At 42.7% G+C, this 62,284-nt stretch overlaps 2 protein-coding genes across 4 annotated transcripts in view; one reads left to right on the top strand and one right to left on the bottom strand.

The window, feature by feature from the left end:
* Window positions 1–1,676: 1,676 nt before the first annotated feature.
* Window positions 1,677–38,237, top strand: LOC308085627 (rho guanine nucleotide exchange factor 26-like). Of its 3 annotated transcripts, XR_013933195.1 has the most exons (16): window positions 1,677–1,931; window positions 2,559–4,073; window positions 4,740–4,791; window positions 5,292–5,434; window positions 7,894–7,950; window positions 9,477–9,637; window positions 13,893–14,045; window positions 14,199–14,328; window positions 15,128–15,202; window positions 15,384–15,473; window positions 16,512–16,666; window positions 24,928–25,134; window positions 33,387–33,457; window positions 34,179–34,283; window positions 35,360–36,027; window positions 36,088–38,237. XR_013933195.1 is itself a non-coding variant. In XM_080428847.1 (15 exons), exons 2-15 carry the CDS (start codon window positions 2,613–2,615, stop codon window positions 35,500–35,502), a joined length of 3,003 nt encoding a protein of 1,000 aa, XP_080284973.1. In that variant the 5' UTR covers window positions 1,677–1,931; window positions 2,559–2,612; the 3' UTR covers window positions 35,503–38,237. The 3 variants fall into 3 exon arrangements, 2 of the variants coding, with proteins under 2 accessions (XP_080284973.1, XP_080284974.1); XM_080428847.1 differs by having other exon boundaries at window positions 35,360–38,237; XM_080428848.1 differs by having other exon boundaries at window positions 2,499–4,073; window positions 35,360–38,237.
* Window positions 38,238–55,320: 17,083 nt separating this feature from the next.
* The window catches only part of dhx36 (DEAH (Asp-Glu-Ala-His) box polypeptide 36), a 42,277-nt gene continuing 35,313 nt past the window's right edge, over window positions 55,321–62,284 (bottom strand). Inside the window, exons 26-27 of the mRNA XM_080427975.1 lie at window positions 58,215–58,367; window positions 55,321–56,575 (exon numbers count right to left, since the gene is read on the bottom strand). Of these exons, the coding sequence (XP_080284101.1) occupies window positions 56,327–56,575; window positions 58,215–58,367 (402 nt within the window). The 3' untranslated portion in view covers window positions 55,321–56,326. The remainder of the gene's footprint in view (window positions 56,576–58,214; window positions 58,368–62,284) is intronic.

The raw sequence follows: 62,284 nt of genomic DNA, 5'->3' as shown, positions 1-62,284 counted from the left end.
CACATGGTGGCGCGCTATCCACACAATATTATGGGTCACTGTTTACAGCAGTGGTTCTCAACCTGTGGCTGTGGGTCTGGACCCCCAGGGGGTTCCCCACATGATTTTCGGGGGGTCCCCAGATGACAGGGAAGTGACAATTTAAGGACTTTTAAGACCTACCAAAAAAAGAAGGAAAAAAAGAAAGCAAAGAAAAAGGCTATTTCTGCAAGTACTCAACAAACTAACTGGTCAAACATTGGCCAAATTGTCAAATAATATAAGACAGAGAGGCAACATTTTTAAAATAGCAGATCTACAAGCTCACAATGAGGCATTGTGTTCTTGCAGATCTACTATTTTCATAATATTTATCTGTGGAACAGAGTGAAACCAAATTGAATGCCTCAACTCCTACATTCCAAGTGCTTATCAGGGTGGGGGTCCCCAGTTCAAATATGATTATTTTGGGGGGTCACGGGCACGGCCTGAAAAGGTTGAGCCGCGCTCACACTGAGCTGCATGGTCATGAGTTGAGCATTCTAGGCCTATTGAATTGAGTGACTATGATGTTCATTTACTGTGGAAAAATAGGAGCAGTGTTATTTATGTGATTTAATTGTAAAATTCTCATTAAAACGCGTTGCGTATATACCATTTCTGTGGTGACAGTCACTCAAGAGTCATTAGCCTAAATTGAACCTCATCATTGCGTAAAGCAGATTCTTGAGTGCAGCGTCATCATCACTCTGCTATTGACAATATGACTGACTGTACGACCAATAACTACAGGAATGTATTTATCTTGGTGACATTTAGTGCAGCTCGGATTGTCATAGCCTAGGCCTACACTGGAAGTTATTAAGAAAAGATTCCTCAGCACGCGATGGGATGTTCTGTAGCTACAGTAGTCTCAGTAGAGAAATATTTATTCAACCTCAGGCAACCTCACTCCCATTTCCTCCTTCATTGCGTGTCCACATTCTTACGGATCAAGCATTGCAAACAGTAGGCTACCTACCCAGGTGCTCATGATTGCATCGGTGCACCACCATGCCATGGACTTTGATTGTTGTAGGCCTACTTTACTTTCTCCCACCAACAGTAGGCCTACAGTAAGCTAATGACTTTCTCTGGGTATTTACCCAAGCCTTTATGTGAGCCTGCGGCTACTATTGGGTCGTTGCGTAGAAGCATTTTTTTTTTAACCTTGTCCACTTGTAATTTTACTGTCTAATATGCTTGTAACTTAGAGAATTGGTTCTCAAAGTGGGGTCCGGGGACTGGCAGGGGTCCCTGATGGGGTTCCAGGGGGTCCCCAGCAAAAGTAGTCAATACAGCATCCCAATCATTTTGAACCATTTATCCATTTATATATTGGCTATTCAAAAATAGCAGATGTACAAGTTCACGTATATCTAATGTAAATTATTATTATATATATTTTTTAAATTATTTCGATTTTGTTTTAACACAACTCTTCTCTTCCGGGGGTCCCTGGCACAAATCCTTTTCAGATGGGGGTCTGCGGCCATGACATACACATTCATTTAGGGGTCCTTGACATCAATTTGAGAACCACTGAGAGCTACTTGGCTCTGTTTGGCATTCCTCCTCCTCCTCCTCCTCCTCCTCCTCCCATCCACGGTCCCGCGCTGCTCAAGCGACTGAGGCGATCATTCAGTCCGCAGTGAAGAGAGACTAGAGCAGACAGACAGCAGTTCAACTCCGCTGCCAAGTTGAATTCATTACACTTTAACTTTCAGCCAAAGAAAGCGCGTGCTCGGTTTACAACTTTTGTCGTAACGTTTACAACTCTATTTTTTTGTTTTGACTCAGCAGAAAAGAACAATTGGCTTTGTTTTTCTGTCGCGAAACGAAGTTTATCCGCAGCGCAGGTACAATAATCATGATCAGTCTAGCAGCTACTGCCAAACAACCGTTGATTAAAGGTAAGTTGAATTCCTAAAGTCAAATAAAGAGGGGGTTGCTTTTGTCCAGGGGTTCTCAAACTTTACAATTTCCAAGGTCTCCCCTTAACTCTGACACTGTACAAACGGGTCCATTTGGTTCCACTTGTACACTGTCAGAGTTACAGACTGTTAAGGGTCCATTTAGAACCCCCTAAAGGAACCCTGAGAGTTCCTGGAATCCACTTTGAGAACCATTGCTTTAGTCAACTTATATTACTGTGTTTTTTGTTGTTATTGTGCTTTGGTATTATTAGGATCACTACCCAGGGGTGTACTAGGCTACCCTCACTGACCAAATAATATTTAAAACCGAATTACGAGTTTGGCAGCACCACTTGCTCTTTCTAGGGTAGCCTATTACATTTCAATATAAGTATTCCCCAAGTTATTCAGCCAGTTACATCCTGAAGTTGAGTATCTTGGGTCAGCACTCTGTGTTAATCAGTAGCCTAAACTTTTGGACGCTGCACTCACTCACTGTGAACACGGCTCTGGGGTTGGGTTCTAACGTCTAAACGATGTCCCTGGCTTTGTTTACCTCCAAAGGTCATATCAGTTTTCCGCAGGGCTACCAATGTTTACGTTGTGATTTGTGGCTTTGGACAGGACCGCTTTGAGCAGCGACACAGAGAACAAGAGGCGACAGACAGCTGCAGAGCCATGGATGGCGGCAATGAAGTGGATCTGTCCAACAATAACATCACTCCGCTGTGGAAGCGACGCACAGCCATGAATGGGACCGGCCCGCGGGACTCCAGGAAGCCCAAACCGCGACCCCTCAGTTACCAGATAGATGGGGTTATGGTGACGGATTTCCCTGTGGAGGACAGGTGTTCCTTCACCCTGACCCAGCCCGCCGAGAGACTGATGGCCACGCGAGTGAGTGGGCTGAAACACATTCTAAACAAACCTACCAAGAAGTCACGAGTGGTCCGCAGCATCAGCATTGGACACGTGTCCAGTGAGCGCTTCCCCTTGTCCAGGTTCAGGACGGAGGACGCCAGGTCGGCGTCGCTGGACAATAAGGTGTGCAACGGAGGCTATGAGAAAGGGAGAGCCACTAACGGAGTCTCAACATGGCATGACCGACGTCTGCTGGACCACCAACAGAAACGCACGTCGCTCGACTCCCGGAGCGACTCCCGGAGAGACCAGATGGCCTTAGGAACGAGCTCTGAATCCGCTCCTCCAAAGCAGTCTTCCCCTGTCCTCTCTCTTCTCACTTCTAACAACAACTACAACCACAATCAACAGTACCTGCACAGCGATTCCTCTCCCCCTGGCAGCCGCACCCCCACACCCTCCCACAGTTCAACGTCTAGCATCCCCTCCCTGTCCTCCCTCAACTCCTCGGACCCCCCTACCCCGCGCTCCCCGTCCCCAGCGGACAGGTGGTCGGTGAGCCACGGACAGTCCTCGTCCTCGCCGGCCTCCACTCAGGATGCCTCTCCCTGCCCCTCCCTGACCCCGTCCATGTCCGTCTCCCCGCCTCCCTCCGTCGTCCTGAGCACTCACAGCCCGGTCGCCCTGAAGATGGGCACCCAGCAGCTGATTCCCAAAGGACTGGCCTCCGACTCTCGCCACAAGTCGGCTTCCGCTGGGCAACAGGGCCAAGGTGTGGGAGGGCTGCTGGGGCTAGATCACTCAAAGCGGGCCTTGAAAGCCCTCAGCATGGTGGAGACGGGAGCATTCTTTTCTACGGGGGATTCTGGGGTATGTGGAGAGGGGACAGATGGCGAGGGTGACCGCCCAGGGACTCTACAGAGGGGGCTGAGAAGTACCTCCTACAGGAGGGCAGTGGTTAGCGGGGTAGACATGGAGGTCCCACCTGTTGACCCCAAGGCCCATCGGTTGTCCCAGCCTGCCCTCAAAGGGCTGCAAGAAGAAGGGAATAAACTAACGTGTCCCACCAGCCCTGGCTCTGCCAAGCCAACTGGTTCTGGTTCTGTCAAACCCAGTAGCACTTGCTCTGCAAAACCCAGCAGTCCTAGCTCTGCTAAGCCTACATGTCCCGGTTCTGCGAAACCCAGCACTCCTAGCTCTGCTAAGCCTACATGTCCTAGTACTGTCAAAGGCAGCAGTCCTAGCTCTGCTAAGTCTAGCGGCCCTGGAAAGAACAAGGTTGGTACATTTGAAATAGGCACCGGAATGTTCAATAGCACAGATGTTCTGTTCTGCACAGCATGCTGAAGCAGATTGGATTTGTTTACCGCATCTTTTCATTATTTGTTAGGCAGACCGTGACAAAGCTTTAGTGTCTACTCTGTACAGGCAAGGGTAGTGAAAGATATTAGAAATCACATGCAGAACAATTTAAACATACAATAACCAGAAATATACAGTATGTGAAATATACTTAGCAACTAGCATCCCATGAAGCAACGAAACAGTCCTGACCAGGAGACAGAGTGGATGCAATTGTTTGTTGAGCACACACATACACAAAATGGCTTTGTATTTAGCTAGGGGTCATTGAAAAAGGTTACTAGAATGGCCATAGGTCAGGGTCAGGAGGCAGAGGAACAGTATCATATTCCATGTATTCATACGTGTGTGTGTGTGTGTGTGTGTGTGTGTGTGTGTGTGTGTGTGTGTGTGTGTGTGTGTGTGTGTGTGTGTGTGTGTGTGTGTGTGTGTGTGTGTGTGTGTGTGTGTGTGTGTGTGTGTGTGTGTGTGTGTGTGTGTGTGTGTGTGTCTTTTATTTTAAGGTGTGTAATTGTGTGGGTACTGTATGTGAGGTTTGTGCCTCAGAAATAGCCAGCGGTTCCATTGTTGTTTCTCTTTCAGAGTCCCGATAAGAAGAAAGTATTAACCAGTCAGCGCACTTTTGACAGTGAAGGTGAAAGATACGCCCTCTCTCTCAGCTACTCTCTTACACTTGTCCTTCCTTCATGTCTGCCTGTCTGCTTTTGTCTCCATACTTGATGCTCTCTGTCTGCCTCTTAACACCGTATTCTGACTACTCTCCCTTGCTGCCTACATTTGCCACACTTTCATGTTTTAGTCTGATATTTAGGGCGTGTGCTGGTGGCTAACTGGATTATCTGTTCACCGCATAATCACAATGTCCCCGGTGGTGTGAATTTCCCCTTCTGTTTCATGTCTCTATATGCTGTCCTGTCTTAATGAACTGCATGAAAGAAAAAATAGTCTTAACCACGTAAACCCTATATACTTATTGTACATCAAATAGTGAAAATAGCCTGTCAACGAGCTCACTGTGAGCTTGTAGGCTATCTTCGCCTGATGGTCGCCTATTATGACATGCCTAGAATAAGGATGCTAGGGTTCTCATGTGGTTTATAATCAAACGCTCTCTGATATATGTGTGTTCCACAGAGGAGGAGCTGTATCAAAATTACCAGGAAAAGGCCTTGCACAATGACTCGGACGAGGATGCCGATTCTAGAGAGCCCAAACCGGATGAGCGCATCGTGGTGCAGTACCGGCCCATACGCATCTCTTGGGCCCAGCTTAGTGTGGTGAGCCATAGCATTAGCACTCTGCCACACAGAATGGATGTAGCAACTTCCGCCTCTTCCTTATCCCACTTGTATCTCAGTACACCCAGTACACAGCTCTCTGGTTTGGAATGCCAGTGCTGTGAAGAATGCCGTCCTATCCGGTTTGGCAACAGCCCATTCCATCCTCCCTCTGTCTCTCTTTCTCTCTCTCTCTGTATCTCACTGTCCTCATGGTTGGGAGTGAAGGAGCAGAGTCTGGGACTGAGACAGACAGACAGACATACATTAAAAATACAGGAAGACTTAAGGCACAGCTTGGTACAAATCTAGTCTCTTTGCAAACTGGATATTCTTTAGAGTGAAAGAATGTTGTTGTTGACCAAGAGCAGCAGTCTGGTGGCTCTGTGTTGCATAATATACCGGTAGTTTAGGCTCAGAATGGAGTGATAGAATATAGAGCGGTAATTAACTAATGTAGTTTTCTACTTAGGAGTTCCTTTCCGCCTGCTGATGCTCAGTCTTATCTGGGGTTGCTGTCGAGGGCAAGTTTTGGACGAGAGATAGGAGAACAGAGCGAGCGTGACGAGACAGCAACGTTGAGTTGCCAAATTCCAGGGGCAGAGAACTGGAGGATGACACAAATAAAGTGGCTTGAAAATGTATAACATTCGGGGAATGTCTTAGGGCATCTTTGTTTCCCTTGTGTCTGGCTGTCTCAGCAAGGCACCGCAGGGAACACAGAACAGTGGGCACCAGCAGACATTACTGAGCGAGGGGAGCTGCTCTTTCTAAAGGCCACTTCTGTTGTCGATTACCACTGTCTGACTTTTTTTTCTTTCTGCAGCTGTTGACTTACTTGGCCAGTAAATGATGTAACTGTATGGTTCATAACCATTTTTATAGTTTCACAGGAAGTTTCCTCACAGAAGATAGGCTTTACTGGAATCGGATTGAATACAATAATTGCATGTGAAACGGATACAAATGCAGTGGAAAGCCGGATGTACAGGGTGTCATAGTCCTTGCCTTTGCCTTTCAAAACGGTCTCATACACACAATATTAAGCTAATCGTGCAGCCCTAACACACACACACACACACACACACACACACACACACACACACACTGACCCTCCCTTCTGTTTCGCTGGCACCTGATAGGGACTTACTTTTCTGTTGACTAGGTTTCGCTTTTGACTACACGCTGTGTCCCAGAGATCTCTGGTTTCCAGTAACTGTTGTGCCTGCATAGAAAGTCATTCTGGTTGGCTTCTTGAAAAATGAAATCGTACACATTCTCGTGGATAGCTTGTTGTTCCGTTTTCAGGAATTGGTCTTGGAACAAGTTTGACAAATGAACTGGTGAGATAGAAAACAAGTGGAAGAGACCTGAAGAGCTGTTTAGTGTGGTGTCCCCTGTCTTGTTTGCTCTCAGTGTTTGCAAAGGGCTGCAGGGCAGAGACTGGAAAGCATACTATACTAATGAAGCAGTATCGCTTCCTTGTGCCCCCCTTGTGGGTGTGTGGGGGGGGTGGGTCAGTCTCATGGTGTTGGCTTGGTGGAAGAGAGGAGGATTGTTCTTCTCAAGGGAAAGGTGGAGGGTACAACACCATCGTGGTCAGATTCTTGGAATTTCAAAATGCTAAACCGTTTAATAAACTTTATTTATTTTTTATCACTGAGTGATACTTCCCTGACAGAAGAGAAGACAAAACGAACCATTAATTACATTTATTTTAGTCAGCAAAAATGTGTGTGTCGCTGTGTGACACAGAGAGCTTTCTGAAACTGCATCAAAATCTGACTCTGGATTTACTTCCAGCAGCCGGCTGTGGTAATAAGGATGAGAAAGTGTATTTTTTTAATGAGACGGAATTTGTTATTGTAGAGTGCAAATTTGCTCTCTATCGAATCATTCACATTTTTTCTCCCTGCAAACCATATGTTTTTTTGACAAACCATTCAGTCGAACCAAGAAAACAAGAGATTTCACGTAACGTTGTATATTATTGTGGTTATTACATAGCGATTTACAAAAGACCTACACTATTTCTGTGTATACCCTCCCACCCTTTTCTCTGTTTTTCTGTATGAAGGTCTTTCCTCTCCTCCCCTTTTTGTCTAAAGAGGCTTAGTGGAGCTCTAGTTCAGTTCCTTGAGTTTGGTATGAGAAGTGCTCCTTTGTTAGTGTGGGACACACACACACACACACACACACACACACACACACACACACACACACACACACACACACACACACACACACACACACACACACACACACACACACACACACAGCACTCTTCTTATATAAAGCAGCATGTTAAAACAGGACCCTCTGCTCTTAAGAGACATGAAGGTTCAATAATAGACAACAGGTACATAACAAGTAGCCCCTGACTTGTAGATGTACTCTGTGTCTCCTTGTCCTCTAAACCACATCATCATTATTTATTTCAAACTGCATTTTCTGTTCAGGTGAAGAAAAGTGGTGTGGCTGACAAACTGAGTCAAGAGGACCGCAAAAGACAAGAGGTGGGAATCTGCACACACACACACACACACACACACACACACACACACACACACACACACACACACACACACACACACACACACACACACACACACACACACACACACACACACACACACACACACACACACACACACACACACACACACACACACACACACACACACACACACACACACACACACACACACACACACACACACACACACACACACACACACACACACACACACACACACACACACACACACACACACACACACACACACACACACACACACACACACACACACACACACACACACACACACACACACACACACACACACACACACACACACACACAGTGAAGCATCTCGAGGTGATAAAGTAGTATATGACCATCCTTTTGGTTGCTGTAAACTCCACCAGACCAGTAAACAAAGCCCTTAAAGGCCATGAGCAGCAAACAACATGCTCATTAGACATAGTAAAATCCTCAGTGTTAACTCTGAGAGAGAGAATGAAGTCTCAGAATTAAATTAACTCAGTTGATTTTACTGCGCAGGTGCACGATGTGCAGTCAATCACAGTGATAAAAAAAAATGCTTAGAGGCAAATGGGATTGCTCAACAACATGAATGTACTGTAGCCAGTGGTGGAAAGTACAGTAAAGTACAATATTGAGGTATTTGTACTTTACTTGAGTATTTCCAATTTCCAATACTTCTACTCCACTACATCTCAGAGGCAAATATTGTACTTTTACTCCACTACAATTATTTGAAAACTTTAGTTACTAGTTACTTTTCAGATATAAATGATTACATTATAAAACATACATTAACCACTTTAGCCATATTTTATACATAGGCTATTTGAAAATAGCCGATCTACAAGCTCACAACGCATCGCTTCGCGACGCGTTGTGAGCTTGTAGATCTGCTATTTTCAAACATTTAGTACTTTTACTTTTGGTACATAAAGTACATTTTGATGCCAATACTTTTGTACTTTTACTCAAGTAAATTTTAAATTCCGGACTTTTACTTGTAACAGAGTATTTCTATATTGCAGTATTGGTGCTTTTACTTAAGTAAAGAATTTTAGTATTTTTTTCCACCACTGACTGTAGCATACAGGTATGTCAAGCATGGAAATTATGGAGAGTAAGATAAAAAATAGAAATCCGCACACTGTGCAAAAGAAACTTCCAGTCAAGGCTTTATTATAGATTAACGTTTCAACAGACAAGTCTTCTTCAGGATGAAAGATGGAGAGTAGACCAGCCTATTGAGTCATGACCATGTCGGGTGACTGAAGCACAGGAAGTCATGAATGGATGTAAAGAAGCTGCATAGATAGTGGGAGAAGAGAATGACCACCCACATACACACTCTGAAGTCTCATTTAGCCTTTGTTTATTTATAATTTAGCAGAATCTTGGCTGGTGACGTTGTCATGTGACATGGTATGCATTTCACTGTACTCACTTGCTTTTCTCCTTTTTTGCGGTCTCACTCTTTGTCTCACTCCCCCCCGCTAGGCCATTTTTGAAGTCATCTCCTCAGAGCACTCCTACCTACACAGTCTGGAGATCCTAATCCGAATGTTCAAGGACTCGGTGGAGCTCAGCGAAGCCATGACCAAGACCGAACGCCACCACCTCTTCTCCAACATCACAGACGTCAGCGAGGCCAGCAAGAAGTATGTGTCTGTGTCTGTGTGTGTGTGTGTGTGTGTGTGTGTGTGTGTGTGTGTGTGTGTGTCTGGGTTTATGTGCAAGAAAGTGCATGTCCTGTAGCTTCTTGCAATCTGGGAACCCATCGTCAAATAAAAAGGAAAAACAACGCCCTCTGCTCTTTTTCACTTGTTCATTTGACTCTGGGCGGAGCTGTACGGAGGACCCGTGCTCAGGGAAACCGGGGTTTTGGTCTGCCTTCAGCCTTCCACTTCCGGTGGTGCGACTATGTTTTCATTCCCACTAACAATATTTCTCCACGGAACACTAACACCATTTCTCCCAAAGAACATCGTTTTGGTTATAAGCCCACTTGTTTCTATGACGAAAGAGCAAGTTAAAATGTTACTAACTTTCCGTGGTTTTGTCGGCTCCGAGGACGCTATTGTTAAATGAGTTTCGGTTTGTTTCCAGTGGGGAACGAGCCGCACACATGTAAATCCCGCCCACTACATTTGATTGGGTAAAGCGCGGCCTGCTTCCTGATCTGATGGCACGCCCACTTGTAGCCAATGTGCATGGGTTGTCAACACGGCAACCGACAGATTCAAGCGCAGCGATGGATCTGTTCTTGAGAGATTAAGCTTCTTGTGACATGCAATTCACAGAGCTGCCATCTTCATGTCTGGAAACACATGTTGGGTTTATACCCTATGTCTTAGGATTTTAGTGTTACATTGTCTAGATTTGTAAAATGTCTTGGTTTTATCCCGCCTGCATATTTCCTAGGCTGTACCACTGGTCACATGTGGGCTGATGTTTGCGTTTTGCTGGGCTGTGTAATGTTTCTGCTAATGAGTGTGACTGTTATTGATTCAACTGTACTTGTTTCGTGTGTGTGTGTGTGTGTGTGTGTGTGTGTGTGTGTGTGTGTGTGTGTGTGTGTGTGTGTGTGTGTGTGTGTGTGTGTGTGTGTGTGTGTGTGTGTGTGTGTGTGTGTGTGTGTGTGTGTGTGTGTGTGTGTGTGTGTGTGTGTGTGTGTGTGTGTGTGTGTGTGTGTTCCTGTCCATGTGTAAACACTCATTGTTTTTGATGATGAGACCATTCTTTAAGCCTGACGCGCTTACCCCTCTCTGAATTGTTTTCGGAGGTAATTGAAGTGGTATTTTCTTGGTGGAGGGTGAGGTCACCGTTGGACTGCATATGGTGATAGACACAGTGCAGAGCCAGGCGAGAAACCAGGGGCAAATGTTGAAAAAAAAGAACATATACATCATTATATCCATGCATTATTAGTCATCATGAAATAGTTTTATGTGTGTGTGGGCACGACACGTGTTCTTTTCATAATTTCCGGCTCAATGGTTTGGTCAGTTAGTCATTAGTTTCCAAGGATCTCATAAACACACATGCACGAGAGAACATGACAGTCCATGTCTCGGAACATGCTCTCCTAGTGCTGAAAGCTGTTGACGGGAAATGTTTTGAGCCTCTCTACACAGTGACACCATCGGACTCATTTTTATCAAGTTCACTTTGACAAAAATTATGTGCTGTATATCATTGTGCATGCAGGACCAGGACCATGCAACTGTCCTTTAGCATTTGGGAACTCCTCTCCAACAACTGCTGTGACATCCCCCCCCCCCCCCCCATGTCTATTGTACTTTCCCCCACATTGGCTCATACTGCCTGAATCACCCGCTCATCATTTCAAGAGCTCAACTGATGCCAGACTTTTGAGTCTGATGCCAATCCAGATTTTAGAGAGTCGTAGCCCACCAATTACCCAATTATTATTATTATTATTATTAGACTGGAATCTTTTGGGGGGGAAAAGTTATTTTCTAATCAATTTGTATAATTGTAAGCAAACAAATAAACAGAAAACAAAAAAAAACATAGATATATATATTTTTTTAATTAAGTAATACGTTGGAATTTAACGAGCAAGTAAACTGTATTGTATTGGCTCACACTGCCTGATTTACCCACTAATGGCAAGTCATAATTTGCCTAATAACACAATACCATTATTGTGTGTCCCTTTCTCCTCTCTTTAATTAAGTGTGTATGGCATCCTTACCTTTAGTGTTTTGTGTTCTGAGATTGCAATGGTCCAAATTCCTAATAACTTAACAGGGTTGCATTGCAGACCTGCCCCGTGGCCTCTCACACCATTTGCATCAAATCTCTACCCTGCCCTCCCCATGAAAAAAAGAAAAAAACAATTAAGAGCAAACGAGCTTAAACCTAGTGGAGCTGGCTAGATAGATAGATGGATACAGAGACACTGAAGACAATAGAAGGATGGCTCAGTCAGTAGCCTGTAGCACTGGTTCAACAGGATGTTTGACTTGCATCACATGGTTAGAAGCATTGGATTCAGCTCCTCAGACTAAACAGCAGAAATGCCTCTCTGGCTGCAGGCTGCAGACTCCGGTGTGTGGGGTGATCATTTTTTAATGCCAGGTGGTTTGCGTGATCAGGTTTCACTGACGGCCTCAGGGTTCATCATACTTGATTCACAATCGCATTCACAGCGCACTTTACTACCGGAGGGGCAGAAAGTCACAGGGAGAATGTTCTCCTGAGGGCTGACATACTTAGTCCTCCATATTATCTGACTTCAACCAACCACTTCGTCCCCCGAGCAGCCTTGACCTCTCCTCCCTTCTTCATTCCATCACCCCCCTGTTATGATTCCCTCTTCCCTTGCTGTTATTGGGGTCAGTCTGTGTGTGTGTGTGTGTATGTGTGTGTGTGTGTGTGTGTGTGTGTGTGTGTGTGTGTGTGTGTGTGTGTGTGTGTGTGTGTGTGTGTGTGTGTGTGTGTGTGTGTGCGCGCGCGCGCTGCCATCATGGGGGCTTGTGACATCTTTAGGAAGATCAAAGTTCAGAGGCTATGGGGTCATGACTCATAAGTGTGCGCAAGGTCATGTCAGGAGAAGAATGTACATGTTACACAACTGTCACCTAGAAATAGGTGCCTGGGTCATGACTTATGATCTGTGTGTGTGTGTGTGTGTCTGTGTGCGCACACACACGCTGTGTGTTCCCGCTCAGTGGATGAGATGGGTTCTAGAGTAGAGTGGCTCCACAGATAGTCCATGAGCCAGACAAGATTTCATTATCGAAAGAGTGGGCAAAACCAAACCTATATTAAATTGTTCATAGGGTCAATACGAGTAAATAAATATATGATAACCTCTCCACAGGAGCAGCTTTTTCATGGTTATCACACATTTTGTTATTTTCCCCATACGTACATGACAGGTGAAAAAATTACAAAATTTAAAAAAGAGTTATCACAATGAAACTTCCTGAGTTGATTACTTACATGAAGACAATGATTTATCGTATTACAAGTTTTCTGAAATTGTATATTTAAATATGCAAATTAGGCATTTAGTCCATGAGGCAGAGCCCCAAAATTGAGCCAGATATTGAATATTCCCTCGTTAAAAACCTTTGACTCCAACATCTTAACAAAATGAAATAAGTATGTTGACTCTGGCTTTGTCCAATGTTCCAATGTTGATTATGCAAGTTATGCAAATGTGGGCATATTTTCCTAATGCCTAAATTGCATATTTAAATATACAATTTCAGAAAACTTGTAATACGATAAATTATTGTCTTCATGTAAGTAATCAACTCAGGAAGTTTCATTATGATAACTCTTTTTTTAATTTTGTAATTTTTTCACCTATATATTATTATATTATTATATATTTATTTACTCGTATTGACCCGTATTGACCCTATGAACAATTTAATATAGGTTTGGTTTTTGCCCACTCTTTCGATAATCATTGCTCAATTTTGGGCCTCTGGCTCATGGACTAAGATGAGCTCAAACCAACTTCCATCTGGTTCCAAGGTCAGCTTCCTGTGCCTGTGTCAGAGCTTCCTGTTTGTCACCTTGGAACATAACGACACACACACTCACACTTGCGGCGTGGCTGGAATGGCGTGCCATTAAATGAGCCATCTGTGTGTGTGTGCAGGAAGAGGAAAGCCTTTGTGTTACACGTTAATGGCTGCTCCCTTCTATTTCAGGCCGGGCCGAGGAGTTCCTCTTCTGTGATCTTATAACGGGGGGGTTAGGAGAAACATGTTTGACACGACGCTTCCTGACTTTGTGTCTGTCCATGTATCCTACCTTTATTTTCCTATTGTGGGATGATGAAAGCGGTCCGGTGCTTTTGACTCGGATGTGTTTTCCATGCATCTCTTGACATACTAACCCTGTTTCTGCCACCACTCTGTCGCCACCCAGGTTCTTCAGTGAGTTGGAAGACCGACACCAGCAGAACATAGTGATTGATGACGTCAGCGACATCGTCTTCAAACATGCGCAGGCCAACTTTGATCCTTACGTCACCTACTGCTCCAATGAGGTCTACCAGCAGAGGACCCTGCAAAGGCTAGTGTGAGTGACCATGCACGTTTGCCCTTATTATATCCCTCAGTGATATGTTATCAGTGACTGATAAACACAGATACACTGTGAACTGTTCTGATCCTTTGAACCAGAATTATTTTCCAACCAATGAATCACTCCCCCCCCCCCCCCCTACTGCAGGTCTAAGAGCGCAGTGTTTAAAGAGGTTCTGACCAGGATAGAAGGCCACCCTGACTGCAAGAACCTCCCCATGATCTCCTTCCTTATCCTTCCCATGCAGAGGATCACACGGCTGCCGCTACTCATGGACGTGAGTACAGAGATTCACGCCAGCAGACAGCACACACACAAAAGCCCAAGATTTTGACTCTGTGGGCTTTCACCCTTGCGCAACAATTACTATAGAATTCGATGACTTATATTGCTCTCCAATCTGTTGTGATTTTTTTCTTTTAGCTTTCATTGCGCTGGCTTTCGCTTTCCCCCCTAAATCCCCTTTCCTCTCCAAGCCTATTACACTTGGGAGACAATTTGGCATCCTTTGTTGTTGAACACTTCCTCCAAAAAGGCCGTCTGCACATTTTGTTCCCTTTACGATCAATCAATTGCCTAACATCCCTGACCTAGAAAAAGTAGCTTTTACTTTAGTTTATCCCTCCATTTTCCAGAACAGAATGATAGATCTGCATCAAGTTTCCTTCCCCGTTTATCACTCTCCTTTGCTCTGATTCCCTCCAGCACATTTGGCCTCTCTAACCCTTCTCGCTCCTGCTCTTCCTTTCCTTGCTTTCATCCCTCTCCGTTCTCGTGCTCTGTCAGAGGCTCCCCGGGGACTCTGGTTTGTAAAGCTTGTAGACTGTCTCGGAGGCTTTGTGGACCCTGAGAAAGTTTTAGATTTCTTCTCTTCTTCCCACCACTTTATTTAGGCTTCAAATAGTATTGGAGCCTAAATTATGTTATCAGGATTTTGATAACGTCAAGGCGCGTTGAGCCCTGAAATTCCACGCGTTCACATGGTTGAAGGTTTTGCCGTGCAAATGCACCGACATGATTCTTTTAGGGTGGAATATCAACATACCCGACCTGTCCCCTTGTGCCCTCTCCTGCAGACTATTTGCCAGAAGACACCAAAAGACTCTCCTCGATATGAGGAATGTAAGAAGGCATTACAAGCAATCAGCAAGGTTAGTCACTCGGAAATAAGTTAGGGGTGAACTTAAGATTTTCATACACACTGACAGATGGGATGGTTGAAATGTAGAAACATTTAGAAGTGTGTGTGTGTGTGTGTGTGTGTGTGTGTGTGTGTGTGTGTGTGTGTGTGTGTGTGTGTGTGTGTGTGTGTGTGTGTGTGTGTGTGTGTAGGTGGTAAGGAAGTGTAATGAAGGAGCTCGCACCATGGAGAGAACAGAGATGATGTACACCATCAACTCTCAGCTGGAATTCAAGATCAAGGTAAGGATGCAGCGTGAAGAAGACACCACACCGGAAAATGCGATAAAAAGCGATGGCTGTACTTGGGTTCACTTTGCACACACACACACACACACACACACACACACACACACACACACACACACACACACACACACACACACACACACACACACACACACACACACACACACACACACACACACACACACACACACACACACACACACACACACACACACACACACACACACACACACACACACACCCAAGCTGTTTCCCATGCATTCTTTTTGAACATACATATTCATTCTTGTTAGCAATTGGCATGGGCATGCTAACAGGTGTCTGTAATGACTATGTGAAATACAGACATGGAGTGTTTTATTTCATACAACCACGCACAGACACATGTACAACATAACAAATGTAGAAGAACATATATGCAGCATGGTCTGGTCACATGTATGTGCACATACAGACTGTGTGTGTGTGTGTGTGTGTGTGTGTGTGTGTGTGTGTGTGTGTGTGAGGGAGAGAGCAGTGTGGGAAAAACCTCTTGGCACATTTGGAATTAACAGATGTCTAGTGATCATGTCCTCAAACTGCATAGCCAGCTGTTCATGCACTCGTGCAGGCAGCCGATACACACAGCTGAACAGAACACCAAACCTAGATAAATGGTAAAAGGTTAGATGCATTTAATATAGCACCTTTATCCAACACTGTGCATTATATTCACCCATTCACACACACATTCACTCACCGATGGCAGAGGAAACCATGCAAGGCACCAACCTGCTCATCGGGAGCAGTTAGGGGTTCAGTGTCTTGCTCAAGGACACTTTAACACTAATCCAGGGTGAGCCAGAAACAATAACCTTCCGATTCCCAAGCGGCTTCTCTATCACCTGAGCCACTGTTGCTCAGATGGTGTGTGATTGATTTATACCCTACATGTAGCTTACCACATACCATATACATGTTTTTTTCCCAGCTTTTGTAATTCTGATCTAATCTTGCTTTACTCTCTCTCACTTTACTGCCCCCTGCCCCCAGGCTTTCCCTCTGGTCTCGTCCTCCAGGTGGATGGTGAAGAGAGGCGAGCTCACAGCTTTAGGGGAGGAGAATGGCATTTTCTCCAAAAGGGTGTCACGACAACAAGTCTATTTCTTCCTCTTCAACGACGTCCTCATCGTCACCAGGAAGAAGAGGTGAGCCTATATCACTACTGGCAACTACATTCACTCAGCAGCAATTCACTACTAGCCGTGTGTGTGTGTGTGTGTGTGTGTGTGTGTGTGTGTGTGTGTGTGTGTGTGTGTGTGTGTGTGTGTGTGTGTGTGTGTGTGTGTGTGTGTGTGTGTGTGTGTGTGTGTGTGTGTGTGTGTGTGTGTGTGTGTGTGTGTGTGTGTGTGTGTGTGTGTGTACAATTATGTTGTGGTAAGAACTAAGGTCTGGGTTTGGTGGCTTTCACATAATTCACCTGTTGTGACCCGTTCATAGCGAGTGTTGGTTTCTATTGTGTGTAGGTGTGTGAATTACTTCTGGCCAAGTACAGGGTGTGTCATATTGTCTCCATTTACCGTTGGTTTTGGACTGGTCCTGGGAAACGATTGTTTAGACAAACTAAATCACTGTGAAATGAGTGAGACCCTTGCAACTTATGAACCGACAAGAAAACACAAAACGCGTCATGTCACAGACATAGCGTGAATTCCGTGACGTTTTGGTGAACTGTGAGGTAATGTGAGTACTTTTCAACACTGTAGTCTCACGCACAGGTGTGTGACTGTTGAACAGGTGCACTTACAAGCCAAGGCCTTGGACTGATTCCACCTGAACCCTGCTCCAGCATTGCCTATTGATTCTATGGTTGTCTTCATTGATTCGTTGTTTGTACTAGTGCAGTGTCTGCTGTTTGGAATGCATGCCCGGTTGCCCGTATGGAGGGGCCGGTTCTGGATAACCATTCATGAGATAGACAGTCAGACAGACATAGATTCCTGGAATTCATAGATAGATGGTAGTGGAGCTTTGCACATGTGCTGTCATATGTGTGGGCTGAGTGGAGCTGTTCATTGCCAGCCCTGTCAGAAGGAGTCTATCCCCCACGTTTTGCACAGTTTCTTGCAACCTTAAGAAGTAAGCCGCCTTGAAATACTGGTTTTCGTTTGTGAGTGGTGTGCACACGTGTGTCTATTTTCGCCATTAAGAACAAGAAAAAAAAGAAAAACTTTCCCCTCCATCTCCCACACAGTGCCTGGAACTGATTGTCCCGCTACTCGCTACTCAGAATTCCTAAGAATCATAAAAAACATTCCATATGATATTTTTCTGGGAATCCGACACGCAACAGCAGGCTCCAGCAGTGTGCGGTGTCCGTCGCGTGTTTGTAAGAGGGATTGTGGATAGGGAGTGCTCCGGAATCGGAGTGTGTATGTCTGCGTGCTGTGTGCTTGAGAATGGGAGAAGCTGTTATAATATTGGTTTGTTCTGTGGGGGAAAGGAAGTCCTGCTGTGGCACGCTACTCTGCTGCACTGCACTCCATCTGCAGGAACCAAAACCAAAACAGTCCAGGGGTACATGAGGCTATAGTATAGAGCAGGTTGGGCAAGTACAGGTCGTAGAATGCATAATTGTTCTCTCCCTTGGCATTTCGACTTGAGCTGTTAAAGCCACTTTGCAGCTAAACCCACATGGCTGCCAAAAGCAACATAATAGCTCAGTGGGATTCTATGTCCCATTTGTATTTACATGTTAGGCATTTAGCTGAGCGACTTACGAGTGGAACAACTGAATAAGCTTAAATCTCTAATCTCTGTAAGGGCCCAAAACCACAGCGCACAGACAATAGATATAAACGTTCCTGAGTTTGTAGAACTGTGTGTCCTACTGTAAGTGATTATGTCTCTGAATAGCCCAAGCAAAAAGCAAGAACAAAGCAGGAAAAAAAATTCTCTTGCTTTATTCCACGGCAGAAAAGTACCTTTAACCACTCTGCCTGGTCTGGTCTGTCAGAGGTTCAAGAGAGAACTATCTTATATACTACAATTAGGAAAGGGTGTATGCCCAAAGCGCTTCTCCTAGCAGACCGACTGTCCAATTGTCTCGAAACTTGGCACAAAAATCTGTCATGGGTCTGGCCTTTGAAACGCCTAAATGTGGTACTTTCAGTTTTGTCAGCTATTGTTCAGTATACATTGATATTAGACTTTTGCCTCACAGTTCAATACATCAAAACTCTCAAAAATAAAAGTTATTACCTTATTTTGTTCTATTTTTCCATGCCTCAGGAAAGGTGACTGACATCAGTAAGGCCGATTAGCTGAAACATCTGTCACCTTTCCTGAGGCATGGAACAATAAAACAAAGACATTGACTTTTATTTCTGAGTGCGAACCTCCTAGTTTTTGATTTATTGAATTATTTGGACAACGCACCACAGTGGCCAGAGCGCGATGGTAATAGAGATAAGTTTCCCCCATAGCTTGGCCACTACGGCGCCCAGAACTATTGAGGTAGAAAGAGTTGTGCCATCGGCCCACAAACGTAGTGTTTCTGATCGTTATTTCTGGCGACAGTGGACAAAGTGTGTGTTATCTCTCTCCATTAATCAGTTGCCATCTGCTTGTGTTTGTTGTAGCTTAATACTGTATATTTTTATATGTGTATAGGCCTGTCACAAATATTACATAATCGTATAATCGCAATTATTTGAGATAATTGTGATAATTTTTGCATAATTGTCATAATCGTTTCCATGTTGAAAGATTGTCATGCAAATTGTGGAAATAGCAGATCTACAAGCTTCACAACTTTTTTTATTTGATCAGCTATTTCCACTATTCGTGACGCTTTGTAAGATCAGTTATTTGTCATCTTTGTCATACCTATCATTATATACCGTAGTTATTCATTCTTGATACAAAGCCTAAAAGACAAACCGAAATAAAAATGTTATTCTTATGTTCCAATGCCAAAAACACAATTAAATCATTAAACGCAATTATTAGTGTGACAATAATCAACTTAAATGTTGTAATCGTGACAGCCCTATGTAATGACAAAGATGTGACGCTACAGTAGACTGATTTATTTTCTGACCGTGGAAGCAGTGTGCAACTGCAAACACATACTATACAGATGGCATGCATGTACTGAAGGCGCTGTTTTACGGGCCTTGCAACAAAACCAAGCGCTCCTCTTCGGTCCGTATCCTAGGAAAAGAAACAGCCCAGCGAACCTTTCGTCAAAACAGTACGTTGCACACAGGTTACGGAAATAAAACAATATCATTAGCGCATTGAGTGTCGGACATGTCACATACGATGCTCCGTCGGACTACGTAGACGGCGAAAGTTTTTTTGTGAAAAAAGCTATAATTTACACTCCCATCATACTGCCTTAGCTTGTGTTTGCTCATGGGCAACTCAACACAACCATCGCCAGGTGAAAGAGAACCAGCGACATGAAAGTATTTTTTATTGTTGGAGATGAAGAGGGAATGACTGACAACACTGTCTATAAGGACCTGCTCTGTCTATAAGCCATTCATTCAAACAAAACGTTGCTTGGCAAAAACGCTATAAGAGAACATTAATATAAAAAAATGGAATTGTTTCTTGAAAAGTTAAGTTTTCATTGTGATGCTGCTAAATAGGAACTTAAAGTATGCTACATTAACTCATTCAATGCCAGGCTTATTTCTGACTGTGTTTGCCCAGTGCCAGAGATTTTTCGATTTTTCTTAGATTTTCAAGTAGTCACAGAATATTTATCTCCAGTATGATCGATCCCCTAATGGTTGCTAATCACAGAGGGTTTCACTGTGCGAAAAAAAAAAATGTCATCACGACCTCCCGTTCCCTTTATTCCACCTTTGAAAATAGCATGTCTCTGTCAAAAATACATAGTAAAAAAAAAAGTACACAGGAGCCAAGATACAGGATTTTTAAGTAATAAGTTAACCAAGAAGTGAATGGAGCAGCAAATCTTTGGATCACGTTATCTTTGGTTCTGGACGTTTCCCCCCCCCCAAAAAAAAAAACGGACGTCGGCAACGTCAATGGCGCTCTGGGCTTATGATAATATGGACGACAGTGACATCAATGGCACAGAATAAGTTAATGTCACTAGTAGTTCTACTGCTTTCAACATTTTTAAACTGCATTTCCCGTTTAGTTTTTGCTTTTGATGTGATTTAGGAAGCCTTCGTGACCACAGTGGTCAGGGACTACAAATAGCCTCTACTAATTCTGCCGGTCCTCGGCCAAATACATATACATTTGGGGGTCCTTGACAGGAAAATGTTCTGAGTGTTCTACACTAAGTTCAGCATGGTTAGTGTCCTGTGAGAATAGGCTCCACTGTCTCACGGCAGGACAATGTGCTGCAGAGCTCTGGCACTCTGGAACACTTATATAACACTGACTACACCAGCTGGCCCCCCTCTCTCATCTTTACCCCCCCCCCCCCCCCCCTTTCCCTCCTGTCTGACACTACTGGGCCTCACATCCAACCACTGTTATTGTTGAGGATGTGTGGAACAGTTTCCATCTCTCTCTCTCTCTCTCTCTCTCCCTCACTCTCTGTATTTTTTCTTTTTCTATATCACTCCCTTTCTATTCCTGTCTCTGCTAATTGTGTGTGTTTTATCCCATTGATTTTTAAATTAGCCCAATGTCACAGCACTTGCATAACAGTCTGTCTTTTCTTTGTCTCTCTCTGTCTCTGTCTCTCTCTGTCTCTCTCTCTCTCTCTCTCTCTCTCTCTCTCTCTCTCTCTCTCTCTCTCTCTCTCTCTCTCTCTCTCTCTTCCCCCCCCCCCCCTCTCTGTGTTGTCTTTGACATTTGTAAATGTCCCCTCATTTGTAAATTATAACCCCATTTTATGTGTCCTGGTAATTTGTGCGTCAATTATGCAGTGGTGGAAAAAGTAATCAAATATTTTACTTAAGTAAAAGTATCAATACTGCAATGTAGAAGTACTCTGTTACAAGTAAAAGTTCCGAATTCAAAGTTTACTCGAGTAAAAGTGCAAAAGTATTGGTATCAGAATATACTTAAAGTATCAAAGGTAAAAGTCCTAAAATGTTTGAAATAGCAGATCTACAAACTCACAACGCGTGTTTTATAATGTAATAATTTATATCTGAAAAGTAACTAGTAACTAAAGTTTTCAAATAATTGTAGTGGAATAAAAGTAGAAGTAAAAGTACTGACATTTTGAAATACTCCAGTAAAGTTAAAATACCTCAAAATTGTACTTAAGTACAGTACTTGAGTAAATGTACTTAGTTACTTTACACCACTGCAATTATGTGAGTGGCATCTTGACATTCTCATTTCAGCATTCCCATTCCCCACCAGGACATTGTGCAGAATGTGCACTAATAACCTGTGTGTGTGTGTGTGTGTGTGTGCATGCTCGCCTGTGCCACTGTTCATGTCTTCGACTTGATCAACCTCTGGGATTCCAATTTACGTCAGAAATTTTTTTTCACTCCATAAAGTTAAACCATTTAGACCCGAGTACGATTTTAAAAACGCCTTCTATTTTTTTTTTCAGAAAAATTTAGAAAATTCCTCTTGCTATATACATAGCAACATGCTTTTCCGGTTTTAAAGGTATAACAACGTATAGGCTTTCCAGTCTAAGCTTTCTTTCTTTCATAATTTATCCAAAGGGAGAGAGAGTGTGTGTGTGTGTTGTATAACTGATTGTACCCCCCCCCCCCCCCCCACACACACACACACACACACACACACACACACACACACACACACACACACACACACACACACACACACACACACACACACACACACACACACACACCACCACCACCACACCCACACACATCCCACATGTAGAATCTCCACCGTGCCATTCCACAGTGTAATGTAAATGGCATTCCAGACATTTTGGCTGGAGGGTTTGCAAGGGTCTGCATACAGGGGCTGTACAGGCCCTGAAATGCCTGGCTCCCCCAAAACTAATCGGACACTCAGTCAGAGAAGCCATGAGCCCCAGCTGTTTTTCTTTTGTGGCATAAAAAAGGAGACATACTTGAAGTTTGAAATGTCATGATGTGCGTGAGCTAGAGCCTCTGTTGCAAGAAAGTATTGTTTATGTTATGTTTTATTCCTCATTTCAATTGGTTCTCTTCCATCCAAAACTAATAATCTTTAGGAATGGAGACCGGATGAGTGAGTGAGAGAATCGTGTAACAGTAAAACAGTATTTATATTCTCTTGTTTTTCTTGTTCTTTTTGTTTATCTTTTGTATATATTATGCTGCAATTGTTAAACAAATGTCCAGTCTTATACGGACATAACAACACAAACATTTTGCTGCTTTTAGCTGTGTGAGTGACTGACAAATAAACCTTCGTGGTCCATCTTTATTCTTGATAAAGGCTGATCAGACACAGGTTGACAAAATCTGGGGACAATATCATGAGCTTACATGAGCTTAACCCTTTAAGACCGGGAACGCACCTCTTGTCATTTTTTGATTTCTTTGGCTATTCAAAAATAGCAGCTCATAGCGCGGCTATTTTTGTATAACGAAACAAAATATTTTGAAATGGGGGTCCGCGGCCAAATACATATAATTTTGGAGGTCGTCGACATGAAAAAAGTTTGAGAACCACTGATATAAAGCAACATAAGTTTATTTATTTTTTACAAATATTAGGATTTAGAGGACATTTGTAGAATCCCCAGAAGCAAAGATTTGAGTTATAAATGTTCGCTTAAAAAAAAAGACCTGGTGCAGCTATTTTTTTTAATAATAAATCTGAAAGTGACACATAGATGTGTTCACGGATTAAATTATCAGGCTTGTGTGCAGTAACTCTCTCTCTCTCTCTCTCTGCTCTGTATTCTCCCTCTTCCAGTCCATTCACCCTTTCACCTCCACTCCCCCAACCTGTGTGTGATTTATCACATTCTGTATATTGTTCCTCTAGCCCTCTCCTGTTCCATGGCATTTGATTGGTTAAGGACAGTGGGCTTGGGGGGCGCTGATGGCCTAGCTGTGTGTGTGTGTGTGTGTGTGTGTGTGTGTGCATTCACAACTAATGATTTCTACTAGTCGACTCATTTGACCCAGTGGTAGTCGTAAATTTACATTAAAAAAAATATATATATATATATATATATTTTTAGGGGGGGCATTGTTTTAATGCCATCCTATTACTATTATTATTATCCTCCTGCCCTTATTTCTATGGCGTTTTAAGGGAAGCGCTTCTGGCACAGCAGCACAGCACCACAGCAGCGTCTCCAAGGATCCCAATTGCCCAATAATAGGCTTTTATTGACCCCCTTTTGATAAAGAATAAAGTCAGGAGGATAATAATAATAGTAAGATGGGCCATTGCTATGGCATTAATTTTTTTAATTATTATTTTTCCCCCCAACTATTCGACTAGTACCAACAAGGTCGACTAGTGGTTATACTAGTCGACTAGTTGACTAGTTGGTGAAAGCCCTAGTGTGTGTGTGTGTGTGTGTGTGTGTGTGTGTGTGTGTGTGTGTGTGTGTGTGTGTGTGTGTGTGTGTGTGTGTGTGTGTGTGTGTGTGTGTGTGTGTGTGTGTGTGTGTGTGTGTGTGTGTGTGTGTGGTTTTAGTTATCTGAAATAGAAGTAAAAGACTTGACTTTTGGGGAAACATTTTAACTAATTGAAATTATATTGATTCAGCAAATGTGTCAATACAGCAAGCAGGGGGATGCATTGGTGCATGTGTTAATTGGGTGCATGTGTTAATTGGGTGCATGTGTTAATTGGGTGCATGTGTTAATTGAGCCCAGGATGTCTACATGACTGTGAGACAACGGTGAACAACAAAATGATAAAAAACAAAAATAGAAAACTCAAAACTAAAACTAGCAAAGTCACATAGTGACTCACACTGAAACCAAACTGAATTGAAAACAAAGATGAAAGAATAACCTTGGGGTGGCTGTGTGCGTGTCGTGTGTACGTGAGAGAGCATGCCATGTGCTGGCTCACACAGGAAGCTAGTTCATGTCCAGCAGTCTCTCTTTTTGCCTGACTGCTGTTCTGGACTCCTGAATGACATAACACAGGTAGGTTTCAGCTATCATGAAAGGGGGGGCCACATGGAATGAATACTCTCTCTCTCTCTTTCTCAGTACAGCAAAGAATTAGAGGTCTCATGGGAGTTTTTATTATGCATTCCAGATGTCTCCAGCTAACGGGAATAACTATTGGGTGGAGGATCATGTTAAAATGGTGCTTATGGGAAATGTAGGTCAAGCATTAAAAGGTAACAGCCATTGTGGACAAGTGGCTATTTGGAGACCAAATCTGCACGTCTTGCAAAAAGTTCCTCTTTTCACTCTCTAGGTTTTTGTAACGAGACTAATGGTTGTTGTTCGACCATGATAGCTGGAATACACTGGATTTAATCTTATCTAGCCTCCCTTCTCTTTTTTCCCAGTGAAGACAGCTACACAGTGATAGACTACGCCTTGAGGGACCAGATCTGGGTGGGTCCTTGCCAGCCGGAGGATCTCTGCCTCTCACCAATCAGAACCACTGCCAGCATGCTGAGCTCACGACAGCCTGGCACCAACCACCTCTTCCGCCTGGGTTTCCACAGCAACCACTCGGGAGAAGTGCTGATGATCCTGGGGGTGGAACTGATGTGAGTGTTTTCTTTTGTTTTCTCTGCGACTTGCCTGTGTTTTTTTTAGTTTTTTTTGTCTTTATTTTTCAGACGAGAACAAAACATACATTCAAAATTGACATGACAGAAAAGGAAAACAAAACAGGAAAAAAAGACAATACAGTAAAGAACAATACAGTAAAAGAAAAGAAAAAGAGAAGGAAAAAAATGGGAGGAGGGGTATACACTATTTACTCTTATACAAATACCATTTCTCCCAACGTTTCTCAAATATCTCTGCTTTAGTCCTCAGATGACTTGCCTGTGTCTTTTCTTTTCTTTTCTTTTCTTTTCTTTTCCTTGTAAGTTCAAATACAGATCAAAGTTTTCGTTTTGTTCACTTTAAAATATGACACCAACTTGTCTCTTTAAACCACACTAATGAGGTTGAAATAAGTTGTCCGTATACTAGCTGTATGATATAGGAGACATATGTAAGTTATGCATGATGTTTGTCACCATAATGGGTTTGTTTGATTGGGCGTCTCCACACACAGTGCAGGACTCTCCCCTGAGGACAGCAAGACTCTGTTTAAAGTCGCCTGGCATATATGCTGAAGTTTGTAGCAGGGGGTAAATGATTACTTGCACAAATGAGATAGAAATTAAATCCACTTGTGCTTTACTTCCTTGACGTTCAGGCCATAATGTTGGTGAGGTCAGGTCAGGTCACATCAACAATCATCTACAGATTATGTAACCCAACAGAAACAAACAGATCTGTCCTTTTATTAGACTCAATGTAGGGTGTGTTTGTTTGTTTATAGACTCATGTGCATCCACACACACAGACATACATGTACACGCACAGCTTTGTGCTGTAACTACAGTACACAGTAAAATCCTCAGTGTTAATTTAACCACATGGAGCCTAGAGTCCCTATTCCGGGGCAAACAACAGTAGAGGGGGGGGGGGGGGGGAAGGGAGCCTAGTATAGACTCCTGGGGGGATTCCGTACAATGAAGTATATAGCGTTTAAGTGGTTAACTGTGCAATTATGTGTTCATTTTACACTCTCAAGAGTTAAATGAACACTGATGATTTGACTGTGTATTCGCTGTGGTTCAAGACGGCTTTTGTTATGAAGTGTTTTCACACGCAGGGCCTGTTCCTCCTCATTCCTTTTAAGGATTGGAGAACCTCCCTCGGTGTGTTCATTACTAAAGGGCAATGGCCGCCGGCTACGCAGCACAGTAACCCCTAACCCTCACAAAACCACAACAATGTTGAACGTGTCTCAACTTTTTTGTCGGCTCTGAAGTCGGCTCACGAGATCTTAATTATATCTTTTGTTATATCTTAATTATATCCCTCCGTATGATGTGGCATCTATCTCTGGGAGGAGGTTTTCCACAGAAAGAATGCGGGGTGCATATATTGATTTTCGTAATCGGGGCTTCTGATGCGAGTCAGACAGAGTGTTGCAGAGTGGTCCGGGGACCCCCAGGGGTCCTTGAGGGAGTTCCAGGGGGTACCTACCGAGCCAAATGATGGATAGTTAGGAACCAAATGGACCCTTATGGCTCTGTAACTCTGAGAGTGTACAAATGGAACCAAATGGACCCTAACGGGTCCATTTGGTTCCATTTGTACACTCTCAGAGTTAAATTAACATTGATTTTACAATATAAATTGGGGTCCCGGAGATAGAAATGCCATTAAATAGGGGTCCGTAGCCCTAATGCATGTCAAACTGGGGGTCCTTGAAATTAAAATGGTTGAGAATCACTGCTAGAGACGTAAAAATCTTCTCTTATGGGACTCCCTAGCTGGCATACTGCATCTTTTCAAATGGGGGTCCGCGGGCTAATAAGTGTCAATTTGGGGGTCCTTGACATGAAAAAGTTTGAGAACCACTGGCATAGGGGAAAACTGGGGGAAACAAGTGAGGTAATTATGTTATGTGTGACTCATACAGGCTTCCCACTGAGCCACAGATACTGAGGATGTACAGTACAAGTGTGTTTGTTGTCCTGGAAAGTAAGTCCCTCGACCCCCAGAAAGCGTGGGTTTGGGGCCCCTGGCTAAGATTTGATGATGAGTTGTGTGTGTGTGTGTGTGTGTGTGTGTGTGTGTGTGTGTGTGTGTGTGTGTGTGTGTGTGTGTGTGTGTGTGTGTGTGTGTGTGTGTGTGTGTGTGTGTGTGTGTGTGTGTGTGTGTTTAATGGCGCTGAGCACCTCACTGTATTGCTGACTGAATGAGTCGACAAAAGGACTCCCTGGCGACCGTCCATTGTTATATAGCGGTTGCTAGGCATTGTTACAGTGGTTGCCTAGCACCGGACCATTGTCGAGCGGGCTCGTTCCCACGACTGTCCCCACTTTCTCCCTCTCCGCTTCCCCTTTTGTCACTGTCCCATCGTGCCCCATCGTGTCTCCTCTGTTACACCGTGATCGGTATTGTCTTCTCAATAGCCATGGCATAACTTCCCTCTTCCTCTCCGGCCATTCATCCCAGATGACTGGTCTAACCTAACATGACAGGTGCAAGTGGCATTACATTATCCAACGTTGACCCCTTTCATCCATCAGCGCTAATGACACGAAGCAGACAGAGAGAGGATGTTTAGAGTAGAGCCCGACCAATGCCAGATGCTATTTTTGGAAAACTTTTGAAATGTTTTGCCTCTAATCACATGCTCAAAATAGCGATGCCGAGTTCAAATCGTTCGTATCTATTTGGAAGGGTATTAAGAGACCAGTCCCAAATATTGCCACAATGGACATGAAAAGGAGCGCTGTTGAAGACTGTGCAGCATTTGCGGCTCAAACGTGAAATTCCACACATTCTGACAGGAGGCGGGGCTCCGCTGTTCTTTGCAGAGCTGAACTTTATTGACTTTGTGGTTTCCCCGTATTTATTGGTGGTTGGCTGCCTTCCCCCTGCTGTATTGTACCCGTCTGTACCTACCTCGGACCGAGGGTCCAGGCTGTATAGGCGGCGGTAGGTCTGTGTGTTGCTAGGCTGCACCAACGCTCCTGATTTCGGGTATAGAGGGGCGGGTGTATAGAGGCGCAGAGAGACTGTGCCTGATCCCATTGGTTCACCGATCTGTCCGTCAACCCCCGCCCCGTTAAAGGAGTAGTTCACCCAAAAAACGACTTATTTTCTATCAATTGCACACCCCATGAAGCCTTGAATCCATGGATTTATTTGTGTTTTTGTTGCATTCCTAAGCCAATAATTTGATTCCTGTCTCCTACCGGCTAATGTATCCGGTAGGAGACACAAAGTAGATTCTTTGTGTCTCCTACCGGAAATACACCCGGGCATCAAATTATTGGCTTAGGAATGCGACAAAAAACAAAATAAATCCATGTATTCAAGGCTTCATGGGGTGTGCAATTGATAGAAAATACATCTTTTTTGGGTGAACTCCTCCTTTAACACAACATTACGAGCGACGCCCACTGCACTCTGGTTGGTTGGGGAAATGAACACTTCCTCATACCGGGTACACCGACGCGCTGGTCCAGGCTTTTATTTTTTAGCAAAACTAAACAATAAAAGCCTGGAGATCGAGGCTAGTTGTGTTGCTATCTGGGAAGTTAAACTGCAGTAGACCACTGGTTTGGCATCGACCACAACAGTGACATAATAAGCCAGACAAACAGACAGCTGGAATGGGACTGGCACAACGATGCCTCTGTTCTGTGGCCCAGACAGCCTGTTTAACATTGTTTTGTTTTGTTCTTTGGTCTGTCTTATGTATCCGGGTTCCTTTCCTGTGGTGTGTGTCCTCTATTTTGGGGTATATTCGTGTGTGTGTGTGTGTGTGTGTGTGTGTGTGTGTGTGTGAGTGAACGGGTCTGTCAGAGCAGTGTAACAAAGAGTTTCACAAGGATAAGTATCTGAATAACAAAAACAGCAGGACTTACGAACACACACAGACAGAGGACTAAACAAAGGCCAGTCTGAAGGTGGCTGTGTGTGTGTGCGTGTACGTGTGCGTGCCAATGTCCTGACAACTAGGGAACAAGTAGAATTCAATAAATAGACATTGTGAGGGCAACTCTCCTGGTCCTCACAAGAGAATTGGTTGTTTTATGGTTAAAAAAGATTTGGGGAGTAAGGCTTACAATTAGGAAACTATTCAGGTTAGGACTAGGCATTTAAAGGTTTAGGTGTTTGGCTTGGCGTTATGCCTGATTTGTACTTAGTTGTGTGCTGGTGTCGCGCACCGTGAATACCAGATCTACAAGCCGTAACACGCTGTGAGCTCGTAGATCTATTTTACATCCACATACACAAGTATATCTCAGGCTTTAGTGTGAGGATCAGACATCGCAAAAAGAGGGGAAAAAAACACATTTATACAATTGATGTCCTCGCAAGTATAGTAACACAAACTGTGTGTTTCTTCCTGCTGAGTGCTGACCCTGTTGTTGTTGTTGTTGACCTGAGACAGTCAACAGTGCTTCTCTATGAGGAGAACAGTGCAGCCACAGAAGTCTGCTTCAAAACAACTGTGGGTCAGAGCGATGCACTGCAGCCCCGCTTACATAACAGCCAAGCTTCTCCTCCTCTGTTGGACACACACACTGCTGTGGCATTTCATTCAGCTTCATCGCAAAAACAAAAGTACGTCTGCTTTCATTCACGAGAGAGGAGAAAATGTCTGCTTTCATTTATGATAAAAGGAGAAACTGTCTGCTTTCATTTATGATAAAGGAGAAGCTTGATGGAAATCAGTCCCTCTTTCGACCTGCCTGAGATTGTGCCTTGTTTTTTTTAATGAGAAATGAGTAGGCCTGTCATGATTATTATATAATCGTCTAATCGCAATTATTTGAGATAAATGCAATTATTTTTGTCTTAATCGCCATAATCGTTTACACGTTTAAAATGTTACATATATATTTTCAAACATTTTCAATAGTGGAATAGTGGAAATGGCAGATATACAATCTCCCAACGCGTCGTGAGCTTGTAGATCGGCTATTTCCACTATCGTGACAGCCTCTAGACATTAGTTGCCATTGCACACTACCCTTGGCTACACAGTAAAATCCTCAGTGTTCATTGATCAGTTTGTAACAATTGAGAGTTACAAATGTAGCCAAATGGACTGAGGATCTCACTGTGTAGTCACTGTGGTCTGTGTGTAAAAACAGAGCGGAGTGTTTTCGTCTCTCGTAGTGGGAATTCTGCGGGAGTAGTGGTTAAGTGTGTAAAGGAAGGAAGGAGGAACGTGGTTGAGAGTAAACAAACAAGACGGGGGGAACAGGGGAGCTATGGAGGGGAGGGGAGGGGAGGAACTGATGAAAAACATCAGTCTGTTAGTGATTTGGAGTTGGCAGTGGAGGGAGAGACAGAAAGACAATGTCATCACCCTCTCTATGGCTGTGTAAAAAGAGCCTCACATTGCAGCCAGGCCTCCCCTCTCACATGCTCTCAGAAGAGGTGAAATAGGAACCTTTGACAATAGAGCTTGAATAGAATTATGATGCATGTTCAGAGGGATGAATGGGGCAGAAAGAGGAGGCTGAATAGCCAGATCCTGTACGGACACATACCCATCTGTGGGAGAGAGGGAGACAAACACCTGTTTGCGCTTATACACTGTTCACACACACACACACACACACACACACACACACACACACACACACACACACACACACACACACACACACACACACACACACACACACACACACACACACACACACACACACACACACACACACACACACACACACACACACACATATCATTCACTCATACCCAGCTTGAGGGCTGTTTTTACCTGTACTTACTTGGTATGTGTCTCCCAATGCACACATAGCCATTAGCACCACCATTAGCCATTTTTGTGTGTGTGTGGGCGATACAGTGCACACAATGTACTGTATGTGTTTGCATGTGTGTCTGGCTTTCAAGGACAAACAGACTGCTGCCTTTCCCACGTTTAAGCAGTTTCCATGAAAAGCTGTGTTCTCCTGTAGTCATGGAGAGGAGATAGGCATACATTACTTGAACATACTGTAAAAGCAAACCCATTTCTCGTGCTGTTCACAATGAATCCATATGTTTGTTATTATGTGTTAACCCATTAGGACCTGGGGCAGATTCTAAACATGTCTTCTAAATCCTAAACAGTTTTCTGAAAAAACTTATATTGTGTTGATTGTATCAGTGGTGCTCAAAACGTTTTCATGTCAGAAGGATCCCCAAAATGATATGCATTTGGCCGCCGACCCCCATCTCAAAATATTTTGTACGAGGGACCCCCAGAAGCAAAGACTTGAGTAAAAGATTTTCGCTTTAAAAATATATATATATTCAAAGATTTGCACAAATGTTCAAGATTTTTCCAAAATTGCAGATGTACAAGCTCATAGCTCATGCAAAGCTCATACAAAGTGACGCGCTATAAGCTTGTATATCTGCCATTTTTTAATAGCCAACCAATGTGCTACCCATATGATGATCTGAAATGGCTGTCGAATCACTTAACAATACTCATAAAAGCCACAAAGAAATATGCCAGATTGTTGCAGAGCTGAGGAACCTGCCATCAATTCAGTAGGTGACCTTTGCACGGGGAGGAAAGGCTGTAAACTCAAATGATTGCTCAGCTCCACAAGAGGTCATAGTCTTACTTTGAGTATCAGTATCACACGCACTTGATTTAGAGGCCATCGGTATCACACACACTTGATTTAGAGGCCATCGGTATCACACACACTTGATTTAGAGGCCACAGTGAATTGTCACAAGGTATCGGTATTGTTTGTTTTGTTTTTAATGCTGTGCTGTCTAAATAAAGTGCAGGTTCAGGTGTATAATGGTGCTGAGAGTTACAGTTGCCTGATGTCCTAGACTGGCCGCTAACTACAGTGCCATGCAATAACCTGGCCAACACTGGGTACCAATATAGATAAATGTATATATAAACAGACAGTGCTCACATCAACTACCATAGACTGGGATTTAAGTACTCACTGATCGATGCAACACGTTGTCAGCTTGTGTGTGTGTGTTTGTGTGTGTATATATATATATATATATATATATATATATATATATATATATATATATATATATATATATATATATATATATATATATATATTTCCCCTTTCTGTCTTTTCACCCCTTTAATCTCTCTTCTTCATTGTTCTTTCTGAAATATATATCTCCTCTTCCCTCAGTCAGATCAGTGGAGAGGTGAAAATGAAAGGTAGAGTTACCTGGAATCTGACCTGTATGTCTCCACCCATTTTCTCTCTCTCACACACAAATGCACACACACGATTGTGCGCGTGAGAGAGCAAAAGCAAAAGCTGGTCTGTCCCTTGAGAATTGGCTTTTGTTTCTGGTTCTGCAGAATGCTCTCCGATTCAAAACACACCTCTGTTCTCTCACTTACTGTGGACAGACAGGAGGGACAGGAGGCCAGACCTCAATCCACCCATTCTCAGTGCACAGTGCATGGTTTCATGTGTGCCGTGGTGGAAAGTAACTTAAGTACATTTACTCAAGTACTGTACTTAAGTTCAATTGTGAACTACTTCCAGTACTTTTACTTCTACTCCACTATATCTCAGAGGCAAATATTTTACTCCACTACAATTATTTGAAAACTGTAGTTACACTTACAAGTTACTTTAGTGACTTATATTATTACAAGACATACATTGACCACTTAAGCCCTATTTTATACTTAGGCTATTCGAAAATAGCCTATCTACAAGTGCTGTGACCCGTTGTGAGCTTGTAGATCGGCTATTTTAGTACTTTCACTTTGGTACTGTATTTGATGCAAACTGACTGATGCAAATGCTTTTGTGTTTGTACTTGAGTACAATTTGTATACAAGACTTTTACTTGTAACGGAGTACTTTCATATTGTGGTATTACTACTTTTATTTAAGAAAATAATCTTGAGTACTTCTTCCACCAGCATTCGTGAGTTTTTACTTGTGATGTAGTACTTATTGCCAGACTGCTCTTCTTCAGTTCTGAATGGCCTTTGTGTTTATGTTCACACAGAACAGTCGTGACTCGTGACTGGGCATTTGTAATGCCACTAAAACAAAGTCAATAGAATTAGACCGGTTCAGACAGGGGGAGGAGGGAAATTAAGAACGTATAATGAGGACACATGGTGGGAGAGATGTCACTGTAGGTCGATAAAGCCTCGCGGTATCTGTTCATACTGTAACCATTCCAATACTTCAAAGGTGTAACCGAGTGTGAAATGTGTTCCAATATCTGTGTGTAGGAATGAGCGCGCTCGATGGATCAGCGCCCTGGGGCAGAGCAACAATGACAAGAAAAACCAGGACAGAACTAGTGAGAGCGCGCACACACACACACACACACACACACACACGCACACGCACACGCACACGCACACACCATTCACTTCACAAAGCTTTCTAACTTGCAGTAATTGTAGCCTACAGCACCACCTTGTGGTGGTTTCACCAAAGTGCCCTTGATCTATTTTATACAGTAATAAAAAGAAAAGTTTACATTTCACCCAAATAAGCAGTTGTGTAAAGTAACTAAGTACATGTACTCAAGTACTGTACATAAGTACAATTTTGAGGTATTTTTTACTTTACTGGAGTGTTTCCAATTTTTCAGTACTTTTACTTCTACTCCACTACATCTCAGAGGCAAATATTGTACTTTTTTAATATTATAAAACATACATTAACCACTTTAGCCCTATTTTATACATAGGCCATTTGAAAATAGCCGATCTACAAGCTCACAACGCGTCGCATCGCGACGTGTTGGGAGCTTGTAGATCTGCTATTTTCAAACATTTTAGTACTTTTACTTATGGTACTTTAAGTACATTTTGATACCAATACTTTTGTTCTTTTACTCAAGTAAATTTTGAATTCCGGACTTTTGCTTGTAACGGACTATTTCTATATTGCAGTATTGATACTTTTACTGAAGTAAAACATCTGAGTACTTTTTCCACCTCTGCAAATGAGGTCTCTTTCAAAGTGATTTTCTTCTTGTTTCAAAGTGATTTTCTTCTTGTGTGTTCCTATAGACGCCATGCAGGTGGAAGTGACCAGGACATACACAGCCAAGCAGCCTGATGAGTTGTCCCTGCAGGTGGCTGACGTGGTTCTCGTGTCAGAGACGGTAGAAGATGGTATGCTGTCAACGCACTTGGCCTTCCCGCCTCTTTCCGCTGTGTTTCTTTTACCATGTTCATCCACATTCTTGTCTTACTGTATAATGGAGTCTGTTGTTCAGACATGAACCTGATAACCCTTTTGGAGGAGTGAATGCTTGTGCACGTGCACGTGTGTACTGTAGGGATGAGCACAGGTTGTCGAGTAGTCTGTCTGTGCCTACTAATCATTTACTAAATACTAGTTGTTTAAACTATTATTTATTATCATAATGATATAAACTATTATTTATCATCATAAGATTTTTTTTGTTGCAAAACAGGCTTTTGTTCTGCGATAAGACATGTATTTTGATCCACAGCAGTCACAGATCTCCTTCAACTTCCAGCAATATAATATGGTGGCTGCCTTGCGGGTCATTTTATGGGTAAAATGGGTAAATTCACCAGCTTGGTATGGCCGCCATTTCCAAATGACTTATAAGTCACTGTAACTTTTTCCGATGATGCCTTATAGATGGACATGTGCTCGGTTTGGCCCTCTTCTGAGTGTTCCCTTCATTTTAGACTAGTGTTTTATTATCTACTGAGTGTTCCCTTCATTTTAGACTAATGGTTTACTATCTAGTGAGTGTTCCCTTCATTTTAGACTAGTGGTTTACTCGGTTACAAAAACGTAGCGTAAACGTTCAGTGAAATTAGTCGCTGTGCACATCCCTAATGCACACACACACACACACACACACACACAGACAGACAGACAGACAGACAGACAGACAGACAGACAGACAGACAGACAGACAGACAGACAGACACCGCACGCTCTGAGGCCAAAGGTCACATCCATGTATGTGTCCTCTGCAACTGTCTTTCATGTTGAAAGGGTAATGGAAGAACAAACGGCATAGATTATCACACACACACACACACGCAGACACACACACACACACACACACACACACACACACACACACACACACACACACACACACACACACACACACACACACACACACACACACACACACACACACACACACACACACACACACACAGCTCTTTTCACTGTTCTAATATGAGCTCTCCCCTCTCAGGCTGGTACGAAGGTGAGAGACTACGCGACGGGGAGAGAGGATGGTTCCTGTCGGAGTGTGCCCAACCCATCACCTGCCAGGCCACCATCGAGCGCAACATGCAGAGGATGGACCGCCTCCAGGGTGTCGAGACCAACGTGTGATCCCAACAAGATGGGCTCGCACTTGAAACATTCACCGGTAGACTTTCTCTTAAAACATACACCAGCGGACTAACCCTTTAAGACCGGGAACGCGTTTTCAGATTTCTTTGGCTATTCAACAAATGGCAGATATACAAGCACCACGCTATGAGCTTGTAGATCTGCTATTTTTTTTTGAAAAATCGTTAAAATTTGTGGAAATCTTTGAATATACTATATATATATATATAATTCTTTTTTATAAGCAAATTTTTAAAAAATATATATTTTTTGTTCCAGGGACCCCCAGAAGCAAAGATTTGAGTTACAAATGTTCGCTTTAAAAAAATATATATAAAAAAGAAATGGCAGATCTACAAGCTCGTAGCGCGGCACTTGGTGCCGTGCTATGAGCTTGTATATCTGCTATTTTTGAATAGCCCAAAGAAATCCTAAAATGACACACGGATGCGTTCCGGTCTTATTGGGTCAAAACATACAAGCCAATAAGAGCTCTCTCAGTTGGTGACTATACTAGCTCTGCCCGTATGACCCACGTTCAAGCTATAAACACTGATCTAATGAGCTTGTTTCATCATTTATTAGTGCCAGTGACCTGCTGTCTGTGTTGACGAGCACCTAGCTTGTCACTATAGCATGCTGAAACCGTCATTGATGACTCTTTGGGCAGTGAGAGCTTACAGTCACTGTCTGCGTTCCACATGGCAGGTGTCCATTGCCGTCCGTCAGCTATACATGTGAATTCAAGCAAAAAAAGCTGTGTTCTGAAGAACAATGGATGGACCTGCTTCTTTTAATGGTCAGTAGGGGTGTGCTGATACGCTAATTTCACGATACGATATATGGCACTTTTTTTATTATGAAAATATATGGGGGGGGGAAGCAAATGCAAGTATTTTTTTTTGTTTAAAACGCCAACACGATACATATCGTCACGAAAACGTATCGCGATATATCGCGGGACGATAGATCGGCACACCCCTAATGGTCAGTCTTCAATACCCAGGTGGGATTCAATGTTGCAGTCCGTCATCTGTGACTTCATGTGAAAAGCTGTGTTCAGAAGAACAATGGATGGACCTGCTTCTTTAAATGGTCAGGCTTCTATAATCCAGGATGGATTCATATCATTCACACTTGGGGAGAAGTTTCATGGAAACATCTGCTGCCAAAAAAAATGCTTCTCAGAACTGTTCAAGTTGGAGTGGCGCGCAAATGTAGTCGTACAACTACAGTGCCACTGTGCACAGTACAATCCTCAGTGCTAATTTATCCGTCTGGACCCCAAGTCCATTTGGTGACATTTCGCTGAGAGTTAAATGAACACTGAGGATTTTACTGTTTAGGAGGGTGGAAGGGTATAAAGAGACGGCTCATAAGGACTCATACGGCCTCATAAGGCCCATAAGGACTCATACGGCCTCATAAGGCCCATAATGACCATAAGGCCTCTTAAGGCCCATAAGGACTCATAAGTTTCATAAGGCCCATAAAGGCTCTTAAGGCCCATAAGGACTCATAAGGCCTATAAGGACTCTTAAGGCTCATATTTTAACTTTTTGTGTTTTTTCGTAAATGAATACCCTACTTGATCATACTACAGGGTCACTCAAAAGTAGCAGATCTACAAGCTCGAAACGCGGCACGAAGCTACGCGTTTCGAGCTTGTAGATCTGCTACTTTTGCTATTTTTGAATTTGGGTCAGACAGAGAGAATATGTGACACATGTGAGGTTATGAATATGTTAATTCATGATGTAGTGAAAAGAAGCCAATAACATGAAATGGGTCGTTTCTATATGAACATATCGGCTAATGAAGATTATGTATATATATAAATAAAAAAAAACACATCATATATGAAAGCATGCATGACTGTATGTATCTATGTATGTATAAGACATTGTTAAACAACTGAATGTAGTTTATGTCGAATTGGAAATGAAATGAATCTCTTAACCTTTCTCAGAAGCCCAAAGCACTTTGTGTAAATAGAAGAGGACCATTCATTATATCTCATCAGAAATTACATTCATCCGGGCAACGTCAGATTGTCCATATTGTTTATATATTTTCCATCTGTGGTGTTTGGCTGACAGAAGAGAGTCTATTGTGTATTTTTCTATGGCAGGTTAATGTCACCTTTTTATTGTTATCAAATGTTGCATTTGTCATGACTATGATAGCCTGGCATTACAGTATGGCTTGAGGGTAGGTACCTTTGCCAGATGTACAGTATATACAAATGTCCCCCTTAGAATCGTGTGTGTGTGTGTGTGTGTGTGTGTGCGTGCGGAGAGAGGAGAGAAGAGCAGCTTTTTCCAGCTGTGGCTTAACATGTTTGTCAGCGTACATCATATTTTAAGTGTGCTGTTGTCCAGCTAAATGAAATGAATGGCCTGGTCAGATTCTGGTGATAACACCATCCATCAAACCCACTATGCTGGCCCTGCTCAGACGCAGAGCTAGATGTTGTGTACGGTAGACAACATCCTGCCCCATAAGAACAGCTGCCAGTTCAGAAAGGGACGAATGAAAACTAGTCCAAGTTTTGCATTTGCACTCAGGGAAAATATGTGACAACACTCACTCAGTTTGCTTTTAAACCATTGTGAATCAACCACGTATGTACCAAGCCTAAAGATCCCCAACATTATTATGCCAGAAACCTGTGAGAATATCTACTCAACTTTGTTCATATCTGCCATTGTACTGTTTGTTAATAAAAGCTTAACCACGTGAAGCCCCGTTTTATACTTTGTGTTTTACAAGCATTTCTCAATACGGAGTTAGCAATGAAAGTGACGCAATCTTTTTGGTGTCCATGGTTTAGTTACGTTTCAAAGGGATGCCATGACGACACATTGAGGTTATACAGCATACCCCATATTTGGGCGTAGCTACATTGGACCAAGTCATGAGCGTGATGACATGGTGCAGGCCGGCCGTTCCTCCCATTAGCCAATTTTAATATACCGTAGGTTGATTGATCGAATATTTAGAGGAATGTTGGTAAAATTGTGTAACCGAAAAACTTTGTACCAAATAATTCAACTTGGCAAGTACCATAGTAAGCACCATAGAAGACAGGGAAGAACCATATGAAGCACCATCATAGAAACTGACATGATACTGACAATGACACTTGACATTACCCTTAAGTTCAGAACTATTTAGAACCCCTCAAAGTCATGGCCGTGAATTAAAATGTAACAGATGCTAAATGTCCCAGGTATTCTCAACAGAGGAGCTCCAGATGCTATTTAAATGAGACTGTTTGAGTTTTAGCTTTTTGGGTTCTATCTTTTGAATAAACATGATGCTTTTAGGATGAATAAACCTGATGCATTTTTCATAAGATAAAATCATACGCACGCACACACTGTATCAAGGAGATTTCCACTGTAGGCTGAGGCGGCATCTGCTTCAAAAGTTAATAGCGTTCTGTCTTCAGTTTCCTCTTCGGCTAAAATTAAGCTCACCAGCTGCTCAGTATCATACAATAAACTGCAATCCTGTCATTCCACCAACTAAACCACCCAAGCTCTGTGATCATTCCTTCCAAACCCATTGCCCGTTGACAGTGGTGGAAGTACTGTACTTGAGTACAATTTTGAGGTAGTTTTTACTTTACTGGAGTATTTCCAAATTTCAATACTTTTACTTCTACTGCACTACATCTCAGAGGCAAATATTGTACTTTTACTCCACTACAAAAAACTTTAGTAACTAGTTATTTTGTAGATTTAGATTAATACAAAATATACATTAAACACTTCAGCCCTATTTAAACTTTTTTTTAAATAAATGTTATACATTTGAAAACTTACTTTTGGTACTTAAACTATATTTTGATGCCAATACCTTTGTACTTTTACACAAATAAATTGTGAATACTTTTACTTGACTTCACTTAACACAGAGTATTTCTACATTATGTTTATTTGCATCTGTGACATTGTAATGTGACTCAAATGTTTCTCATTGTTTCTCATTATGTATGTATTTTATATCTTGTTATCAGGGCGTCCTTGAAAAAGAGAGCTTGCTCTCAATGGGCTTCCCTGAATAAATAAAGGAAAAAGAATAGTATAGATTTTTTTACTTAAATTCCACTGCCCATAGCACATATGCCAGGTGAGATCATTACCTTTTACAGTGTAGCTCTCTCATATGGGAAAAGAACAGGCACGATCAAACAGCTACTTGTGTGGAATGTTTCACCTCTTCAAAGGAGACGGCGTCTTTGTTGAAGTGAGCGACATCTCACAGATTGTACGGATCTGGCGCTTTGACATTTATTTTGGTGCATACATGATAGAGAACAGTGGTTCTAAAAAATTTCAAGGACCCCCAAGAGTGTACAAATGGAACCAAATGCACCCTTGCGGGTCCATTTGCAGTCACAGACATGTATGGGTCCATTTGAAACCCCCTCGTGGATCCTTGGACCCCACTTTTAGAACCACTGAGATAGAACTATGCTGACAGTAGCATAGTATTGATATTTTGCCCTAAATCCATAAATGTAAAAATAAGGTCATGGTTGGATAATTGTGATGGTGTTGGGGGGGGGGGGGCTTCTATAATTCACAAGGAAACGCAAGCATCAGGTTCTTCACTGTAATGTCTGAAAGCTTTTCATTTTCCGGGATTCCTTTGAGGTCTCTGCTGGGTGGCGTGGCATTAGTAATGTGGTTGCATCAGTTGTACAATTTTGTAGTTATGTAAAAATGTAAGCCTCTCAAAAATGTATTTGTTGTAGGCTACCTACCTCAAGAGCCCTTAAAGGAGAATTCCGGACAAATTAAGTGTTATCTTTGATGTCTCGTTATCTTTGACTTGAAAAGTGGCGTTCTTTTTTTCCATATATTCCCCTGTCGTCATTTTTTAAACCCCCTCCGTTGTCATAATGGGAGCGCGTGGGTAAGGGAAATTCGTCTATTATAACCGACGCAAAGTTGTTTTTTTCTCTACTAGTATTCATAGTAGAGTCCCATGATAGTCAAACATGCGTTGAAACTATCTGCGAGGCTGCCGTCAATGGCGAACGATTTAACACTGGTTGCTTGTTTCCAGAATTTGGCAACACGAGTTGCCAGGTTCTGGAAGAAACTCCGGACAACAATTTGTCAATTCCGGACAACAATTTGTCCGGAATTCTCCTTTAATGCCAACCAACCAGAGTTGCAGTCCTGGGTCCTCAAGTGATGGACACGCTATAATACACGGGGAGTAAATGGTTGCCAAAGAAATGAACACTGAATTGTCTGGATTTAAAACCCTTTAAGACCTGAAGCCGAATCCACAAAATAATGTCTTCTAAATCCCAACAGTATTCTGAAAAACGTACGTTTCTATATCGGTGGTGCTCAAACTTTTTCATGTCAAGAACCCCAAAAAATTATATGTATTTGGCCGCGGACCCCCATCAAAATATGTTGTTCCAGGGACCCCCCAGAAGCAAAGATTTGAGTTACAAATGTTCGCTTTTAAAACAATATATATTCAAAGATTTGCACACATTTTCACGATTTTTCAAAAATAGCAGATCTACAAGCTCATAGCGCGGCACTCGCGCTATGAGCTTGTAGATCTGCTATTTTTGAATAGCCAAAGTGTAAAATAATGCTTTTTAGCTCAAATCCCCAAAATGACACAGATGCGTTCAAGGTCTTAATGGGGTTACGCCATGAAAGCTGTCAATTTTGTCAAGACGAGTTCTTGGCCTCTTCTTTGCCCTCTGTGCTGCTGCGGGAGAACACGCTGCTCTACGTTTACCATTCTGACGGCTGTCACACACGTTGCGTGTCTATTCAGAAGTTTTTACTTCTCCAATACTATGCCGAGGCTGGCTGCAAATGTCAGTGTCCCTACACGGGCATTATCTCTCAGAAAGTGTTTCTGAGCTGAACACCAACTCAACAGTTTTATGTAAGGCCACAAAGCACATGCCATCCCGGTAGTATGACAGAGTGGAGGGCTTGGAAGAAAGAAAAAAGATCAGAAGGTAGAGTGATCGAGGCCTAGTTCAATATACAAAACAATTTTATACTATGTACTGTAGTAGGGCAGTTTTTCAGTCCAAGGACCCCTTAGCGGAGAGAGAGATGAAGCAGGGACCCCCCAGTGTTTGCATTAAGCAGTGGCGGGCCGCCACCCCTTAAATCTGGCCACCACAGTATTTAAAAAAAATATATATATATATATACATTATCATGGACATATCCGTGATTGGCAGGTAATGTGTTAAGTAAGAAGTGTGAGTACTTCCTCCACCACTGTCTTTTTTGTTATGTCACCCATTCTTGAGAATTGGGACAAAACACGTCCTACATAGAAAAGTGATCTTTATGTTAAAAATCATGAAATGTATAATAAATAATATATATACACATTTAAATCTATGGGATCTTTGTATACCCATAGTAGTATTTGTATATATGTATTTACTGTTTCTGTTGAATTTACTTGAATACATGATCTATACATAGAGATTACATGTTAATTTACCTGTCCTCGGCAAGAGGTCACAATATCATACTGTTCCAAAAACCTATTAAAAACACCACCAATTTGAAAATATATGTTTCAAATGAAAAAGAATAGTTAAAGACACATTAAACAAGAAATAACACAATTCTAAAAAAATATTTTATACAGAAATCTGCCTATCAAAGTTGTGTCCTCAGTTTCTTACAACTCCGGACTATTTAAAAAAAAACAGTTCTAATCAGGAAATAGAGTCGTCAGCTATAAGCCTGAGGACCCCTTTCCCACCACCTGTGCATGAAGGATGCAGCAGTACATGATGTGCTCAGGTAAGTTTTACATGTTTTGATATTTTAGACAAACAATGTTGATATCACTGATGTCACAGCTAATGCAGTACAACTCCGCCCCCTTAATATTGATAATATTAGGTATGAGCTGTGGATTGAATTTATATATGTTAGTTTTGTTCTTGTAGCAGCTAGCAACTGTGCTAACAACAAAGAGCTAGCATGTACAATATTTACTTGATGTAGGGAAGAGGGCACATTTTACAACTCCGGCAGACTACAACTCCGGACGATTTTCCATTGGCCGGAGTTGTAATGTCAATGGCTGGAGTTGTAAAATCTTCCTATAACATCCTACTGTGGACATATAATATTACTTATGCTCATGAGTACATATTCCAATGTTATTTGACTGTTTTACCTATGGATAAATGTATACACATGCTGATTTATTGTTTTAGTCTTTTATAGCCTACCCAACATCTTTGACTTGTAGAGCATGGACAAGCTGTAGGCTACTCTTATACTGCTTTTACTTCCCATAATTTAAATTAATTAATTATATTACATTATGTGTTACATTTAAACCATTTATAAGTATTCAAATATAAAACACATGTTACAAACCATAGTACCTACATCTTGTCAAGTAATCTAAAATAAAGGCACATCCCAGTTAAAATTATTCATACTTTGTGTTTTAGGAAAAAATGGCTAAACAAAGACAGTCAGTGGAGGAGCAAGGAATATAAAAGGAAGAGAAAAGATGCGGATGTACTGGAGCAGTGGCGCGTACTTCCGGACCTTCGCCGTCTCAGCCGAAGCCAAGGTAGTCAGGTCCATCTCGAAGGGTACCGCCACGTAAACCACCAGCGCCTGACGACCCTTCACGAGTACCAGGTCCGGGATCCAGAGGACTCCCTCATGGTCACAGAACCTGAACTCCGGATAGGCCCGCCAGCCGAACTCGATGGCTTTCGCGGCCAACAGCTGGCATACCCTGTTGTGTCTCCTGATCCGGCTGTTCTTGACCGATCGACAGAGACTAAGGATATGGGAAGCGGATTCGAGCTCTCTTCTTCCACAACGACTGCATTCCGCGTTAATTTTGGGCCGCCCCCTTATTGAGGCTTCCCGGGTCGGGTAGATGTTTGCCCGCAACTGCAGGGCAGCAATAAACTGCCTCGAGGAGAAACAGACCGAGGCGGAGTCCCCGAGCCACGAATTGCTGGTCCTGTCGCCACGGAAACACTCTATGCCGACTCCATGCACTCGGAGCGCGGCCCACTGCTCAAACTCCGCTAGCCTCCAGAGACACGGCTCCGGCCGCTCCTTCTTAGCAGCTGCAGGCGCAGGGGTAGATGCCATGGCCTCCCCGCCTTCACCACCCTCAACAGGGTCAGTCCAGCGAGGGAGGTTGTCCATGTTCCCACCTGCCCTTAGCCACCACCGCGCCAAGTTATCTGCCCCGATCACCGCGCAAGCTACTTTCCGGATAACCCTGTCCTGAGACATCCCGAGTCGGAAAGCCCGTCGAGCCTGGGTAGCAGACACAACCGATCGTAGACGCAGCAAGCCTATGCCACCATCGGCGTTGTGCGAGTACAAGACCCCATTACACCCCGAAGGATGCATGTGAAGCCACGACCTCACTACGGTTCGGATGTACGTGTCCGCATCATTCAAGGATGAGGGACTGATGCCAGTATGTTCCGCACCGAAAAGAACCCTCGGAAGGGCATAACGATTCAAAAGCTCAAGTCTGACTCGAGGGTCAAGAGGGGCTCTGCCGATCATGTCACACCATAGGGCGATCGAGGCTTTTAGGTCCGGGGAAGTCAAGCCGCCTAGTGGACTCACCCTGAGGCCGAGATACTTCTCATAACCCACAGGTTCGATCAAGGTCATGCCGGTAAGTTGGCAGAATGCCCCCAAAATGAGCAGATTTCGTCGCATTGAGTCGCTCAGCAGCGCGATGTCATCGGCGAAAGCCATTGTAACCAAGGAGCATTCCCCGGAGGAGGAGAAACCCCTCCCTTTGCGTTCGAGAGCGTGGATTAGTGGATCCACCGCTAGGTTGAACAGTAGAGGAGACGGGGAATCACCCTGTTTCACACCCACTTTCATTTTAACGTCAGGTGTTGTCCCTTCCCCGCACCTGACCCTCGTGACACATCCCTCGTAGCCCGCGAAGATTACATTGATCATGTGCCGGTCGAGGCCCCGCCCTTCCAGTGCCGCCCTCAGGTGTTCATGGGAGACAGTGTCAAACGCCTTGCGTCGAGCAGCATCAGATTTTCAGAGCAGCCAGAAGAGGGTATGAACCCCCGCTGGTGGTGATGTATGGGGCAGGCTTCTCTCAACCTCCTGTCTAGGATACGAGAGAAAATTCCAACGACTAAACAACCGATGGTAATGGGGCGCCAGTTCCCTGGTAGGTCTAATTTGGCCGGATCATCAGATTTCGGTATAAGGGTTATACGGCACTGCTTCATGCACTGGGGTACGTGACCCGCGACCAGCCAAGACGAGTAGATGTGCGCGAGTTGCGAGCCGTCAGGGTCCCAGAGCTTCAACTCAGAAAGAGTAATGCCATCGGGACCGGCCGCTTTGCCTTTTTCCATACGCCGGAGGTGGGAGACTACTTCTTCACCCGAAACCAACCGACCCAGGGCAGTGTTGTCTGCCCCGGCGAAGGAGTGAAAGCGACCCAATCCAATGAACGGCCTGGCGAGCCCCCACGCATCAGAGTAGATATTTGAAACACTCTGCACGGGAATCGGACACTCGGCACCATCCTATGCCCGCCAGTCGCTCCCTATCCGTGCGGTAAAGTCGCATCAGGAACGCCTTACGACGCTTCCGATGAGGTCGACCACCACACCTTCTGGGCCGCTTTTCATCATCCACCGCCGGGCGTCGCGACCGCCCCGGCTCAGGAGTTCCCAGGCTACTGATTAGACCCAGGGCCCTAGCCTCAATTTGCTCCGGAGAACAATCCTCCACCTTCAATGAGAGGTTGGATCCCCCTCCCAGCTTAACCCCATCGGCTCCACCAGCTTCTACAATATCCCGAAGGTACTGCTTCATTAGCGACGGTGGGGATGGGACTGCGTCCAGGCTTTTTAGCTCTAGGATGAGTGTTTCATCATCCGACGCTGCCGGCAGGTTGAGACCGCCTCTCGCACGATCGATCTTATCAAGGCTCTGCGCCTTACCCTTCGCCTGTTCCGCCGCGCCCCCAGGTCTTTAGCAATGGACTTCCAAGACCAGGTGTCTCTAGGACGCCGGCGCAGAACTCGCAGTTTGTTGACCTCCTCCTCAGACCAGCGACATTTCCTCATCCGCCCGACTGCTGCCTCACTTCCGGGTTCTCTCTTGGCATGTTTAACTATCTAGTTAGAATTAGTTAGATAGTGATCTATAGCCTGAATGGCAATTATATTTGTATGTGTTTTGTTTTTGTTGGGGCAGGCACCGGGATGTTCTCTCCCTGCGCTGAGGAATGTTTGACCAATATGTGGGTTTTCAGAATATAGTTGTTTTTTATTCAATCTACTTTATATATAGAAGTTCTTGGTATTTTTTCAATAAAAGCAGATAGCCTATGGCACACAGCATGTTGGATATAAATGTTGTTTTTATTGAATTGGGTTAAAGTATTCTTAAACTGAGTTTTTTTTACAACTTTTAGAGATTTACAACTCCGGCAGAGAGATTCACAACTCCGGCACAAATTTACAACTCCGGCCTATGTATGTTTTTCTTAATTTTCAAAAGCTTTGTTAACTGAATGTCCAAAGTATAGTCTTTATCTATTAAGGTTATTAGTGATTTAGTTGATTTATTCAAAAAAAAAATTTTTATTGTCTTAATATTAAAATCAAAGGTAAGAAATTAAGGGATTTCAGAGTTGGGTTTTTCAGACTACTGTGAAATTTGTATTGAAGTGTATATATTGAATGTTCTTACACATTAAGGCAACTGAACATTAGTATTACCTGTCTGAGAACTTATAATCCTTGCTGGAGTGGAAAAAATACTATTTACATTTTTTTTTGTATTTCGGCCGGAGTTGTAAAAAATGAAGTTATGATGTGAATAATGTGTATTTTAAGAAAATGTGTTTTTATGAATTACCTGCACCTTTACATGGATTGATAGCTTAGACCCTTCTCTACAAATATATCAATTTGAAAATATGGTAGAACAAAGATTATAAAGTTCAACTTTCAAACCTGTTTTGTCCCATATCTCAAGAATGGGATACGTATGACAGTTTGTCTATACTACATACTAATAAAAGTATATTTTCCTAAATCTGGAGGGTTTCCGGCAGTCCGAAATTTTTACCGCCGAGCCAATATTTTTTTGGTGAAAAATAAAATGATGCAATGTTGCAATGCAAGGCTCAGGAATGTGCCGCGCAGCTCCGCCGCGTATCTGATACTTTGATACGCATCTGATACGATGCACCCTGGTGGCTGGGCTGGGGGGACAGCAATACAAACAGCAAGAATGTGGTCTGACTATAGTCTGACTAACTCTGAGTTGATGGTTTATCATGTGTGTGGCTATTGTTCTTGAGGTGATAATTAATGGCTATTGGCTACTGGTGAAGGAATCACACATTTCAACGACCTGCCATTCTCTTTATTGAATGTAGGTCACTGAATTGAGTACTTCATTAGTATTCAAATTACGGGTCATAGCACAGCAAAATCTTGAATCTTCAATACAGTTTATGTCTTCAATGCCAAGTTAAAACTATTCTGTAATAGATAGATAGACTAGAGGAATGCTTGCTGTTAACACTACTATTATATCTGATAAGCCTAACCAGCATTTATTTATAACAATCCCTGCACTTCAAATTAATAAACTATTAGACAGGCACTATAAAAGAGCACATGCCTGCAATTTATAACTAGCCATAGAAAAACCTTCTAAGTTTCTTCTTGACTTCAGAAAAATAGATGTGAGAGGGCACGGTGGCGCAGTCGGTAGTGCTGTCGCCTCACAGCTAGAAAGTCCTGGGTTCGATTCACGCCAGGGACGCTGTGGGCGTGTCTTCTCCTCCGTGTCATTAACGCCCATACCCTAGGTGGGGTTGGCGAAAGGGCCTACTCTGTGTGGAGTTTGCACGTTCTCCCCGTGTCTCTCAGGGTAGTTAATACCCTCACCAAAACATGTAGTAATCCTGGTCGCTATACCGCCTCCCCCATGACAGCCGGGGCGCCTGATGGAGGAGAAGGGAACTGGTTGGAATAACGTGTTCCTTCCACGCGCTACGTCCTACCGGGGAAACTCTCCCCTGTCAGGTGACAAGAAGCTCAGTTGGCTCTCATGCATTGAAGGAGGCATGAGCTCAGCCCTGGCCTCCCTAGGCTGGTGAGGGGAGTGTAGCGCCCAGGATCACTTTGGCACCGAAAATTGGCGCCGGGGAAAAATAAGGGTTACAAAATCGCGGGATAAAAAATATTATGTTAAAAAAAAAAAGACGTTGAAGAAACAAACTGACAGGACTGTTGTTGTCTTTTAAACATTTATTAAACAGCTTGATTTGATTTGATTTGATTTGATGTGTATATATACAGTATATTGTCTCCATTGGGTGGAGACCTCATGTCCAAAACTGTTACTCTCAAATTCAAAAGTATCAAAAGTATCAGATCTACCAGCTCAAAATGTGTCGCTTCGAGCTTGTGAATCTGCTACATTTGATGCTTTTGTGTGACACTGAAGTATGATCAAGTAGGATATTAATTTATGGGAGGTTTCTGCCCGACAACAATATATGTTTTGGCTTTCCACAATGCCTATTGATAAGAAACAAGGAAGTAGACTGCTGTGTCTAAAAGAAAAAAAAGCCTTTGTCAACTTCTACAACTGATATGTTTTAAAAATGTACATTCAATGTCAAATAAAAACCACTAGCATGGCTGAAAATAAGAACAGTATAGGCAGTAGAAATCCTTAAATGTATCAATCAACAACATTACAAACAGGAGTTCAAACAGTTGTGAAAATAACCCTGTAGTCTATGAAAGGGGAATTACAAACCCAGCAAAGATTAAAGTTTGGGCGTTTTCTTGATGGTTGTAATTTTATTGCCTTGTATTTTTACCTCTGCAGAAAGAGGCAGTTCACCAAGCAGTCTTTCTTTAATGTCTCCCTCCATTCTCACACCACACACCTTTGCCAGTCGCTTGGATTCCACAACAAATGTTTGCATTTGTTGGTTGAATACAGCCTCCAGTGTTGTCTCCATCTCGTCAGCCTTAACGATTGCCTTGATCTCGATTATTCCTGTCTGGACACTGGTGGCCTGGACCTGCAGGTTAACATACAGCTTCAGTTAAGGTTCTTGTGCAGAAATAATGTGTTGTATGATCAAATCCCAGCAAAGATGTGATTTTATAATGCATTTCGGCTATATTAGAAGAATGAACCACTGCTGTATTTAACTTACCGGGTACACCCGTGTCAGTGAAGTTGAACAAAGTTGCATTGCTCTATTGAACTCAGAGGACTTGACATTGGTCACCTTAACGTTGTCTCTAACCGACACTCCACTGCACTGCTTAACGTGATCACCCCAGAAACACACACCAATAGATCCAGTCTCATCCTGCAGGGTCATCTTACGCAGCTTTGTAATCCTCTTCTCGGTATCCGGTCCAACCTTCTGATCTTCTTCATCGGTCATCTAAATTAGATTGAAAGAGAGTGGTATGAGACTATGAGAATTCAAGCATTTAACATAAAAAAGGGACAACATATCTCTGCTGTCAGGCAGGAACCAGCTAACTCCAAAATGTTCATTTTTCAGGAAATGAAAAAAAAAAAAATGGAGTTAGGAGGTTTTGTTCATCATTGATAAGAACAGCTGAATGACCTCCACGTTCACAATGAGGTTGGAGGTCAAAAAGGTTGGAGTCAGCAAAACCAGCTAACTCCACCCCCCTTTGCTGGAGTTAGCTGGTTTAGCAGAAAGTTTGAGGATCCAATGGATTTAGCTGGTTTTGTCAGAAGCACTTTTTAATTATTTTCATTGGTTCAATATTTTTTTTTACCAACACACAGACGTAAAGGGTGATGGAAAAAAATGCAAAAGCGGAAAAATGGAGTTAGCTGGTTCCTGCCGGACAGCAACAAATTTGAAAACATCCTAGTTTTATTAATTTTGTAATAAGTTAAACTTAAATGAATGCTTCATTTCATAATTTTAATTTAAATACGTTTTTAAACTAATAAACTCACTTCGGTTATGGTCCCTTTGATGGTCATTTCGTTTTTTTCCAGCGAAGCGTTGGCTTGTGCAATGGTGAGCTCTGGCCGTTCAATGAACATCTCTGCCTTCTTCTGCAGGAGAGCAGGAACTGTGATGTCAGTGTTGTGACCCATCTCTGTGACTTTGCTGATGCGCGTAACCCTGACGGCATGACCATCTACAAGCAGACCTCTCAACATGTAGAAGTGTCCCTCTTCAATAATGTCATAAAACTGGTTCCCATGAACCGTGAGTTTGGTAGCATCTGTGTCATCAGCAAAGCCCACATAAAACAAAAAATTTTGTTCATTTTCTTTTTCATAAGAGAAGAGCTCAGATTTCTGGATCGCTTTTCCGATTACCACCTTACTCCCAAGGTAACCTGTGGCAAGGTCTTGGACAGTTTGCCTCTGAACATAAAGAGAGAGGATAAAATAATTTCAACCATAAAAAGGAATAAAGTCCACACACTGCATGCATGGTTCTCAGGTCCACTTGTTTATTGCTGTACAGCAGCAATAAACAAGTGTACTTTATTGTACTTTTATTGCTGATCTGCCGTTTGTCCAGCACCTGGATAATATGTCATAACTTAAAACATATGAATTTATGTGTGAGGAAGGTTGTAATATTTCTTAGAGAAGATAAATCCTTACCCAGGGTTGAGAACTTGGGTGAGCATTATCCTGTAAAGAACATAGTGTTTTCATCAGTCTGTTCCATGGCAAGGTTCAAAACATTGTATTATGACAGTGTCACTAAAAAAACATTGTAATCAGTTACTTTTGGCAAACAACACGATGGAGTATACTTTTAGCTTAAGGTATGTTCACATTCCTACCTTGAGACTTTGTTGTTTCTCCTCCTCACAGTCTTAAAAAAGAAGTCAGAAAGTGTCATTAGTCAATCCTTATTTGAAGGATTTGAATTGTTATGGAAATACACTTCAGTTCGATTTCTTTCTTATTTCAATGATTAAATACATTTTTGTGAGCAACAGACTTAAATTAATCATATCAGGATACTGTGTGTGTGTGTGTGTGTGTGTGTGTGTGTGTGTGTGTGTGTGTGTGTGTGTGTGTGTGTCAGTGTGTCTGTGTGTGTGTGTGTGTGTGTGTGTGTGTGTGTGTGTGTGCACGCCATGTCTGACTTACCTTCCTCAGATTCTGAATCACTTCCACGTTTCCCTTTTTTTGCTGAGAATGTAAACAAACAAAATTGCTACTTAGTCGTGTGCACACACTTCTCTGCACTATGTTTGATGTGTCTGACCCTTGCTGAAGAGAGAGAGAGAGAGAGAGAGAGAGAGAGAGAGAGAGAGAGAGAGAGAGAGAGAGAGAGAGAGAGAGAGAGAGAGAGAGAGAGACGGTGGGATGGAGAGAGAGAGAGAGAGAGAGAGAGAGAGAGACAGTGGGATGGAGACAGAGAGAGGAGGGGGTTAACTTACAAGTAGCCTCTGGCTCCTCATCCTTAGTATCTGACTCTGATGCAGCCTTTCTCTTATGTCCTGTAAGAATTGAAATGGATGTTGACACTGGATGTTACAACTCTCTATACCCTCACTCAATGCTCGAGAGAAATAGCGTGATATTCAGTGCCTATTTTTCAAGTGTATAAAAAAATAATGGTAATTTTTTCCTTCTCAAGTTATGTTATAATTGTAATTAGTAATAATAATAATAATATTAATAATAATAATAATATTAATAATAATATTAATAATAATAATTGTTAATATTAATATTAATATACTAGTAGTAGTAGTAGTAGTAGTATAATTTGTCTTTTGTGGACTTGCCTGTTTTCTCCACAAAGGGGCTTAGAAGATCTTGGACTGCAGAGTCTCTCCTTGGAATATCTTCCAGAACGCCCTTCATGGTGAGAATTGACTCATCCAATCCCAAATGTTTTATTATTATTTGGGGCATCTCGTTCCGTGAAACCTTCTCCTTCTTCGCGCTTGGAATTTTTTCCAAAAGATTAATCATCTGCTCATACTCCTCCTCGGTCAACTCCTGAATTATGAAAGTGAGAGCTGTTTTCCATTCCTTCGCTGCCTCGGTCGTGCTCACCATCTCTATAGCATAGAAGAAAAAGAAATGCAAACTGTGGTGATAATTGATTGAATATTTTATTAGACAGAAATATAAAAACAGCACAAGTACAGTCAAACACTTTGTCTAAAACTGCTGAACTGATCATATCATATAGCACACTGCCAGCAGGCCACATAAATACCTACACAATTTATTTTATTTAACTTTAATCTTATAATAGAAGTCAATGCGGCTCTGATTGGCCAAAAACTTTATTTGGTGTCATCATGGTGTCATAGATGACAGACGTCACCTACTGGAGTCCGAGATCCACATTGGAGATATATGCTGTTTCTATCATTACCTTTGTTCCTTTTCTTTGTTATGCCAGGAATGAGTTTTGAACAAGTATGAAAAGTCTATAAATTGATATTTTACTTTGGAAAGTTATTGGTTTCATTAACTTTTAAGTTACCTAATGGTGGTCCTCTCTAGTAAGGGATAATGGTCAATGTGTGTACAATCTGAACCATTATTAGCCTATTGAGATACCACAATAGAAAACTGATTCTGAAGGTAACATAGGCTAGTAGTAGCCTAGTCTATATACCTATTTGAATTGGGGTTCTGTATTTTTGAACCAGCCTAATAGCAGTGGTGTAAAGTAACTAAGTACATTTAATCAAGTAGTGTACTTAAGTACAATTTTGAGGTATTTTAACTGTACTGGAGTATTTGCAATTTTCAGTACTTTTACTTCTACTCCACTACATCTCAGAGGCAAATATTCTACTTTTACTCCACTACAAATATTTGAAAACTTTAGTTACTAGTTACTTTGCAGATATACATTATTACATTATAAAACATACATGAACCACTTTAGCCCTATTTTATACCTAGGCTATTTGAAAATAGCCGATCTACAAGCTCACAACGCGTCGCAATGCGACGTGTTGTCAGCTTGTAGATCAGCTATTTTCAAACATTTTAGTACTTTTACTTTTGGTACTTCAAGTACATTTTGATACCAATACTTTTGCACTTTTTACTCAAGTATATTTTGAATTCTGGACTTTTACTTTTAACAGAGTATTTCTACATTGCAGTATTGATACTTTTACTGAAGTAAAACATTTGAGTACTTTTTCCACCATTGCCTAATAGTCTACCTTGAACCTTGATTCACAAACAAGGAAGTTGCAAATGCATGGATGACACAGAACTGCTTTGTAGTGATTTAAAAATGTGTTCTAGTAAGTGTTTTACAACTGGAATCAGCTTATCAAAATCAACAAGAAACAAAACTCTGTTTTATGTAGCTAATTTAATAAGTACAGTAGGTAATAAAACAGCCTACATGGTTATGGTTTAAAGATATAAAATAAAATAATAAAAAGCCACTTATTATAAGCTACCACATAATGTCATTCTGCAATCTAACCATACTAAAAGATCTTCAGACTAATCTTAATTGATTACAAACGACTTACTTGGTGGATGTAGACTTCTGCGTCGTTGAAAGCGTGCTACTGTAGGCTAAGTGTTACTGAGAGCACTGGCTTCCCTTATCATCTTGGCGGGTTGATTCTATTTGTTATCAATACTGTAAGTCACCTGACCTCAGGTATAGCCCGCCCCATGCCTGTCACTGTGCTGTAGCCAGGGACGTGCTGGCCACTGGGAAATTTGGGACAATTCCAGAACGGCCGTGCCATTCCAGGCCGCCAAGACAGGGCAAACGGCCGGTGGGCCACCAATTATTAGTTATGTTACTGTTTGGGCTGGGATGTTTTTCAGCAGTGGCGTAATTTACCTAGGGTTGCTGGGTTAAAACAGTGAACCTTTTCACGCAAGATTTGCAGTCTACAGTAGCCAATTAGAATGAAATCTGCTAAAACTGACTCATACACTGATACAGAACCATACAGTGGTGGCTTATCCAATGGGCTTGAGGTGCTGAAGCACAGGGCACCAACCCTTGGGGGGGCACCAAATGGCGTGAAGAAAAAGAAAAATCACACCCAGTGTGAAGTGGGCGGTGTCTTGCAAGCTAATCACAATACTGAATGGAGTTAACCAATCATGTACAAAAAATAAATAGATTTATTGAAACACTCTTTATGAAAGTCATATTCCGATGTACAACGCACGGGCGCGCATGAGTCTCCCCTGTCCTAGGACCGGGCCTAACTTTTCCCTGACAATTCATATATAAACTATACAAATATTTTCCTGCTCATTACTGTGCACATGTACTATATAAGTCTTCGTGTTTGAGCACAAATATGCATTTTGAGAACTCAAAAACTTTCGGCGTGCGCGCTTTGCGCACGCCGAAGTGCGCTAGGGGAAACACTGCCCCCACTACATATTGTATAAAATCAAAGCGCGAGGCGTTTTGAGCTTGTAGATCGGCTATTTTTGGCTAAAGTTCTCCTCAGAATAGGGATGCTAGGGTTCAAGTGGTTTAATGTAAAAAAATAAAATCACATTTGGCGGCCCCCCCTGTAGTAACTCTGAGGACCGCCTAGGGGTCCCGGACCCCTTGTCGAAGACCCCTGTAGTAAGGGGTCCCTTATCAGATAAGCTCACAAAGCGTATGCATAGATCTATTTGCACGTGCAACACAGGTGTACGACGGACCATCAATTAAGCACGTGACCCTGGACGATCAACTGTCGTTCTCGGGCAAACATCGCATCAGTGACACGGTCCTGCAGATTCCTCCTCTACAACATCAGGAGGATTCGCCCCTTCCTCACGGAGAAGGCAGCCCAGGTGCTCATCCAGGCTCTCGTCATCTCCCGCCTGGATTACTGCGACTCCCTCCTTGCTGGTACCTCGGCGTCTGCCATCAGACCTCTGGAGCTTGTTCAAAAAGCTGCGGCTCGTCTGGTGTTCAACCGCCCCAAGTTCTCCCACACAACTATCCTTCTCCGTTCTCTACACTGGCTCCCCGTAGCGGCTCGCATCCAGTTTAAAACCCTGGCGCTAGCCTATAGGGCAGTGAAAGGAACAGCTCCTTCTTACCTCCGGGCTATGGTCGATGCCTACACCCCTGCCCGACCACTTCGGTCGGCCACCTCGGGGCGACTGATTGCCTCGTCACTCAAGGGTCCTTCTGGCCGATCTACACGGTCACGACTTTTTTCTGTTCTGGCTCCACAGTGGTGGAGGTCACGACTTTTTTCTGTTCTGACTCCCCACTGATGTCAGGACAGCAGAGTCACTGCCCATCTTTCACCGCAGGCTGAAAACCCACCTCTTCAGGAAACACTACCCTTCCTCTTCGCCTTGCCTACTTGTTAACTAGTTGTACGAACTCTTGTTTTATTGTTTTATTGGACCTTGTTTATTTGATACTTATTTGTTTTGGCTCTTGCTCATTTGATTTTCCTATTTTGTCTCATCCGTTTATGAAAGTAGGTAGCTGATATATTGCCCTTTTACTTTAGCGCTAGGTATACTCTTGGTTGCTTGTTTTAGAAGAGAATGCACTTAATGCTTCTGGTGATTAGTAGTTTCGTTCCCTACCTATGTTGAATGCACTTATTGTAAGTCGCTTTGGATAAGCGTCTGCTAAATGACTGTAATAATAAAAGCATATAGGCGTAGGCAATTTTTGAGGGTTAATATGTTAAATGGTACACTTTGTCTCATAGCTGTCTTCTATTTCTGCTTATTGTAAACAATTATTGACATTAAAGCAAATAAATTACAGTGGTTGTAGGCAAGCCATTGTGTTCTTTATTGCTCAGACCATCGCGTATCGCGGGAACAAAAGCATATACAGTAATATATTCTTTTTACAAATGAGTCAATATGAACTACCACTGGGTTTCCTACCTCTTGGAAAGAACAAAGAACATACAACAGACCTTGTGTGGTGGACATTTAGGAGCAGGTTAAACTTAAACGTCATGTAGATAACGTACATTTTTTGTAAACCAATAAAAAAAAGAAGAAAACATCTGCAGAGCTTTTTAAAAAGGAGTGGAACAAAACTAATTGCTTCCCTTGTGAAATTGTTTTGTTTACCTGCGCAAGCTGACAGCCGCCATTATCCATGAAATGCTTCCGTTTTTTGTCGGTACGGTAAATGTCAACTACTGTACATGACTGCTGCCTTGTAGACGTGAACCGGGGAAATAGCGAACCTTTATGCAACAGAGGTGGTGGTGTAAGTGCAACAACTAGCTGAATGTTGTTCTATTTGACCTTTAGTCCATTAAATCCAGGAATGCATCTCTGTCATTTTTAGATTTCTTTTGGCTATTCAAAAATAGCAGATCTACAAGCTCATAGCGCGGCACCGAGTGCCGCGCTATGAGCTTGTAGATCTGCTATTTTTGAAAAGTCTTGAAAATGTGTGCAAATCTTTGAATACTTATTTTTTAAAGCGAACATTTGTAAAATATTTTTGTTCCAGGGACCCCCCAGGAGCAACGATTTGAGTTACAAATATTCGCTTTAAAAATATATATATATTCAAAGATTTGCACACATGTTCACAATTTTTCAAAAATAGCAGATCTACAAGCTCATAGTATATCTGCTATTTTTGAATTGCCAAAAAAATCTAAAATGACAGAGATGCGTTCCCGAATTGAAAGGGTTAACTGGCGCAATAACAACGCAAAACTGGCTATGAAAAACATCAATCACAAACTGACTGATGCTACATTCGCACATTTCTACAGGTACTCTAAAAAAAAGGAGCAAACAACCTTCTAATTATCGTCCTCGTCCTCGTCGTTATCGTCGCCGCCGTACGAATGACGCCCTCTCGGGCCACCGTTGCCTTTCCTGCCGTACCCTGAGGGGTTGGCGCCGCCGCCCGTAGACTTGTCCTGGGTGGTGATGAGGTCGAGGATGGCTGTGATGACGGCACAGTCCTTGGACTGCCGGTTGTTCCAGTCCACGGGAGCAGGGTTGCGGATCTTCTCTTCGAGCAGGGAGTCCAGCTCTCTCCTTAGACTCTGTGGAAAGGAGAGAGAGCTGTCAGATCTCTTTTGTCGCATGTCCAGAAAATTCGCTATTTTCAGCTGAAGAAAGGTGTAGGGACTTAATACCACGGATGGAAACCTCATATGTCCACAACTGTTACTTTTCAGGATTAAAGATAGCAAAAAGTAGCAGATCGACAAGCTCAAAATGCAACGCTTCGCGCCGTGTTTCGAGCTTGCAGATCAGGGACTCGAACCCGTGACACGCTGCCAGGCCGCATTAGCAGCCTAGGTGCCCCAACCGCTACGCCAGCCGGCCGGGCCCATATCTGCTACTTTTTGATGCTTTTGTGTGACGCTGTAGGACAGGGGTATTCAACTAGATTGGGCTGGGGGCCACAATAGTGAAATGACTTGAAGTCGGGGGCCACAAGGCCGTGCACAGAAATGAACAAAATGTTCATGGTTAACCGTTTCACCGTTTGTTGTGTGATAGGACACAACAATGGACATATATGTCCAATATGGTAACTTATTAGGGCCTGCTTCATACTGCATTCATGCAGTTTGATAGGATAATTTCTGTGCCAGTCTTTTATAGTGCACAGGCTTAGATTTTGATATTACGGAAATAGGGAGTAGATACGTCAGTGTGTTGTGTTCACGGGTCATTGGCATGGAAGTGTCTGTGCTGTAAGAGTACTAGAGGCAGGCTGGCAAGGTGTTCGTATGAATGAAAGGTTTTTGGTTCGAGCACCCGGTTGATAAGAGCACAAGCTCTTATGATGTGTTTGAAGTAAAAAAAAAAAGATGGAGAAGATGACAAAATCCAGGTGAATCATTTCTTTGGTGAAAATGGACAACATCCATTCAAGACCCAGAAATAGATACAAATGGTGGTTTGTGATAGATGAACTGCACTCAGAACTCATCTGTGCTCTTGTATGTTGATGCACCGCTGAAATGTAGCGATGTTGCCAAGCCTGCTACTGTACATGGTGGAAAAAGAAATGGCTGAACTACTTGAAAGCTACAATATTCTGACAGTAGTGAGAAGTAGTAGAAGTAGGCAACATTTCTGGCTGTTTTGTTTGTACTATGAAAAGGTCTTTAATCTTTTACTTGTGATACTTGTACTTTTACTTTTGATACTTAAATACAATTTAACACCAGATACTTTACTTAAGTACATATGAAGTGAGCTGTATTTTCTTATGGGATTTACTCACCAAAGATACATTTACCCATATTTGGGTATAGCAGCAATCTTGACTGCAAATGCAGCACTTGTGGGTTTTAATTGAGGACCCTGAGTGAATCACTAACATTCATCCATTCTAAATAATAGCCTACATTTTATTCTTATCGGTTGATAGTTGATTAACCATTAACGAGCTTTGGTTAACAGTTATGAAAAACATTCAAAATGGTCATCCTGTATACAACCAACCACCTAATAATAATTTTGGACATTTATTTTTAAATTGGAATATTGAATGTGTTCCAGGGGCCACAAGAAAGCTCTACTGGGGCCGGATTTGGCCCGCGGGCCACCAGTTGAATATCACTGCTGTAGGATGATCAAGTAGTAGGGCATTCATTTACTAAATTTAAAAATAATTAAATATGGAGATAAGAGGTTTCTGCCTGTATGGGCGTGGAGGGGACCTGCCTTGACGAGGTGAGCGATACGCTCAGGGGACCTGAAGACGATCCACTGGTCAACGGCGATGGTCTCGTCGTCTCCGTCTTTCTGGATGGTGATGTCTCCTCCGAAGAACAGCAGCGAAAACGGGGACACCTCCGTACAGTCATACAGGAAGATCTGAGCACGCAAATACACATGTTAATAACACACACACACACACACACACATCAATCTGACAAACATGACAAACATTATCGTAAGTCGCTTTGGATAAAAGCGTCTGCTAAATGACTGTAATGTAATGGGGCAAACTATGAGCTTGTAGATCTATTTTTGAAAAATCGTGAAAATGTGTGCAAATCTTTGAATGTATATATTTTAAAGCGAACATGTCCGCGGCCCTGATATTATAGCAACATAAGTAAAAAAAGATATAATAATAATAACTGTTAGGATTTAGAAGACATTTGTAGAACCCCCAGAAGCAAATATTGGAGGTAAAAATGCTCGCTTTAAAAACACACGTTCAAAGATTTGCAAAAATAAATAAATCACGATTTCACTCATAAAATGTAAATCGTGACATTGATTTCCCTCATAGCGCAGCACTTGGTGCCACGCTATGAGGGAAATCGATATGAACTTCCATATCTGCCATTTTTTTTATAGCCAAAGAAATCTAAAATGACAGATGCGTTCCCAGATTGAATGGGTTCAGACAAAATGTCACTATGCCATGTCTGTGATGCTATCTCACTCTCATTCAACACTCCCTGCAGTGTGACAGGTGTTCATTTTCTGTCAATCTTCCTTTACAGTGGGGCAAAAAAGTACCCAGCCACGTTTCCTCTTCAATGCCCTTGCTGATGGAAGGAGGTTTTCACACCATATCTGGCTTAAGCAGGTGCTTAAGCAGGTGCTTAAGCCAGTACATGTCCAGGCCCGTCTGAGGTTTGCTAGAGAGCATTTGGATGATCCAGAAGAGGATTGGGAGAATGTCATATGGTCAGATGAAACCAAAATATAACTTTTTGGTAGAAACTCAACTTCTCGTGTTTGGAGGAGAAAGAATGCGGCGTTGCAACCAAAGAACACCATACCTACTGTGAAGCATGGGGGTGGAAACATAATGCTTTGGGGGCTGTTTTTCTGCAAAGGGACCAGGACGACTGATCCGTGTAAAGGGAATAATGAATGGGGCCATGTATCGTGAGATTTTGAGTGAAAACCTCCTTCCATCAGCAAGGGCATTGAAGATGAAACGTGGCTGGGTCTTTCAGCATGACAATGATCCCAAACACAACGCCCGGGCAACGAAGGAGTGGCTTCGTAAGAAGCATTTCAAGGTCCTGAAGTGGCCTAGCCAGTCTCCAGATCTCAACCCCATATAAAATCTTTGGAGGGAGTTGAAAGTCCGTGTTGCCCAGCGGCAGCCCCGAAACATCACTGCTCTGGAGGAGATCTGCATGGAGGAATGGGCCAACATACCAGCAACAGTGTGTGGTAACCTTGTGAAGACTTACAGAAAACGTTTGACCTCTGTCATTGCCAACAAAGGGTATATAACAAAGTATTGAGATGAACTTTTGTTATTGACCAAATACTTATTTTCCTTATAATTTGCAAATACATTCTTTAAAAATCAGACAATGTGATTTTCTGGATTTGTTTTCCTCATTTTGTCTCTAATAGTTGAGGTATAACTATGATGAAAATTACAGGCCTCTCTCATCTTTTTAAGTGGGAGAACTTGCACAATTTTGGTGGCTGACTAAATACTTTTTTTGCCCCACTGTATGTGCCAACTAGCAGGTGCACACGATCACTAAAATAAGTTTTCCTTCAAAAACAATCAATACATTTTTACTTTCATATGAAAAAAGGGGAAACGGTTGAAATCACGTAAAAATTAATATCAAAATATGACAGAATATAAAATAGATGTCAGGACTGACGGTGTAAATGTTAGACCATCAGTCCAGTCATTCTATGTATGTTTTTTTGATTGATTGAATACTTAATTAGACAGAAAATGTAAAACAGCATGAGCCGGTACAGTCAGACATTTAGGCTAAAAGGAGAGCACAACAGTCCAGGGGACTTGTTTCCATTGTGGCCCTATGTATTCATAAGGACAATTTCGGTAGAGAATGACACCACCTTTCTATGAATGGGAAAATTGCATTTACCTCCCCTTGTCTCCTTTTTTTTTAACTCTTACATTTTTATCCCACCATTTTTGTAACCCATTTTTTTCACCCAGTGCCAATTGCCGAAGCTGTAATCCTGGGCGCTACTCTCACTCTGCCAGCCTGGGGAGAGAGCCCCGAACAGAGCTCATGCTTCCTTCAATGCATGAGGAGTGAGCAGGCTGCTTCTTATCGCCTGAGAGGGGGGTGTTTCTCCCAGTAGGACCCAGTGGTGGAAAGTAACTAAGTACATTTACTTAAATACTGTACTTAAGTGCAATTTTGAGGTGTTTCTACTTTACTTGAGTATTTCCAATTTCCAATACTTTTACTTCTACTCCACTACATCTCAGAGGCAAATATTGTACTTTTACTCCACTACAATTATTTGAAAACTTTAGTTACTAGTTACTCTTCAGATATAAACTATGATATAATGAAACATACATTAACCAGCCTATTTTAAACCTAGGCTATTTGAAAATAGCAGATCTACAAGCTCACAACGCGTCGCGATGCGAGATGTAGATCGGCTATTTTCAAATATTTAGTACTTTTACTTTTGGTACTTTAAGTACATTTTGATGCCAATACTTTTGTACTTTTACTCAAGTACATTTTTCATTCTGGACTTTTACTTGTTTACAGAGTATTTTTATATTGCAGTATTGGTACTTTTACTTAAGTAAAGAATTTGAGTACTTTTTCCACCACTGGTAGGGTCTAGCGTGTGGAAGGAACATAGACATATAAAAGGTAGACGCCTCCTCTGGCTCTGAAGCGTCTGTATGGCGGACGCGCTTCCGCTTCCAGGGGGGCAGCTGGAAATGTCTGCGTGCGTCACAGAAGGGGGCGTTCAGTAGACCAATGAGAGTCAGGTGGGGGCGGGACAACTAGATTCTGACAAGTCCTGGAAAAGACGCGCTGTGATTGGCCAGTGTCCGCTCCCCCCATTTCCGGGGGGGGAACGGGCACTGGCCAATCACAGCGCGTATGGCGGCCACCATACGAAACAGGTCGCTCCAACGAACTGCAGAGGCCAATGAGGTATCTAGGTTTCTATATCTATGTGGAAGGAACACGTTATTCCAACCGGTTCCTTTCCCCTCCATCAGGCTGACCAGGGGGAGGCAGTATAGAGACCAGGATTTACTGCATGTTTTTTTCGCGAGGGTACCTACGGGGAGAACATGCAAACTCCACACAGAAAGGGTACCACCCCTTGTGGTCTCCTGATAGATGGTTATTCAGGCAAATGTGAGAGAGAGAGATGTATCATTTATGCCCCCTCCATCTCTCTCACACGCCCACCACAGAGGCACTGAAAGTGGTTTACAAACATTTTCAGCTTGAGATCCTCAAGAGAAATGTGTTGTGTCTCCCTGGGACCCAAGCTTACAAAAACACATTATGAATAAAACTTGCTGCACTACCACTGTATTAACCAATTTTACTGTCATTTTTTTTTTAAGATCTCTTCAAGATCTCAAGAATGAAAAATAAACAAATCTGAACATCTTTAGAAAATCGTTGGGGGAATTATCTATTATGTATAAAAAAGTGTGTGGGGGGGGGGGGGCATTTACTCGCAAACCATACCAACGGGACGTGGCCCAAAAATGGGTCAAACACCTATGTTTGGGCAACAGCTATAACAAACAATCAGGTCGAAGGACACAGAGCCTGCATTTCCAACAGGACGCGAGGTAACACCCATTTGAGACTCGGGGATGGAGCGAGACGAGAGTGACCGGATGATAACCAGCCCCAGAGAGGCAGAATGAGTGGGCAGGAGACGAGGAAAACTAAAAAAGGAGGCAAGGAGAGGGCATCTGTTCCATCAGTGTGTGAGGCATGAGGACCCAAGGGCAAACATGTCAGGAGTGCTCAGCGTCAGCCTCCACT

The sequence above is a fragment of the Gymnoscopelus braueri genome (genome assembly GCF_963280865.1).
Source record: "Gymnoscopelus braueri genome assembly, chromosome: 5".
Taxonomy (NCBI): Eukaryota; Metazoa; Chordata; class Actinopteri; order Myctophiformes; family Myctophidae; genus Gymnoscopelus; species Gymnoscopelus braueri.
Note: the sequence above shows the minus strand (reverse complement) of the source record. Positions and strands in the feature narration are given on the sequence as shown.

What these genes read in the sequence shown, in the direction of transcription:
- LOC308085627 (XM_080428847.1), top strand. Translation starts at nt 2,613, where the DNA reads ATGGATGGCGGCAATGAAGTGGATCTGTCCAACAATAACATCACTCCG. An exon ending in GCGGCCCTGGAAAGAACAAG is followed by an intron (nt 4,074 to 4,739) that starts GTTGGTACATTT and finishes TTTCTCTTTCAG; the next exon opens with AGTCCCGATAAGAAGAAAGT. An exon ending in CTTGGGCCCAGCTTAGTGTG is followed by an intron (nt 5,435 to 7,893) that starts GTGAGCCATAGC and finishes TTTTCTGTTCAG; the next exon opens with GTGAAGAAAAGTGGTGTGGC.